Source organism: Chiloscyllium punctatum, chromosome 23, assembly GCF_047496795.1.
Source record: "Chiloscyllium punctatum isolate Juve2018m chromosome 23, sChiPun1.3, whole genome shotgun sequence".
NCBI classification, from domain to species: domain Eukaryota; kingdom Metazoa; phylum Chordata; class Chondrichthyes; order Orectolobiformes; family Hemiscylliidae; genus Chiloscyllium; species Chiloscyllium punctatum.
This window is the reverse complement of record NC_092761.1, coordinates 5,998,503-6,070,591: the sequence shown is the minus strand read 5'-3', so window position 1 is coordinate 6,070,591 and position 72,089 is coordinate 5,998,503. Positions and strand designations below refer to the sequence as shown.

General features: G+C 44.2%; 2 long non-coding RNA genes across 5 annotated transcripts in view; one reads left to right on the top strand and one right to left on the bottom strand.

Annotated features, from left to right (window-relative positions):
- Positions 1-43,454: 43,454 nt before the first annotated feature.
- LOC140493959 (uncharacterized) lies at positions 43,455-69,790 on the bottom strand. Of its 4 annotated transcripts, none has more exons than XR_011963800.1 (4): positions 69,698-69,790; positions 63,003-63,109; positions 57,377-57,502; positions 43,455-44,220 (listed from the first exon to the last, which is right to left on the bottom strand). It is a non-coding gene; the product is annotated as an uncharacterized lncRNA (long non-coding RNA). The 4 variants fall into 4 exon arrangements; XR_011963799.1 differs by lacking the exon at positions 69,698-69,790 and adding an exon at positions 64,151-64,197; XR_011963798.1 differs by lacking the exon at positions 69,698-69,790 and adding an exon at positions 63,272-63,379.
- Positions 69,791-71,383: 1,593 nt separating this feature from the next.
- LOC140494023 (uncharacterized) overlaps positions 71,384-72,089 on the top strand; it is a 16,777-nt gene continuing 16,071 nt past the window's right edge. Inside the window, exon 1 of the long non-coding RNA XR_011963835.1 lies at positions 71,384-71,746. This is a non-coding gene — a long non-coding RNA (uncharacterized lncRNA). The remainder of the gene's footprint in view (positions 71,747-72,089) is intronic.

The window sequence follows — 72,089 nt, the reverse complement described above, 5'->3', positions numbered from 1 at the left end:
TCTCCTCGTTAAAACACAGGCAGGTTTGGCAGATCCCTTTCCCCACATACACTCACTCTGTGGTTTCATAGCTCCCCGTCTCTGCAGCCTCTGCTCCATTTGTAGTTCATGTTGCAGACCCAGATTCTGTAACTACAGTCCCCATGCTCCATCCAGAGTTGGTTCACCAAATCCTCAGGTCTCCCTGAATGTCTGAGGCAGCTCACAGCACAACCTCCAGTAAACCATCTCCATCACCTCCACTAACCTTTCCATGACAGGAGGCAGTCAGATGCTCCTCAGCTCCTGTTCCTTGACAATAATACTCGAGGGGTTTCCTCATGGTATGGACTGCACAATCAACTTAGAGGGACAAACACAGGCCATCAGAGGTCAGGCACAGGCCAAGTTTCAAGGACATGTCTCAAAGCTGCTGGAACCCCCTTTCCAACTTGGAGCAACAGCCCGCCACATACCATTACATTGTTTCTGAGCTTCACAATGCCAGCACTCGATACACTCGGGAGTGAAAAAAACAACACCAGGGAAAGGTACAGAAAAACAAATAATTAATTAACTGATAACATGTTGTGAAAATATGGATACGGAGACAGGGGAGTGGGAGTAACTGGAGAAGTGAGACAATGGTGGGTCCAATCACAAGAATGAGAGCGTTCAATAAAATTATTGCCAGATCAGTTGAAATGGTTAGTTACGTCAAATTGTGAATCTGCCTCACAGTTCCATCCAAGACACCATAAACTGGGGCAAGGGACTAGCCAGAATGGGGAGCTATGCACACCATGCTCGTCGACTACTCTATAAACTGGACTACCTGGACATGGGGACCATTGCAAACCTTTGCCAGTATATTGCTACTATACTTGGACTACAGAAATATCTTGCACGGGAAGATGTGTAACCCATGCAGTAAGTGACTGTAAATAGACTCCCACAAATGTATGGCTCAGTATCTCCACTGCTGAAATATGAAATAAGGGAGTGTGTGTGTGTATGTGTGTGTCTGTGTGTGTTGGTGGCAGTAGATATGAAAATTATTATTTGAGAGAGAATAGACATAGAGGAAATCAGTTTAAATGTGAATACCTGACAGGGTTTTGTGTCATTAACCGAAGGAGACTGAGGACCGTGTCATAGACAGAGGTGAAGACGTGCTTGAGAATATTAAAGTAAAGGCATTGCCAGACCCAACAACAATATAAAGCAATCCGTACAGGAATGATGGGATTTTGGTTGCATTTAGATACAAGCCATGGAATACCGACTCAGATTTGGTTAAGCAACAGCAGATTATTGGCTTTATTAAGACTGTGTTTCATAGCTGAAGGTTCAAACAGCAGATGGGATGAACCAGTGAAGTATATTCTGCAGTTCTCAATAGTTAAAATTAGGAATGGTCAGGATATGGTGTCAGTAATCAGCTTGTGGCCAAAGGGATCACCGTAGTTGTGACTCGTCTTTTTCAGCCTCAGTTATTGGCCAGGGATGAGATGGAGTCAGTGGAAGGAAATGGAGTTTGCATCCAGAACAGAAGACAGTGACCTCCAAGCTTTCAATATTTAAATGGCAAGGCCAATGATGCAATGAATCCTAGTTCATACCAGAAAGTGCATAGGTCAACCAACAAGGCCCAGTACCAGAACTAAAGAAGGAGAGAAAGAATGCACAAGTTCACTGTTGTTTGATGTGGTTTGGAGCGTGAATACTTACAGAGTAAATGAAAAGAACATTAATACAGTCGCGCATGGTTAATGCAAATGATAAATCGACAGTGAAACTTACCAGGGACACCAACAATAGCCAGGATAGGATAATAAAAACATTGAATAATGTGAAGTACATATTTGATCCGGAATGATAACGGCCACCAAGAGTTTGTAGAAAACATCCAAACATAATAGGATAAACCCCTGTCCATTGTTGGAATTTTCCAATCTATTGTTCTCAGATTCTGATCCATTGTTGTAACATTCCAGTATAACATTCTCAGATTCTGATCCACTGTTGGAACTGTCCAGTCTAATGTTCTCAGTTTCTGATCTCTCCCTCTCTCTGGAGCAGCCGATCCCTGTTAGTGCTATCGGTGATGCTCCCGCCCATACTATGGGATAACATATTGAATCGAAACCCTTTTATCATTAAAAGATGGAAACTCTCCACTGGGATAATTAGAATCCATGGAGACTGACATTAGTCACAGTCACCAAACAAATAGGTTCAGTTAACCAGTTCCTTACATCATTTTACATAACACAATAAAAGGGAACATTTACTAGGTTTGGATGGAATGAATGAGAGTTGCTGAGGTATAGATCATAAATCTTTCAAATTTTTAAATCTGTCTTCCCTATATGAGGGAGTATTGTCAGAAAACTGCACTGTTGTATATGATTCACCCTGTTTATAAAAGGAGACAGGAATAAAATAACAGACTAGCTGCACAAAATGTTTGGTGGAGACGTTTCTAGATACCTTTGCGTAATGCTGCTCCAAGATTGAAATTCCCTGTTCTCAAGTCCTTTCTTAACCTTGTGACATCATTCAGAGCATTCAAACTGCTGCTCAGGAACAGGGAGAAACAGGAGGCAGTCACTCAACTGCTCGATTCTGGGATACAGGGAAATCTGGAGGCTAGTGAGGCCCAGATTTATGTTCCCCATAAACAGGAGGAGGTGACTCACTACCCACCAGTCTGGGACACTGGGAGAGAAGAGGAATTGAACTAAAAGAAACATCTGAATAAGTTGCATGAGCGAGTCATTCAATCCTGCTCCAACATTCTTCAAAACCATGGCTGATCTGATTGTAATTCCCTCATTACATTTTACAGAGATTCCCCTGTCTGCAGCCTCTGCTCTATTTGTTGGTCATGTTGCAGATCCAGATGCTGGAACTACAGTCACCATGTTTCATCCAGTTTTGGATCACCACAGCCTCTGGTCTTCCTGAATTTCCACAGCAGCTTAAAACACAGCCTCCAGGAAACCATCCCCAGCATTTCCACGAACGTACAAAAACTAGAGTTAAGTCAAATGTTAGTCAAAGGCAAATGAGAAGCCTAGTCTGAATCACTAACAGTTGTGAGGATTCCTCATGTTACTGAGCACATGAGCAGCAGAGAGTGATTAACACAGGCATTCAATGAATAGGAACAGAGCAAGTTACAAAGGTGTGCCTCGAAACTGTTAAAACCCCGTTATCCAACATGGAGCACAGGGCAGGACACTGGGAAGTCAAAGAAAACGCAAGCAATGCTTTTTTGAACACTTTCTAAGCTTCTTAGTGTTGGAAGCTGATGCTCTTGTGAGCAACATTCAAGGGCAGGAAAAGATATAGGACAGTTATTTACATTGAAACTGGACAATTAAAACTAGATGGTGGGGAAGCAGTTTCAACACCAACAAATGGGAGGGATTTGGGAAATAGACAGAGGGAGAGAGACTCTGAGTCAGTGTTATGGAAGGATGTGTTTGCAGGTTTCAGAATGCTGAAATGAAGACATTTCGATCATATCTAGCAACATAGGTTAGTATGTCCGGGAATGATGAATTAATACAATGTTGGTGCAAGGTCAGATAGAGTCAGAGTCTCGGAGATGTACAGCACAGAATAAGAAGCTTCAGTCTAACTCGCCCATGCTGATGGGATATCCCAAATTAAACTAATTGCATTTGGCCAATGTCGATGTAAGCCCTTCCTCTTAATGTACCCATCCCAATATCATTTAGACGTTATAATTGCAAAAGCCTCCACCACCTCCTCTGGCAGCTCATTCCACACATGCAACATCCTCTGTGGGAAAAAGTTGATCCTTAAGTCATTTTTAAATCTTTTCCCTCTCATCGGAAATCCATGGCCTCTAGTTTTGGGGAAAAAAGCCCTTGGCTATGCACACTATATATGCCCCTCACGCTACAAGAATAAAATAACCCAATCATCAAAGTTGGTGAGAACGCAATCTACTCGCACTCTCCCTATCGCTCCAATCCTGGCAAAATCCTTGTAAATCTTTACTGACTCCCTTCATGTTTCACAATATATTTCCAAAAGGAAGGAGACGAGAATTGAATGCAGTACACCAAAAATAGCCAAAGTAATGTGCTGTACAGCAGCAACATGACCACCCAATTCATATAGTCAAAGCACTGGCCAATAAAGGCAAGCATACCAAATGCCTTCTTCACTATACTACCCAACTGTGACTCTACTTTCAAGAAACTATGAACCTGCATTCCAAGGTCTCTTTGTTCAGCAACACTCCCCAGGATGCTAGCATGAAGTGTACATGCCCTGCCCTGATTTGCATTTCCAAACTGCAGCACCTCCCATTTATCTAGATTAAAAACCACCTGCCAATTGTCAGCCCATCTGCCCGTCTGATCAAGATTCCATTATAACTGAGGTAAACCTCCTTTGCTGTCCACTCCACCATCATTTTGGGTTCCATCTGTAAACGTAGCAACTATTGTTGCAATGATCACATCCGAATGATTTCTGTGAATAGTAAAAACCAGTGTAGCCAGCACCAACCGTTGCAGCACACCAATGGTCACAACCCTCCTTTTCGAAAAACAATCCTTCACCACCACCCTCTGTCTCCTGCCTTCGGGCTAATTCTGTATACATATGGCTAGTTCTCCCTGTATTCCATATGAACGAAACTTGTCAACCAATCTACCATGCAGGAAGTTGGAAACTGCCTTACTGAAGTCCATACCAACAATATACACATCTGCCTCAATGAATCCTCTTAGTCACTTCTTCAAATATACTCAGTTAATTTAGTGAGACACGACTTTCCATGCTTCGATCCATGTGGCCTATCACTTATCAGTCCTTGCTTTTCAAAATTCATGCAAACCTTGTGCCTCATAATCCTTATCAACAGCTTGCCCTCCACTGAAGTCTGGCTCACTAGATTTTCCTTACCATCCTTCTTAAGTGTTGTCAATAATCGCACCAAGTTCGCAAGCCTCCGATCTTCTGGTACCTCATCTGTGACAATTGACGATACAAATAACCTTCTACAGCCACTTATGTTCTCCAATAGTTTCTCTAATGCTTACCTTCCCCTGTTTGCATATGTTCCTCCCAATGCACTTTGCTTTAATGTTTTCTGATAACTTACTGTGTGTGCTGATTAAACCTCCTCCTGAATATCTGACTGTACCACATTCACTGATTCACTACTCTTTACATCTACAAGAGATATTTTCTAGAGAAAAATTGCAAATTATAACTTCCCTTTCATAAATGCAGAACAACTCTCTTGACATTTGCTATTACTTGTCCAATAAGTGTCCAATAAGATCTTCCTTACAATAGGTTGCAACAGATTACCTACTGTGCATGACAACCAACTGGCCTGTAGTCCTCTACTCTCCCACTTCTTCCCTTCGTAAATCATTAGAATGCATTTAGAACCTTCCGAAGTGAATACAGAGAAATACAGTGACCACTTTTGGAATCAACATGTGTATTGGTGTTTTCTCTGAAATTTCAGTTTGAATTATATCCGGTCTGTCAGACTGATCAATCCTCATCCCAGTTCTGTTTCCAAATACTACCTCATAACTGTATATGATGATTTTACTCTTTAGTTACAAAGGTCCCATGGCGACTTGGTATTTCTCGGAGATTTTCTGGATCTTCCTCTTTGAAGACAGACGCAATGTCACTGTTTTGTCTCCTTGTCATTTTTATGTTCTCTACAATAAATTCTCATATCCACACATTCGCTGTGCCACATTTGATCTTGGTTTCATTTTCCTTTCAAGGATGAACAGACGCTTTTCGCTAGTATTTACAAATAACAAAGAAAATCACAGCATAGGAACAGGCCCGTCAGACCGCTAAGACTGTCAATCTAGAGCCTCTATCTTTATCTGTTGCCTATTTTCTAAGGTTCTGTATCTCTCTGCTCCCTGCCCATTCACGTATTTGTCTTGATACGTATTAAATGACGCTTCGTTCCCGCCTCTACCACCTCCGCTGGCAACGCATCCCAGCACCAATAACCCTCTGTGCAAAGAACTTTTGCAGCATATCCCCAGTAACCTGTTCCCCTTTCATCGTGAATTCTTGACCCCTAGTAACTGACTCCCCCACTCTCGGAATAAGCTTCTTGCTATCCACCCTGTTTACATCTCTCATGATTTTGTAAGCCTCAATCAAGTCCTCGCTCAACCTCCGTCTTTCTAATGAAAATAATCCTAATCTATCAAATCTCTCTTTATAGATTGTTCTCTCCATCCTTGGTAACATTCTGGTGAAAATCCTCTTCCCTCTTTCCAAAGCATCCAGATCCTTTCAGTAATGTGGCAACCAGAACTGTCTGCAGTACTCTGAATGTGGCCGAACCAAAGTCCTATACAACTGTAATATGGGCTGCCTACTCTTGTACGCAATAGATTCCAACCGATTCCCTCCTGTGGGTGACGAGTTAACTGGTCTGTGGTTCTCCACTTCATAAATTGTTGGAATGCAGGAAGGAAAGTATGCTGTATGCCTTCTTGATCATTCTATCGACATGCCACTTTCAGCAAACAATGAACCTGAACACCCAGATCTCTCTGTATATCAATTTTCCTTAGGGCTTTTTCCAGTTACTGTATAATTCCCTCTCGAATTGGATCTTCCAAATTCCATCACCTCACATCTGTCCTTTCTCCACCCAACTCTCCAATCTATCTACATTCAGCTGTGTTCTCTGACAGTCCCCTCAACTTTTTGCTACTCTACCAATCTTTGTGTCATCTGCAAACTTGCTAATCAGACCACCTATACCTTCCTTCAGATCATGTAAGTACATCACAACAAACATTGGTCCCAGCACGGATCCCTGTGAAACACCACACAGAACAGTTGTCCATTTTGAGAAACTCCCTTCCATTACTACTCTCTGTCTTCTGTTGCCCAGCCAGTTCTCTAATCCACCTAGTTAGTACACCATGGAACCCTGCGACGTCGTTTTCTCCATCAGTCTATGTCATTAAACGCCTTACTGAAGTCCATGTATATGACATCTACAGCCCTTTCTCCACTATCAACTTGGTCATTCCTCAAAGAATTCTATGATGTTTGCTAAGATGTGACCTTCCATGCACAAATCATGGAAGGTCTTGTGTAGAGTCCGACGTGTTTTACCCTGAGTCATAACGGTTTTATTTCCAAAGCAGGAAATTATACTTCAGGGTCCTCCTCGTGTTTCTGACCACGCGATCAGCTGAGAGGGACAAACACAAGTGTTCAGTGGACAGGCACAGACCAAGTTTTAAAGGTATAAGTCAAAGATGCTGAAACTCCCTGTCCAACGTGGAGCATCACTTGGGGCACACCGGGAAGTGAACAACAACCCGAAACACAACCCCCTGTCCATGGAACACCACATGGGATGCACCAGCAACAGTCCAATACACACACCGCTGTCCAACATGGAGCACGACGTGGAACACACTGGGAAGTGAACAACTGCCCTGCACCCACAAACACACACCTCTTCATGAAGCACCTCAGGGGATACAATAAAATGCCACAATGATTGACTGCGTACAAATTGAATGTTGTTTTGAACAAAATAAAATCTATCCACAAATATAAATCTGCAAATGCAAATTAGCCTCCCAGATTGATAGGTCTGTCTGTGCGAGAGATGCGGAGTGTGTGTGTGTGTGTATGTGTGTGTGAGAGTGTGCACGTGCGAGAGTGTATGTTTAAGGATGAGAGTGAGAGCCTGTGCTCACATTAAGACACAGACAGATTTGGCAGATCCCTTTCCCCACACACACCCAGTCCGTGGATTCAGAGCGTCCACGCTCTGCAGCCTCTGCTCCATTTGTTGCTCATGTTACAGACACTGATGCTGTGACTGCAGTCCCCATTCTCCATCCAGAGTTGGGTCACCAAATCTTCTGGGCTCCCTGAATGGATGAGGTTGCTCACAGCACAACCTCCAGCAAACCATCCCCAGCCGCTCCACTCCACTAACTTTTCAATAACAGGGGACAATCAGACTTCACTCCACTAAAAGTGAGATATCTACTCCTTTATAATTATACTGCAGGGCCCTCCTCGTGTTTCTGACCAAGCGATCAGCTGTGAGGGACAAACACAGGTGTTCGGTGGATAGGCACAGACCAAGTTTAAAAGGCATGAGTCAAAGATGCTGAAACTCCCTGTCCAACATGGAGCACCACTTGGACATACCGGGAAGTGAATAACAACCCGAAACACAACCCCCTGTCCATGGACCAGCACATGGGATGCACCAGCAACAGTCCAATACACATACCGCTCTCCAACATGGAGGACGACGTGGGACACACCGGGAAGTGAACAACTGTCCTGCACAAACACACGCACACCTCTTCATGAAGCACCTCAAGGGGCACACCAAGAAGTGAACAACAGCCCATCACACACTCCCCTGTCCATGGAGTAACACATGGGACACAGCGGGAAGTGAACAATCGCCTGACACACACCATCACATTATTTCTGAACATGATAATTCCAGTATTTGATACACAACCAAAACCCAAGGCCAGAGATAGATAGAAATGGACAGAGATATTCACATTAAAGTTAGAAATGGGCAATTTATACAGAAACAGAGCATGTTGCTGAAATATGAGAAAAAAGAAACAAGGGAGTGGGTCTATCTGGAGCAGTGAGACCTTGGCGGCTCAAGTCACAAGAATGAGAACATTAAATAATGGCATTGCCAGATCAGCAGAAAAGATTTGTTCCACTAAATTCTGAATTTGCCTCACAGAACAAACGCAGAAACTTAGCAGAAACCCAGCATGGAGAGCAGCGCAGCTTATGCTAGTATATTGCTCAGTATTTAGGGCTATCTGCCCAGCATGGAGAGCTGTGAAGACTATCCCAGTGTTTTGCTCAGTTCACTGGACCATCTGGCCAGCATGGAGAGCTGTGCAGACTATCCCAGTGTATTACTCAGTAAACTGGACTCTCTGCCCAGCATGGGGATCTGAGCAGACTATCCCAGTGTTTTGCAATTACTGGGAATTGTTGTCATTTGTCTATTTCAGCTTCAGATATATGCCGGGGACGAGATGGAGTCAGAGGAAGGAAATGCAGTTTGTAACCGGAACAGAAGATAGTGACCTCAATGCTTTCAATATTTAGATAGCAAGTGCAGTGATACAAGGAATCATGGTTCACAGCTGTAACTGAGCAAGTCAACATAGCAACCCATGAGTAACACTGCCAGAAGCAAGGAGGGAGAGAGTGATTTAACAATTTAGTAGTGGTTTGTCAAGTGAATATCTGGATTCAGAGTCTTAGCAGAAACAATAACAGTGGCAAGGACGGTAGAATGAATGAAAGAACAGTATTACTGTCAAACATGATTTATATAATTATTGACTGAACAGTGAGACTTAACAGGTACGCTAACAAAAGCCAGGATTGGTTAATAAAAATATTGAATAATGTAAAGTGCTTATTTGATCCGCCACGATAATGACCTTCAATCATAATACGTAGAAAGAAACCAAACATCACTGTTTAAACTCCTGTCCGTTCTTATAACATTCCAGTCTAATGTTCTCAGATTCTGATTCATTGTTGCCGACTGATGTAACGGGTCCACAACGGATGCCATATACCTGCCCTGCCTTCATCCATGGAACATCTGGACTGTGTGGAGTTTGCACGTTCTCCCTGTGTCTGCGTGGGTTTCCTCCGGGTGCTCCGGTTTCCTCCCACACTCCAAAGATGTGCAGGCCAGGTGAATTGGCCATGCTAAATTGTCCATAGTGTTAGGTAAGGGGTAAAATGTAGATGTAGGGGTATGGGTGGGTTACGCTTCGGCGGGGCGGTGTGGACTTGTTGGGCCGAAGGGCCTGTTTCCACACTGTAAGTAATCTAATCTAAGTAATCTAAAAAAAGGATGCCTACACCAGACTCCTGGTCATTGACTACAGCTCTACCTTCAACATCATTATCCCCTCCAGGCTGATCTTAAAACTCCGTGACCTTGATCACGGCTCCACCCTCTGTAACAAGATCCCCGGTTTCTGACACACAGGTGACAATCTGTGAATCTAGGTATCTGCACATTCTCCACAATAAAACACAACACTGGAACTCCTGGAGTTCTCTACCCCCTATTGTACTCCCCGTGCACCCACAGCAGTGTCCTCAGCCCCCTACTGCACTCCATGTACACCCACGGCTGTGTGCTCAGCCCCCACTCTACTCCCTGCATACCACAGCTTTGCCTTCATCCCCAACTGTACGCCCTGTACACCCACATCTGTGCAGTCAGCTCCCTACTATACTCCTTGTACACCCACGGCTGTGCCCTCAATCCCCTACTGTACTCCCTGTACACCCACGTCTGTGTCGTCAGCCCCCTACTGTACTCCCTCTAATCCCACGGCTGTGCTCTCAGCCCTCTACTGTACTCCCTGTACACACATGGCTGTGTCCTCAGCCCACTACTGTACTCCCTGTACTCCCATGGCTACGTCCTCAGCCCCCAACTGTGTTCCCTGTATACCCACGGCTGTGCCCTCAGCCCCATACTGTACTCCCTGTAATCCCGTGGCTATGTCCTCAGCCTACTGTACTCCCTGTACTCCCATGGCTGCGTCCTCAGCCCCCAACTGTACTCCCTGTACATGCACGGCTGTGCCCTCAGCCCCGTACTGTAGTCCCTGTACACCCACGGCCGTGAGCTCAGCCCCCTACTGCACATCCTGTACACCCATGGCTGTGTCCCTCAGCCCTCATTCTACTCCCTGTATACCACAGCCTTGCCTTCAGCCTCAACTGTATGCCCTGTGCACCCATGTCTATGCACTCAGCCCGCTACTGTACACCTTGTACTCCCACAGCTGTGTCCTCAAATCCCTACTGTACTCCCTGTAATCCCATGGCTGTGACTTCAGCCCCCTACTGTACTTCCTGTACTCTCATGGCAGTGCCCTCAACCCCCTACTGTACTCCCTGTACACCCACGTCTGTGTCCTCAGCCCCCTATTGTACACCCTGTGCATCCATGGCTGTGTCTTCAGTCCCCTACTGCACTCCCTGTGCATCCACAGCTGTGCCCTCAACCCTCTACTGTACTCCGTATACACCCACGGCTGTGTCCTCAGACCCCTACTGTATTCCCCATACACCCATGGTTGTGTCCTCAGCCCCCTACTGTACTCCCTATACACCCACGGCTGTGTCCTCAGCCCCCTACGGTACTCCCTATACACCCACGGCTGTGTCCTCAGTCTCCTACTGTACTCCCTGTGCATCCACGGCTGTGCCCTCATCCCTCTACTGTACTCCCTATACACCCACGGCTGTGTCCTCAGACCCCTACGGTACTCCCTGTGCATCCACGGCTGTGCCCTCAGCCATCTACTGTACTCCCTGTACACCTACGGCTGTGCCTTCAGTCCCCTATGTACTCCCTGTACACCCACGGCTGTGCCCTCAGCTCCCAACTGTACTCCCTGTACACACACGGCTGTGTCCTCAGCCCCCTACTGTACTCCCTGTACACCCACCGCTGTGCCCTCAGCCGTCTACAGTACTCCCATGGCTGTGTCCTCAGCCTCATACTATACTCCCTGTACACTCATGGCTGCGTCCTAAGCCCCCAACTGTACTCCCTGTATTCCCACGGCTGTGAGCTCAGTCCCGCTACTGTACTCCCTGTGCCCACAGACCTCTACTGTACTCTCGGTACACCCATGGCTGTGCCCTCAGCCCCCTACTGTACTTCCTGTACACCCACGCCTGTGCCCTCAGCCCCCTACTGTACTCCCTGTACTCCCATGGCTGCATCCTCAGCCCCTAACTGTACTCCCTGTACACACACGGCTGTGGGCTCAGCCCCCTACTGTACTCCCTGTACACCCATGGCTGTGTCCTCAGCCCCTACTGTACTGCCTGTACTCCCACGGCTGTGCCCTCAGCCCCCTACTGTACTCCCTGTACACCCATGGCTGTGTCCTCATCCCCCTACTGTACTCCCTGTACACCCATGGCTGTGTCCTCATCCCCCTACTGTACTCCCTTTACACCCATGGCTGTGTCCTCAGCCCCCTACTGTACTCTCTATGCACCCATGGCTGTGTCCCTCAGCCCCCTACTGTACTTCCTGTAATCCCACGGCTGTGCCCTCAGCCCCCTACTGTACTCCCTGTACACATGCAGCTGTGTTGCCAAATTCTAAACAACGCCAGCTACAAGTTCGCCAATGACATCACCAAATCAAGAGGGATATCAAACAAAGATGCGTCAGAATACGGAAAGGAGATCGAGGACTTGGTGGCATGGTGTAATGATAATAACTCTCTCAAATTCGGCAATAGGAAGGAACTGATCATTGACTTCAGAAAGAATGGAGAGGAACACGCCATCATCTACAACAATGGTTGAGAAAGCGCAGAGCATCAGGTTCCTCGGAGTGATGATAACTGACAACCTACCCTGGATTTCTCACATAGGTGTGACAGTCAAGAAGGCTCAACAACGTCTCTCCTTCCTCACTTGGCTCAGGATGTTTAGCATGTACTACTTCTACAGATGCACTATTGTGAACGTACTGTCCGGGTGCGTAGTGGCCTGGTACTGCAACACTCTGCCCAGGACCATAGGAAACTACAGAAGATTGTGTTCACAGCCCAGACTATGACGGGCTCCAATCTCCCAACCATTGACTCTATTTACAAGGCTCGTTGCCATAGAAAGGCTGCTAACATCTATCCAAGATTACTGAGGAAAGGGAGAGAGGAAATAGCTGGGGCATTAACAGATATCTTTGTAGCATCCTTGAACACAACTGAGGTCCTGTAGCTTAAAAATGCTTTGCTGGAAAAGTGTAGCAGGTAAGGCAGCATCAAATGAGATGGAGAATCGATGTTTCGGACATAAGCCCTTCTTCAGGACTGGAAAGATTTTAATCCCCTTGTTTTAAAAGGGTGGCATGAATAATCCAGTTAATTATAGACCAGTGAGCTTGTCATCAGGGATAGGGAAGTTGCTAGAGAAGATACTGAGGAATAGGATTTATTCTCATTTGAATGAAAATGGTCTTATTAATGAGAGGCAATATGGTTAATGCTGGGAAGGTCATGTCTTACCAACTTAATCGAACTCTTTGAGGAAGTGACAAAGTTGATTGATGAGGGAGGGGCAGTAGATGTCATGGACATGGAATTCAGGAAGGCGTTTGATAAGTTTTCCCATGGTCGTGTTATGGAGAAAGTGAAGTCACATGGTGTCCAGGGTGTGCTGGCTACAAGGATAAAGAAGTGGCTGGGCAATAGGGGACAGAGCATAGAAGGGGAAGGGAGTTTCTGAAAATGGAGAACTGTGACCAGTGGTGCTCCATTTGAGCTGTTTCTGGAAAGATACAAGAATGGGCAGGAGCAAAGGGACACAGACCCTTAGAAAATAGGCGACGGAATTAGATAGAGGATCTGGATCAGCGCAGGCTTGGACCGCCGAATAGCCTTTTCCTGTACTCGAATTTTCTTAGATCTAACATTACCAAAGACCCATCACATGCCTGTGAAGATCTCCCACAACCTCTTCCATCAGGCGAAAAGGTATATAAGCTTGAAAACTCAGATCAGCAGGTTCAGTAACAACTTCTTCCCAGCTGTTATTAGACTGATTAATGGATTCTTTAATCTCAGATAATGCTGATCTTGTACATGTTGATCTCGCCTAGCGAACACCCTGTGCAGCGTAACCTGTATGCCTCCCAGACATGTTTTACAGCCATTGTTCTGTACATCATTGCTTACTATGATCTGTCTGGACATCTTGGTACAGGTCAAAATAAACCCTCACCTCCCTCTTCCCAGCTCCCACCAGTGTTCACTCCCAGATCTCTCTGGTCCTCACCCCCAGCACCTCCAATTCCCCACCCCCAGCTCCCTATGTGCTTTGTATCTCACTTCCCTGCTCCCTGCCCATGTGACTGCTTATTTCCTTGTTTTGTTTCCATTCTCTCTTTCACTGACTGTCCATCTATATCCCTCGCTGCGTTCTCTCTCTCTCTCTCCTTCCCTTTGTTTCTGCCTCTTTCTCCTTCGTTGTGACAGTGATGGCTTCTCTATTCGTTTGAAGCAGGTGATGGCTCATTGGTTCGGTGTTGGCGATACAATTAACTCAACTAGGATTTGGTATCGTGGATAGAATTTAAATTTATTGGTTAAATTTAAATTGTTGTCAAAACAGCAACCAGAATGTGGGTATCCATATAACAGCCAATTGTTACATCTAACTATTTTGGAACAGCCCGTCTCCCAGTGCTCTCGATACTGGCAACTCAAAGCATTATATTCGGGTGCATAATGGACTTACATGGTAACTACTCTGCCCAGGACCATACGAAACTACAGACGGTTGTGTGAACAGCCCAGACCATCACAGAAGATAGCCTTCCATCCATTTATACTTGTCATTGTCGCAGAAAGGCTGGCAACATCAAAGATCTATTCCAAAACAGTAATGATCTCCTACAACCTCTTACAACAGGGAGGAGACACAGAGGCTTGAAAACATGGACCAATATGCTCAGGAACACTTCCTTCCCTCCCAGTATTAGACTGACGAATTAACATCTCTAACTTTTCATATAATATTAATCTTGCTAAGATCGATCTTGCTTTGCCCACTTCCTGTGAAGCTGTAACCTTGTATGCCTCACTCTAAGTACCCTATGATCTCTGCTTTCTTATTTACTATCATCTGCCTGCACTCTTTGCAAAAGAACCTTTCCATTCTACATTTGATTAAATTAAATCAAATCAAATCAGATCAAACACGTGGACTGCAGTGGCTCACGGTCTTCTCAAGAGCAACTGGGAAAGTGGACTAATGCTGGCAGTCAGAGATACCCATATCCCATTAACGAATATAAGAAGATGACCACACTCAGGGAAGACAGGGGTGCCAAATCGCTTTAAACATGATCTTAGATTAATACAGGTTTCCCTCGCTCTCTGTAAGTAAAGTGTTCCTACGATATGGTGTAAAGAGCAGTAGCACTAATTTGTATGGGAAAAAATTTGCCTTTCTTCGTAAAAGTGAAAATCATCTTCGGATTTCTTTTGGTTAGCAAAACAAGGGTCTGATGGAGGTCATTCGGAAAGGGACGTGGCGAAAAGCGAACTTTTGAAAAGCGGGGGGTATACCTGCATTTACAAGGGTATGATATTCAGGAAGATGGGATAAGCGAGAAATAAATGAGGTGAATCTCACATTTTATTTCCAGCCCAGCTGATCATCATTCTCTTTGTTTGCTCTTTTTTCTTCTATATCTCTTTCTCTATTGATTCCTTCGCCCCTTCAAAGCAGACTTCCCTGTCAATGGTATCAATCACCTTCTTTTCCAGCTGCTTTCTGTTCAGGAAAGTTTCCCATCACTTTCTGTTCATTTCTTTGCATTTCTTTCTATAATTTTAGATTTTCAGTATCTTCCTTTATTTGGTTTCACCTTCATTTTTGTTATTTCGTGGGATGTTAGCATCTCTGCCAGGGCAGCATTTGGTGACCATCATAATTGCCCTGATTGTGAGGCCATTCCACAAGCCAATATAAAGTCAAGCACATTGTCACAGGGCCGAAGTCTCACTTAACCCACACCGGGTAATAACATTAGATTTTTTTATCGAAGGTGATCAGTAAAACAGGAAGGTTTTCAGACAAAGTGTTGGTTTTGTGGTTGTTTTCGTGAAAATCACTTTTATTCCAATTCTTATCATTTTGTATTGAAGTTCTGTCATCAGCTGTGGTCGGACGTGAAACAAATCACTTGAAACAATATCTTTCGTTTAATAGGCTTTGCTTCTGAAATGCATCCAGCGACATTCCTACATTCATACAATGTCCTAATCATGAAGTAATGTCCGAGACAAGAACAATTCTGTGACTGAAATATTTGTAATTGGAAAAGTGGTCAGCAGAGAGCTTGAAACATTAAGTCTGAATTTTACCAACGTGCAGCCAATGGTTTGTTCAGCAACAGCACTGACACAGAGATGAAGATGGGGGACATTAGGAGCTGGTAGTGGACAGGCTTGGTAACAGAGATAACACGATACATAAATCAGTTCAGTGCAAAAAGGGATCTCGAGGTTGTGCACAGTCTTGTTCGCAGATGTTTGTGAGGGAGTGGTCTGCAATTCATGGGTAATGAAAGGAGACTGCAATTGAACTGAAGACAATAGTTTCTCTCACTGACAAATACAGATAACAGAATTTGTGACGAGAATAGATGGGTGACTCTAGGCAGGGAGTGCAGGAATCCCCTGTGGCCATTCTTCTCGAAAACAAGTAGACCATTTCGGATTGTTGGGGGCGATGACCGCTCAGGGGAAAGTAGCAGTAGCCAGGTTGATGGTACTACCACTGGCTATGGGGCACAGTGGGAAAGGGTAAAGGTAAACAGGAGGTTCGAGATAGGAGGGTCGATTGTTAAAGAGGGACAGATCGGAGATTATGTGGCAACAAACGGGAATCCAGGATGGTGGGTTACCTCCCAGGTGCTAGGGTCCAGGATGTCTCCAAGTGGCTGCAGAACATTCTCAAGGGGGAGGTTGATCAGCCAGAAATCATTATGCACGTTGGCACAAATGATACCCGTAGAAATAGGGACGAGGCCCGGCAGCGTGATTGCAGAGCGCTACGAGAAACATTTTTTTAAAAACAACCTTGACAGTGGTAACCTCCTGACAGGGAGATTACCGTCTGAGACTTGCACTGAAGGGGGCACCAATATGTTGGCGGCCAGTTTTGCTGTTGTTACAAGGGAATGTTTAAAATAGATTGGCAGGAGGTGGTATGCTCAGGAGTAGGGAAGCAAGAGCGTGGCTGAAAGGAGATACAGTAATCCGAAATCAGTGAGATTAAACTGGAAAACGACAAAGAGAAAGTACAGCCTTTTGGATTAAATTGTATCTATTTCAATGCAAAAAGGCTCCAGGTAAGGCCAATGAACTCAGGGCATGGATAAATAGGTGGGACTGGTATATTATAGCTATTACACAAACATGGCTAAGTGATGGATAGGACTGCCAGCTTAATGTGCCAGGTTACATGTGCTTTAAACAAGACAGAGATGGTGGAAGGAGGGGAGGGGAGTTGCACTTCTGATTAAGGGGAGTACAACAGCAGTAATCAGAGATGAAATAACTGATGGATCACCGAGTGAGGCTTTGTGGGTGGAGGTAAGAAATAGGAAGGGGATAGTGACATCATTGGGGTTGTACTATCTGCCCCCAAATAGTCAACCGGAATGAGAGTAACAAATATGCAGGGAGAGAAGGGAGACCTGCAGGAGCAATAGGGTTATCCTAATTGGTGATTTCTTTTTCTAACATGGACTGGAACTGCCTGAGCGTTAAGGGATTTGATGAGATAAAATCTGTAAATGCGTCAGGAAAGTTTCCTCAAGCAGTATATAGTGTGTCCTACTCGGGAAGGGGCAAAATTCAAAATTTCCTTAGGAAATAGGGCAGGACAGGTGACTGAGTTAATAGTGGGGGAGCACTTTGGGACAATAACCACAGTTATATTAATCTTCAAAGAGTTATGGAGAGGGACAAAACCAGTCCACAGATTCAGGTACAAGCGGCTTGGATCAAGGGAACCCCTGGATGTATATAAGAGATACAGGAATCTATGAAAGAAGGATATCAGTCGGGTGAAAAGGGGGCAATAAGGAGGCTTGGCCGAGAAGATTAGGATGAATCCAAAAACGTACTTTAAATAAATTAAAAGAAAAAGCAATAGCTCCAGAGAAAATAAAACCCCTCAAAGATCAAAGTGGACAAGTCCGTGTGAAGCGATAAGAGATGGGTGAAGTCCTCAATGAATATTTCTACTCTACGGTTACCGTGGAGAAATGCATGAATACTGGGAACTTGAGGAAGTTAGCCGTGATATCTTAGGGACAATCAATATCAAAGTAGAGAAGATTTTGGACGCAATTTCTCTTTAATGCCCAATTCTTTGCAGCCCTCGACTCTCAGATGTGTCAAAATCCATTGACACCCACTCGCACCCCCCAAACATTTCAGTGATGTAGCCTCCCCTAACTGTCTGGTCCCAACCCTCACTATCCTCTGAGAGAAGGAAACGCTCCCCACACATATACCTTGGCCAATTGATATGAACAAAAGATATGAACACACCATCAGTGTGATTGGCCCTGATATCATGGCAGTAATTGACTGAGCAAGGTGTCAAGAAGACTGAACAAAATTGAACTTGATGGGAATCAGTTGTAAACGCCCCACTGGTTGGATCATTCAGAACACAATGGGGCTGGTGGACATCAATCCTCTCAGTCCCTGGATATCTCTGTGGACAATCGCAGGATAGCTTCTTCAGCACAAACATCGTCAGATGCTTGGTCAATGTCTTTCCCTCTGTCATACGATCAGAGGTGGGGATGTTCTGTGAAGATTATATAATATTCAGAACAATGAGTCACCTCCTAAGGTACTAAAGTATCAAATCTGGACAACATTCAAGCTTGTGCTGTTAATGTATAGGTAACATTAATCAAAAGTACTGCTGGGCACTAAACATCTCCACGGTTAAAAAGAAGGAACCCTTACTGCAACTCTAGCTGGTTTCACAGTAATATAAGAAAGCCATTCAGCCCTTCAAAACTATTGGATAAAAACATGTGGACCACATTTCCTCTCTCCTGCCTATTCCACAAGAAGACAATTAAAAAAATACAGCAGCTTTGAATCCAAAATAAACACGCAGGAGACTGGAAGAACAGAATAATCAAGGCAGCGTCAAGAAGTTGAGAAGTCAACGCCTAGGATATAACTCTTCATCAGGACTGGGGTTAGGAGTAAAGGGATCTATAGATAAAGGGGCGGGTGAAGGAGGAGGAGGCAGAGTGGCGAGATGGGCATAAGTGAACACAGATAAAGGGTATCAGCCGGTTGGTGATGGGGGGACTGAATCCAGTTGGTAGCTGGATCAAGTGTTGATCAGATGAAGGCAAGGAGGGGAAGGCCTGGGAAGGCGATCATAGGATTAGAAGGAAGGTTATTTCAAATTGGAGAATTCAATGTTGAGTCCCCGGGGTGTAGGTTGCACAAGTGACATATGAGGTCTTGTTCCTCCAGTTTTTGGTTTGGTTCGTTGTGGCAATGGAGGAGGCCAAGGATGGCCATGTCAGAAAGGGATTGGCGGGGGAGGGGGGTGGGAGAGAATTGAAATACGAAGTGATTGGGAGGTCAGGTCAGCCCTTAGAAGCCTGACTGCAACACTCTCAAATCATTCACTTCATTTACATTTGGTCTTCCTGATGCAGTGAGACCACATCGGGTGCACCAGATGTAGTAAACTAGGTTTGGATCCCACCACCTGGCACATCTCCCACAAGACTGTCCCCTTCGTTATCGTGCCACACTCCCCACCAATCTCCCCCATAACCCCCAGGTACCTTCTCCTGCAACCGCAAAAGATGCATCACCTGCTGGCACACCATCTCCTCCACCTCCTTATAGGGCTTCAATCAGTACTTGCTGGTTAGAAAGAGGTTCACCTGCCTCTCTTCCAACCGAGTTTACTGCATCAGATGCTCCCGATGTGGTCTTTTCTACATTGGGGAGACCGAACATAAACTAAGTGCACATTTCACCGAGCATCACAGCCGGGCCTGCAGGGGCCAACCTGACCTCCCAGTCACCGCCCGTTTGAATTCCCCTTCCCACTCCCTTTCCGACATAATCACCCCTGGCCTCCTCTGTTGCCTTGGTGAGGCAGACCGCAAATTGGAGGAACAACTGCTCATCTGCCTGGCAAGCCTACCACCTGGAAGATGTAACATTGAGTTCTCCAGTTTGAAGTAACCTTACTACCCATCTCCTTACTCCATTTTCTTCCCATACTCCTCCCTTCCATTCCATCTAACGACTCCGCCATCCAGCTCCCAACTGGATTCTTCCCTCCCATCGCCCAACCAGGTTGCATCCATCACCTGTGTCCACGTCGCCGTACCTCACCATCCCGCTGCTCTCCCGATCCCAACCACTCCCTTTCCTCTTCATCTGCAGCTCCCACTACCTCCCACTCCCAGTCCTGAAGAACTGTTTTACCTTAAATTTTTACTTTCATACCTCATGATGCTGCCTGGCTTGCTGTGTTCTTCCCTCCCCCTGTTTGTCTCCTATAATTTAGGAAGATAGAGTCGAGTCAGCACAACATGCTGGTAGGCAGGAACCATGGGTTAAAACAAGGTAAAAACATTGACTGCATGTGAGAGACAAAGCTCACACACTTCAATAATTTCAGTCCGAGACAAGATCTGAATCAATAGTGTCATTTATTTTACACTTGCAAGTGGGTGTGATGTCCAGTGTCTAAAAAGGCAGAGGACATACACACCAGGTTCAATTCATACACAATATTTATATGATTTAATGTCCATTGTTTTACACTGACCCCTCCCCTGCTTACATCATCCACTTCCCTAAGACCGGCCCCCATTACCCCTGTTTGCCTCTTGCCTTATCCGGCCTTGTCTGTGATAAAATGCTTATTTCTGGTCTCACAAGGCTGTTTGACCTTACCCTGCTATAGGTCATTGTTAGGCATATCCTTTCTTCATCATTATCTACCCCCTTCATCTGTGTCTTTCCCGAGGCTGTTCTGATCCCTATGACCCTTTTAATTGGGGTTTGTTCCTGTGTTTTCGTAAAAGTGGGAAGCAGATGTTTATACCTACTGTTTGTACAGGCGTATCTAGCTGAACTTCATCCTCTCACAACATCTTATCTATTTGCCCACCGTGCCTACTATTGTTCATTGGCACATTTCATTCTGACATACAATTTTAGCTAATACAAAAACAATTCTACATTTCCTCTACATCGTTTCCATTCTTGTTGACTCAGCTCTTGCTAAAACAATTACCCACTGGTGTGAGTTCACCTCCTTTGTAAAATGGAATTGCAGAAGTAACACTAATCCACCTAGATCCCACAATTCCCCCTCTTTCTTTTAGTTACCATTTGTTATCTTCTGCAAATATTTTATTTTTAAGCCATCGCTCCCGAAATCCGCAAGCATCATTCTGGATATTTCATCCATCTTGGTCTCACTCATCTCCTTATTATTTAGTCGATAAAGTCCTTCAGCCTGATTCCCTTTTAGGGGCATCTGTTTCATTAAGGCTGTTTCAATCAACCTTTGGGTGAGTCCTCGTATACAGGGTATGATACAGCAGCCAATGGCTACTAATACCCCGACTACTACTATCAGGGAAGTAAGGATAGAAACCACCACCCCCTTCCATTTCCCAAACCATGATTCCAGCCATCCTGTGAGAGATGTATCTACTCCTGAATTCTCAGCCAGTTCCTCTGCTAAGGTAGTCAATCCCCTTAAGGCCCGAGTAATTGAACCAGCAGGCGCAGTGTTATTAGGAATAAAGGTACAACAGCTTCCTCCTAACATCACACACACACCCCCTTTTTCTGCTAAAATCATATCAAGGGCTATTCTATTTTCTCATGCCATCCTACTTGTCGCATCAAGCTGTTCTGATATTCCTTTAATCGCATCTCTTGTATAATTTAAAAATCGCTGTTGATTATAGAAAATGTAATTTATCCAATCTACATTTTTATTAATTGTTACCCACCAAAAGAGAGCTGACTCAAAGCCTGCTGCAATCTGGTGACGAGCCTTAAATTCATATGATACTCCCCTAGGGACTCCTACCGAATCAAGATAAATCCTGTCATCGAAAGAAGTGTCTAACAGTAATCTCTTACCCCTTCCCTTTTTCCCTCCTTTGTTTTCCTTCTCAAATGCCAGGGTAAATGGAATTGCCAATTGTACAATTGCACATATCCCTCTCCAATCCGGAGGTAGGGTGGGTCTCAATATTTTGCCTCCACAGTCCCACCACAGATCCGCTCGGGGAAACTTTAATGCTGAGTAGTTCCCTCCCTTCTCCGTTTCGGTGACATTCTTAATCTCTGTACATAGTTTCAGCTCCCGCAAATCTTTCGACTGACTTGTACCTCGTCTACGCACACACGATGTGTGATTTCCAACTGCGGCAGAAAACAGGGGGGGACCTTCTACATCTTTCTTCTCCAAGGGAGGGAACATCTGAGATAGGGAGGTACAATTCCTATCATTCCATGCAGTCTCATCCTGGTACAGGGCTATCATACATTTCATGCCCTTCCTGTCTCCCTTCCACCCGAGCGGAAAGGGAACCACCTGGGCCACTGGCCGACCGGAGGCACAGGCATAGCAATTGCTTTTGTTCAGACTTTTGACAGTATACTTTACCCATTCAACCCAGGCATTTGCATCCCGTACCCAGTTTCTATTTCAATGGTCTGTTTCAAGTCCTTTACCTCTATAAATTTTACTACTTTAGGATCATCGGGAGGGGTGAAAGATTGTATCTTATGACCCAGTAGTTCTACCCGTTTTCCTTGTCCTACACTAATTCGGAAACAACAGCCCAAGAAATCCTTCCCATTTGCTTTCATTTCTATCCCAAACATTTCATTTCATTGTATCTCATAGGTGCCCCCCCCCCCCACCACCACCAGGATTGTTTCGTGCCATGTGGTTTTCCTTATCGTTAGGTATATTGGGTTACACTTTTTATCAGGGCTATCACGAGCTAGTCATACTGTGTACTGTGTACTGTGACGAGACCATTATACTAAATACAATCCCCAAGGCCATCCCCATAGGACTTAAGATGTATCTCAGAGCTGCGGTACTGTCTCTGATTATCTACATCCCCACAATTTACTAAGCTGTATACATCAGCGTCTATTACTTGTGGGTTATCAGACTTAGGGACCGTTAATAATACATATGAAAATGATATTTGATGAAATGCCAATACTAAGAGAGCTAGCATCATAACTCTAAGCATTCCCAGTATTCTAAACATCATGCTGAAGCATAAAAAGACTTAGTATACAATCTTACAGAAATAATCCCGCGCTCGCGTCGCCACTGTATGATTAGTTACTCAAAGTCTCTTTAGTCTGAGTTTCAGCGGATCTTGCGTTGATTCGGCTGTCCAGACTTCTTTCTCCACGGGAGGGTCCACTGGCCCTTTGATCCGAGTGTCGTGAGTCCAGCCTTTCTCCGCTGTCCTTATCGCTGTTTCAGTAGTCAAAAGAGCCTGGTACGGCCCTTCCCAGTCCGGCTGTAATTTAGTCTCTGTCCATGATTTTACTAAGATTCAATCTCCCGGCCGGTTGGAATGAACGGTGAATTCAAGGGGTGGAGTCTGTGCCAATAAACCCTGTTTCCTTAGGAAAGACAAAGAGGAGGACAAACCCAGTATATACTTCTTTAAAAACAAATCTTTAGTTTCGGGAATTGGCAATTCTCCATTCGTTCCCAAGTAAGGTAATCCAAATAAGATTTCATAGGGGGATAGTCCCAAATCTTTCCTTGGGGCTGTTCGTACTCGCAAGAGAGCTATAGGTAAACATTTGGTCCAAGGGAATCTAGTTTCTATTATCAATTTAGAGAGCTGTCGTTTGAGTGTTTGGTTCATTCTCTCAACCTTTCCTGATGATGGCGGGTGCCACGGAGTATGGAACTCCCAGGAAATTCCCAACCCTTTCATTACCCCCGTAACACTTTAGAAGTAAAGTGAGTTCGTTGATCGGAATCAATATGGTTCACGAGCCCATATCGGGGAATTATGTGCTCCAATATTGTTTTAGACACTCCACTCGCAGTGGCGGTATCTAGGGGGTATGCCTCAACCCAACCAGATAAATGATCTACTATGACCAGCATATATTTTAGTCTGCCTACCCTGGGGAGTTCAGTATAATCTACTTGCATACTCTGGAAAGGTCTCAATCCTGGGTCTCTTCCTCCCGGGGTCTGTTTTCTCAAGACTTTCTTATTTACCTTTCTGCATATGACACATCCCTCACATATTTGTTTAGCAATTGTATATATTCCTTTACATCCATATTCCCTATGAACCAAATCACACATTGCTTGTACTCCCCAATGGCTGCCTTGGTGTCGGACAGCCATAATGTCTCGCATCATCATTTTGTTCAACATTTCCCTTCCATCAGGTAACCTCCAATGCCCGTCTGCTGTTTTTACAGCCCCTAAATCTCTCAATTCTTTTTCTCCGCTTTCAGTAAATATAGGAGCTTCCCGAGGACCTGGGACAGTAGGTATTAGGGAATGAATCACTACTTCTTGTGGGTTCAGGGCTGCTTCCTTAGCCACCTCATCGGCTAATCTATTTCCCCTAACCTCTGGTTCATTTCCTTTCTGATGACCATTTACATGCACTACTGCTATTTCTTGGGGAAGTAATAGGGACTCCAAGACTCGTTTAATCAATTCTTCATGTACTAATTCCTTCCCCCACCTCTGGGTTAATACTCCCACAACCGCTCCCTTATCTACGGTAGCAAAGAGATGGAAAGGTTTATCTAGGGAAGGTAGGGCTAGCACAGGGGCATGGATCAGATCTCTTTTGCCTCATCATCCCAACTTAGACATTTTGGTTCCCCCTCTAATAGTTTGAGATATAATTTCTTAGTCTTCAGTGCATAGGAATCAATCCACAATCTGCAATAACCCGTGAGACCCAAACATTTGTGTAACTCCCGTTTACTGCTGGGCAGCGGCATTCCCACTATTCCCTCTATCCGTTCCGGGCTTATCTTTCGCTTTCCCTCACTAACTAAATGTCCCAATATTTCACTTCTTGCTCCACATATTGTGGTTTGTTTTTAGATACTTGCAGTCCCTGCTGACCCAGGAAATTCAATAATTTGTTAGTGGCTTCTACTACTCTTTCTCTTCTTTTTCCTGTTACTAAGAGGTCGTCTACATACTGCAACAGGGTAGTCCCCTTGGGGCTGCTAACTTTCTCCAATATTTGTTCTAACATCTGCCCAAATAAATCCGGGGATCCCATAAACCCCTGGGGAAGCACAGTACACCGGTATTGCTGTTGCTGTCCTGTCTTAGGGTCTTCCCACTCAAAGGCAAACAAATTCCTACCATCCTCTGCCAAGGGACAAGCCCAAAAGGCATCCTTTAAATCTATCACACTAAACCATTTGTGGTCATGAGGGATCTTACTTAATAAGGTATAGGGGTTTGGCACCCTGGGTGCCTGATCTGTACTATTCGATTTAATGTTCTCAAATCCTGCACCAATCGATAAGTTCCATCGGATTTCCGCACTGGTAGTATTGGGGTATTATAAGGAGACATACATGGATCCAATAGTCCATCTCTAATCAATCCTTCAATTACTGGCTGCAGTCCTCGTTTACCTTCGATGGAAATGGGATATTGTCACTCACAGACAATATCCCCTTTCCTTATTAAATTTATTTCAAGGGGGGGGGGATCTGTAGTTTTCCACAATTCCCTTCCCTAGCCCATACAATAGGGTCTATCTCTCTCTCCACATCCTCTGCCAACATTGCCTTTTGTACAACTAATTCTTTTTCCTGAATTCCAATCCCCAGTCCTAAGAGGATAATTAAATCTCTCCCTAATAAGTTACTTCCTATATCAGGGATACACAGCAGTTCCCCTGTGACCCTATCCTTCAGACCTTCTATCATCATAGGTTCAAATACTGGAACAGTAAATCCTTCCCCTTTTTACCCCCGAAACAGTAATTGACCGTGTTGACATTCCTACTTTCTTTGGTTTAAAATTCAGCGATGACCGTGCTGCCCCCGTATCTACTAGGAAGACTACCTCTTCCCCACAGGGTCCCACCTTCAGGTTTATCAAGGGTTTCTGGTGGGTCCCCGGGGGCAGGAACCCCTGACACCCCTATACTTCATCAAAATTCATAAGCGGAATTGCCCTCTCTTCCCTTTGTACATCAGGACACTCCCGCTTAAAATGCCCTATCTTTCCGCAATAATAGCATCCTGCCTGTTGAGTCTTCCAGCTCTGCCCCTGTCGCTCGAACCCTCTATCAAATACTCCCCCTTGTCCTCTCCCTCTCTCTCTCCCTTTCCCCCTTCCTCTCTGTCCTAAATGCTGCCACCCACCGCTCCAGTTGCTCAATATTGGTTCCACTCTTTTCTTTAACTACCTCATCAACCGCAGCTACCATCATTTTCACCTTCTGTTTTTGTCTCTCATCCTCTCTCTTTACAAACACTTTCTGTGCCTCTCTTAACAATTCATCTAATGGCTTTTCACTCCACCCTTCTATTTGCTGTATCTTTCTCTGTATGTCTGGCCATTCCTTTGTCACAAAAATGTACTTTCAAAAGACCCTGTGCCACTGGGTTCTCAGGGTTCATTCCAGAATATTTCCACATTGAGTCTCTTAATCTCTGCAAAAAATGCTGAAGGAGTCTAATCTTTCTCCTGTCTAACTTCAAAGACTTTAGTCAAATTCTGTGACTTCGGAACTGCCTCTCTTATTCCTTTTACAATCAGGTCTTTCAATTCCCTCATTTCTTCTCTATGCTCCGGATTTTGATTTTCCCACTGGGGGTCTCTGAGGGGAAACTTCACCTCTCCCTGTCCAGCATCCCCATCTCCAATCGGATGTTCCCTGTCCCATATTTTAATGGCTGCTCCCCATATAAGTCCCCTTTCTTCCCCAGTAAATAGTATATTCAAAATAGACATTAACTCAGCCCAGGTATACAGACTGGGCCCCAAAAATTGATCAGTTTGTTCAGACAACCCTACCAGATCCTCAACCAGGACCTTCATTTCTTTTTTTTTAAATGTCCTGACCTCCCCACTGCTGAGGGGGGCACTTACAAACCCAATCTTTGTCCCCTATTGGTACCTCCCGAAGGGGATAATTCATTACGTTCTTCCCCTTTTTCTTTTTTTTTTAAAGAAATATTGCAATATTTCTAGCTCCCCATAACTTCAAACACCAATTCATCAATTCATGCTTGACTAACTTTAAAGCCTGTTCCAAACTTGTAAATATATTTATATATTTACGTTCATTTATTCAGTATTTAATATTTAAAATGTAAAATGCATACAGTTCTCAATTTTGAAATCCACTGTAATCACCCAGTTTTAGTCCCTTAATTTAAATCCAAAATTAGTTTTCTTAAGTAGTCCTGACCAATCATTGCTCAATTACAATACTATAGGTCTTGAAATAATCAGAGCTGCCTTAAAATTATTTGTCTATTCAAGTTTAAAGAAAAAAACTTCTAATACATGAACAATGGCCGAATCCAAGGTCACAGATATTAACCATAGGATCTTGTTTTGACTACAATCTAATGTTGAACTGAAACTTCAACTGTCCTCCATAAATCGCTTTCATGTAAAGATAGAAGAGATTAGTTAGAAACTGATAGTAAGGCAGTCATGACCTGTAAGAAGAACAGGAGTTATCATTCTTTTTTTCATAATCTCTGTAGAATCCTTAACCTTAAAAGAAATCATGTTAAGTTTCCATAATAAGAATCAGATTCAAAACAGTCCCGGAACTCAAGCTCCAGGGAATAAAACGCAAACATTCAATCACCAACAAACAAATGTGCATTCAAACCAAATCACAAAGGGTTAAACTTTCTACCAGCTGTCCAGCTCTCTTCATTCTCTGTCTCTCTCTCTCTCTCTCTCTCTCTCTCTCTCTCACTCATTGACAAATAAATTCAGATATTTACAAACCCAGTCTTTGTCCGACCTGAATTTTGGCCAAAAGAGGCGGGACGAAGAATGGATTCCTTAGTCCATATGAAGCAACAATATTTAATCATCTTTTTCCCCTGTACAAGTATTATTTTGCCAATTCCACAACATCCTCCCCAAAGAACTTTCTGGAGGTGTGTTGTAAGGGACCCCGCCTCCAATTTCATTGCTTTTTCCTTCTTTTGTTTTCCCGGAGGCTTTTTCCTTACCCACGGCACAACCCATATTGAGTTCCTTCGTTAGTCCCTTATTAACTACTAAAACTCAATCCCGGCCACCAAGGCAATACTTAAAAGTCAGGTTTCTTACCTTGGTCTGTGCACAGAGTTGCCTGGCCCCTTTGTGCCGTATTGTCTATCGAGCTCCTATCACTGTCTGATTCAGATGTCTCTCTTGTGGGATTCGTACCAGTCGCCCAAGGGAGCAGACCAAACCAGGACACGAGACCACTCCTCAATGGGGAACGGGACGCGTCTTCCCAGTGTCCAAGGCCAGCCACTCCCCCCGGTGATGGAAGAAAATCCCAGACGAGCCCCCAATTGTGAGAAACAAAGCCCACTCACTTCAATAATTTCAGTCCGAGACAAGATCTGAATCAGTAGTGCCATTTATTTTACACTTGCAAGTGGGTGTGATGTCACTTTCTCAAGGCAAGGGACATACACATACTAAATTCAATTCATACATAACATTTATATGATTTGATGTCTATTGTTTTACACTGCTCCCTCCCCTGCTTACATCGTCCACTTCCCTAAGACCGGCCCCCATTACCCCTGTTTACCTCTTGCCTTATCCGGCCTTGTCTGTGATAAAATGCTTATTTCTGGTCTCACAAGGCTGTTTGACCTTATCCTGCTATAGGTCATTGTTAGGCATATTCTTTCTTCATCATTATCTACCCCCTTCATCTGTGCCTTTCCTGAGGCCGTTCTGATCCCTATGACCCTTTTAATTGGGGTTTGTTCCTGTGTTTTTCTAAAAGTGGGAAGCACATGTTTATACCTACTGTTTGTACAGGCGTATCTAGCTTAACTTCATCCCCTCACAACATCTTATCTACTTGCCCATAATGTCTACCTTCTGACATACAGTTTTAGCTAATACAAAAACAATTATATATTTCCTCCACATTGTTTCCATTCTTGTTGACTCATTCTTGTTTTCCTTTGTAAAATGGAATTGCAGAAGTAACACTAATCCACCTATATCCCACACTGACAAACTCTGCAGGAAGGCCTGATAACTTGCTAAATATGCTGTCAAACGAAGATTGCATAAGCAACATGAGTCATTGAGCAAAACGTGCAATTGACTTCTGAGCTGTTGCTGACACCAAAGCAACTGCGTCTTTCGGGAGCAGAAAGAACCCCACTGATAGATGACAATTCAAATGCATTTAGCATAAGGTTCGTAGCAGTTAATCAGCAGCTCATAACCCTGACTCCAAAGGTCTGCGAGTATCCAGAAGAACAGTGAGCGATCGTTGAAGGTACGTTTCTCCAGACGAAATTTGTCAACGTGACAAGCTGCAGCTGAGCTGGTGGCGTTGCGATTGAAATTGCATGCGTCCGGACATTGTGCTTAATTTTAGATATCAGAGCAAATGGTCACACTCGAGTATGCGCGTTCGGAAAATTCAATGCTTTTTTTTGTTGAAAAGCTTTGCAACGAAAGGAAACACTTCAGACTGTCGTGCGATCGATGAGAAGCAGAAAATGCACAGCCGCCTTTGCTTTCATCGCACCAGCTGCGCTCATCAGTTAGCTCAGCTCTAACCAGCGTACAAATGCTGCATATGGTCGGTCTGGGGGTTGAACCCACAATCTTGGCGTTAATCGCACCACTCTCTAACCAGCTGAGCTAACCGACCAATGTATGCAACCTGTCGAAAGTAAATGCGTCTATTGCCGGTGTTCACAATCACGGAATCAGGGTTTCCTGCCCCGGGGAGTCACCAGGAACTCTTGATAAACTTGAAGGTGGGACCCTGTGGGGAAGAGGTAGGCTTCCTAGTAGATACCAGGGCAGCATGGTCGTCGCTGAATTTTAAACCAAAGAAAGTAGGAATGTCAACACGGTCAATTACTGTTTCCAGGGGTTCAAGGGGAAGAATTTACTGTTCCAGTATTTGAACCTATGATGATAGAAGGTCCGAAGGATACAGTTACAGGGGAACAGTTGTATATCCCTGATATCGGAAGTAACTTAGTAGGGAGAGATTTAATTACCCTCTTAGGACTGGAGGTTTGAATTCAGGAAAAAAAGAAGTAGTTGTACAAATGGCAATGTTGACAGAAGATGTGGAGAGAGAGGTAGACCCTATTATATGGGCTAGAGAATGCAATCGTGGAAAAATACAGATCCGTCCCTTAGAAATAAGTTTAAAAAGGAAAGGGGATGTTGTTTATGAGCGACAATATCCCATTTCCATTGAAGGTAAACGAGGACTGCAGCCAGTAATTGAGGGGCTAGAGATGGACTGTTGGAGCTAAGTATGTCTCCTTATAATATCCTAATTCCACCAGTGCGTAAATCCAATCGAAGTTATCGATTGATGCAGGAGTTGAGAATATTGAATTGTACGTTATTAAGTACGATCCCTCATGACCACAAATGGTTTAGTGTGATAGATTTAAAGGATGCCTTTTGGGAGGAAAGTAGGAATTTTTTGCCTTTGAATGGAAAGATCCCAAAAAAAGGACGGAAACACCAATACCAGTGGACCGTGCTCCCCTAGGGGTTTATGCAATCCCCAAATTTATTTGGACAGATGCTAGAACAAATATTGGAGAAATTTAGCAGCCCCAAGGGAACTACCCTGTTGCAGTATGTAGACGACCTCTTAGTAATAGGAAAGAGAAGAGAAAGAGTAGTAGAAGCCACGAAAAAATATTGAATTTCCTGGGTCAGCAGGGACCGTGGGTATCTAAAAATAAATTACAATATGTGGAGTGAGAAGTGAAATACTTGGGACATTTAGTTCGTGAGGGAAGCGAAAGGGAAGCCTGGAAGGGTTAAAGGGAATAGTGGGGAAACTTCTGCCAGGAATAAATGGGAATATCATAATTTGGGGGGTTTAACGGGATATTGCAGATTGTGGATTGATTCTTATGCTCAAAAGATGAATAAATTATATCTCAAACTATTAGAGGAGGAACCAAAGTGTCTGAGTTGGGAAGAAGAGGAAAAAGAACTATTTAAGAATTCAAAAGAGATCTGATCCATGCCCCCGTGTCAGCCTTACCTTCTCTAGATAAACCTTTCCATCTCTTTGCTACCATATATTAAGAGTGCGGCTTTGGGAGTATTAACTCAGAGGTGGGGAGGGATGAAACAGCCAGTAGCATATATTTCAAAGCTATTGGATCCAGTATCCCGGGGGTGGCCTGAGTGTGTGCAGGCCGTGGCTGCCACTGCACTGTTGGTGGAGGAAAGCAGAAAGCTTACATTTGGGGGAGCCCTAATAGTAAGCACCCCACACCAAGTGAGAACGATCCTAAACCAAAAAGCTGGGTGATGGTTGACAGACTCGCGAGTTCTGAAATATGAGGCAATATGAGTAGAAAAGGATGATCTAGTGTTGGTCACGGACAATTGTTTAAATCCAGCTACCTTTCTTTGGAAAGGGGAAGGAGAATCTCCTTAGAATCCAGACATAATGCCTTGACATTATAGAATACCAAACTAAGGTCTGCATGGACCTGAGAGATGTTCCGCTTCATGCAGGAGCCTGACTGTTTATAGACAGATCATCCCGGGTGACTGAAGAGAAAAGACATAATGGGTATGCAGTTGTAGACGGGATGGAAGGTAGTGAGGTAGAGGCAGGAAGGTTGCCAAATGGGTGGTCAGCTCAGACCTGCGAACTCTATGCATTGGAAAGTGTCCTTAGGGCGTTAGAAAATAAAGAGCGAGCAGCATACAGTGACTCTAAATATGTATTTGGTGTTGGCACTTTCGGAAAGATATGGCAGGAAAGAGGACTGATCAATAGCCGGGGGAAGGAATTTGCATACGAGGAGTTGATTAAACGGGTCTTGGAATCCCTATTACTCCCCCGAGAAATAGCGGTAGTGCATGTAAATGGTCATCAGAAAGGAAATGAACCAGAAGTTAGGGGGAATAGATTAGGCGATAAAGTGGCTAAGGAAGCAGGCCTGGACACACAAGGAGTGCTAATTCACTCCCTAATATCTCCTGTTCCTGATCCCCAGAAGCTCTTATATTTACTGAAAGAATTGAAAAAGAATTGACAAATTTTGGGGCTGAAAAAAAACAGCAGATGGGCATTGGATGTTAGCTGATGGAAGGGAAATGTTAAACAAAATGATGATGCGAGACATTATGGCTGTCCTACATCAAGTCAGCCATTGGGCCGTACAAGCAACGTATCCTTTAGTTCTTAGGGAATATGGATGTAAAGGAATATATACAATTGCTAAACACATATGTGAGGGATGTATCATATGCAGAAAGGTAAATAATAAAGTCTTGAGAAAACAGACCCCGGGAGGAAGAGACCTGGGATTGAGACTCTTCCAGAGTATACAAGAAGTATATACTGAACTACCCAGAGTAGGTAGACTAAAATATATACTGGTCATAGTAGATCATCTATCTGGTTGGGTTGAGGCATACCCCCGAGCTACTGCCACTGCGAGTGTGGTGTGTAAAACAATATTGGAGCACATAATTCCCTGATATGGGCTAGTGGACCATATGGATTTCGACCAAGGAACTCATTTTACCTCTAAAGTGTTACAGGAGATAATGAAAGAGTTGGGAATTTCCTGGGAGTTCCATACTCCAGGGCACACACCATCATCAGGAAGGGTTGAGAGAATGAACCAAATACTCAAACGACAGCTCTCTAAATTGATAATAGAAACCAGACTCCCTTAGACCAAATGTTTACCTATAGCTCTCTTGCGAGTCCAAACAGCCCCAAGGAAAAATTTGGGACTATCCCCTATGAAATCATATTTGGATTACCTTATCTGGGAACGAACGGAGAATTGACAATTCCCGAAACTAAAGACTTGTTCTAACGAAATATACACTGGGCTTGTCCGCCTCTTTGTCTCTCCTCAGGAAACAGAGTTTATTGGCACAGACTCCACCCCTTGAATTCACCGTTCATCCCATCCGGCCGGGAGATTGGGCCTCAGTAAAATCATGGACAGAGACTAAATTGCAGCCGAACTGGGAAGGGCCATATCAGGCTCTTTTGACGACCGAAACGGCAATAAGGATGGTGGAGAAAGGCTGGACTCACTACACTCGGATCAAAGGGCCAGTAGAATCTCCAGTTGAGGAAGAAGTTTGGACAGCCGAATCAACGGAAGACCCGCTGAAACTCAGGCTGAAGAGACTTAGAGTAACTGATTATACATTGGTGACACGAGTGAGGGATTATTTCTGTAGGATTGTGTATTAAGTTTTATTGTACTTCAGCAGAATTTTTAGAATGCTGGGGATCTTAGAGTTATGATGCTAGCTCTCTTCGTACTGGGATTTTGTCAAATATAATTTCATATGTATTATTAGGGGTCCCTGCATCTGATAATCCACAAGAAATAGACGCTGATGCATGCAGTTTAGTAAATTGTGGGATGTAGATAATCAGAGACAGGACCGCAGCTCAGAGATACATCTTAAGTCCTTTGGGGATGGTACTTGGTATAATGGTCTTGTAACAATACACAGGGCCACCTTCTGGTTTTCTCCCACAATCCAAAGATATGCAGGTTAGGTAAATTGGCCATGCTGAGCTGCGTGTTCTGTTCAGGGATGTGTAGGTTATATGCATTAGTCAGGGGTAAATGTCCAGTAATGTGAGAGCAGAATGGTGCTGAGTGGATTATTCTTTGGAACGTCAGTGTCGACTTGTTGGGCCAACTGGCCTGTTTCCACACAGTAGGGATTGTATAAACTTAGAATTGCGTTTTGCGAAACAAAACTGACAATTTTTTTAACTGTTGCATTTAAAACTTACCATTAACTGTCAATTGTCAATATGTAAAATATCTCAATGTTACTGAAATCAATGTTTAAACAAAACACTGCACATAAAGCTGCACAAAGATCCTCATGACCATCTAATTACTGTTCAGAGAATAATCACAGTAAAATTTTATTGTTTCTGAGATCAATCGCACTATCACGGAAAGGAACTGGTTATCATTCCCTTCAATAAATGCAATAGTTGTCCTCTGGTATTTCAGTTCAGTCGTTATACACCATACTGGTTGTTCAAAGCATGGTTATTATTTATTATGAAGGGCCAAGTGTTCTAATGGCAAGGGATGTTGTTCGATCTGATTTGATGCATGTTCTCAAACAAGTTTTCACTATAAATATTGCAAACAAAAATGTGTTTATTTGGTATTGTTCAGCTGTTGATGCTAACATTTTCAGTTCATGTTGATTAAGCATATTTGGAGAAAGTGAGGAAAGCTGTGGTGTTGCAAAAGTGCAGGCACATTCAAAGAGCAGGAGTATCGAAAAGATTCCTGATGAAGGGCTTATGCCCAAAACATCGATTCTGCTTCTCCTTGAATGCTGCCTGACCTGCTGTGCTTTACCGGCACAACGCTCTTGCCATTAGAAATATTTGACTAAATATTCAGAGACAAGACTAAAATTTACCTCTGTCAATTTAATTTACTGTGCTTTCTATTCACTGAACGTTTGATGTTAATTGCTCCTCTTTTTCTTCTTAAATCTGATACAAATTTCAAAATACAGAACACATTAAAATTCACATGAATTATAAATTTACATTCTCGACAAGAAAACCAATGGAAGTCGATATAGAATTCTTGAACAGCCTACACATTTGAATGAAAAAGCAATTCCTTCTAAAAAATGTTTCCACGTCTGTATCGTTTTCTCAATTCAATAATCCTGCAAGTTTATAATTGTCAGTTGATCTCTCTGAATGAGTACCTAATCAATGTCAATGTAACAGCTGAAACATTAACAACAGATTGATAACTGGGTGTTAAAGACCTTATTTGAAGCCAACAAATGTTTGATATTTCCTAGAATTCCACCAGAAAACATACTTGAATCATAATACAAGAAAAGAGATGTGCACACCTTATTTTTAAATGAACAAACTCAAATATTTCCAAAGCATTTCAATCTTACGGTCAAAATGAACAGGTGAATGGAAAAATAAAAACAAATTTCTGACAATTCATAAACTGAACAACAATTACAAATTCACTTTGATCAAAGGACAGAGTAATATATAGATGAATCACAACATTTAGTATCAAAGTAGGTAATCAGCTGACTGACAAGTAATACGTGGTAGCATTTGTTAGTTTACTGAAGAAGATATCAGCTTTATTTTCAATTTATACAACGACAGAATAATGTTTAATGTGTTTCAATTTTTTTGGACTTGCCCCTTTGCAGCAATAAAAGATCAATCTCATTACTTAGACATGGTAATCTTTAATTCTGCAACATTTTCAAATATTCTCCAGGAATTTATAAGCGACAGAATTAGATACAGGTCTCCCCACTGTCCAAAAGTAAAGCGTTATTATGAAACCTTACATAAACTGAAAAGGCGTTCGTCGAAGAAGCATTAATTTATATGGGAAACACCTCCCCTTTTCTTCGTAAAAGTGGAAATCCTCTTCAGATTTCTTCCAGTCAGAGAAAACAGGGACAGATGTAAGTCTTTTGTAAAAGCAAAGTGGCTAAAGCGAATTTTCCAACACATATTTCTTGGTAACCTGACACAAATAAGTATCAGATTTTGTGATTATTGATATAATAGATAAAAGCAGATCTGATGTTGGATTGAAAAGCAGTTCAATCTGTGCTTAGGTACTCTCTCATCAACATTCAGATAGATCTTGGTATATTTGTGGTGAAGGTTTGATTTGAAACCTTCCCTCGGGTCTAGTAATAGAGACACTGCCACAGCTCCACAGGCTCCTTTCGTAATGTTCCCACTCAGGACGGCAGGACTACAATATTATGTTTAATATGGTTACTCAAAATGAAAACTAATCAGCTGTTTATTGTAGTAATTTGAATGGGAATTAATTAGGTAGTTTCTGTGTGCAATGGACTAGAAATTAAACAATATTTTACACGAACAATAGAATAAATGAATGATAGTCTTAAATAAAGAGAATCTCGTGACAATTCTTTGAAAGACAAATTGACAAAACTGCATGATCATTGTACTTTAATTTTAAAAATGCATCAGTCATTCAAAATGAAAATTCAGCCGAAGACAAGTTCCCTTCCTGTCAACAACGTACAACTTCCACAATTTCAAAATGAACAGTCATTGATAAAGGAAGGAACAAACAGATGCTAATTCTATTTTCTTCACATAAACGTGCGATGAATTTTAAGTAAGTTTCATATATGTAAAAAGGAAACTCTTATTGTGGTTCTAAATACAATAAATGTTAGCATGAAGTGAAACATAATCAAATCAATTTAACTGTGTTTTCTCAGTTAAAATACCGTCCAATATTCAAAGTAGTCGAGTGATTGTACACTGCAATATCTTTACATTAATTCAGTGCTGAGACATAATTCCACATTTATACCCCTTATAGTGAAGCACACTTGTGCCAGGAGTCTGAGCAGGTAGGGGAGGTCTTTACTGCGTACTTTGCTTCAGTATTCACAAGTGAGTGGGACCTTGTTCCTTGTTAGGACAACGTGAAACAGGTTGATATGGTGGAACAGGTCGATGTTCAGACAGAGAATGTGCTGAAAATATTTAAAAACCATGGGGATAGATAAGTGCCCTGGGCCAGAAAGGATATAACCTATGTTGTTATGGGAAGGGAGGCAATTGATTACTGTGTTTTGGCAATGATCTTTGCATCCTCACTGTCCACTCGAGCCATACCAGATGATTGAAGGTTGGCAAAAGTTATTCCCTTATTGAAGAAAGGCAATTGAGATGATCCTGGGAATCATCGATGAGTCAGTCTTACATCAGTTGTGGGCAAATTCTTGGAGAGAATTCTGAGAGACAGGATTTATGATTATTTGGAAAAGCATAGATTAATTAGAGATGGTCAACATGGCTTTGTGAGCGGCAGGTTATGCCTCACAAGCCTCATTGAATTATTTGAGGTTGTGGCAAACACATTGGTGAGGACAGAGCAGTGGATGTGGTGTATATGGATTTTAGCAAGATGTTTGATCAGGTTCTCCATTGTAGGCTCATTCAGAAAGTAATGAGACATGGGATATAGGGAAACCTGCCTGGTTAGATAATAAATTGGTTCACCCATAGAGGACAGGGTGAGATTAAATGGATAGTTTTCAGCTTGGAGCACGGTGACCAATGGTGTTCTGAAGGGATCAGTTGTGGGACCTCTGCTCTTTGTGATATTTACAAATGACTTGGATGAGGAAGTGGAAGGGTGGGTTAGGAAGTTTGCCAATGACACGAGGGTTGGTGGAGTTGTGGATAGTGTGGAGGGCTTTTGTAGGTTGCTCGAGGACATTGACAGGATGCAGAGGTGGGCTGAGAAGTGGCAGGTGGAGTTCAACCTCGGAAAATGTGAAATTATTCATTTTGGAATTTCAAATTTGAATGCACATTTTTCAGATTAAATACAGGATTCTTGACAATGTGAAGAAACAGAGGGATCGTGGGGTGCATGTCCATACATCCCTCATAGCTGACATCTAAGGTGATAGGGCTATTAAGACAGTGCATAGCGTGTTGGCTTTCATTAATGGGGAAGTTGAGTTTAAGAGCCACGAGGTTATGCTGCAGCTCTATGGATCCCTGATGAGACTATACTTGGAATATTGTGTTCTGTTCTGATCACCTCATAAGACATAGGATGTGGAAGCTTTAGAAAAAGTGCAGATGAGATTTATCAAAATGTTGTCTGGACTGGAAGGCATGTCTTATGAATAAAGGTTGACAGAGCTGGGGCTTTGGTCATTGCAATGAATGAGGATGATAGTTTACTTGATAGCTTTGGGTAAGTTGATGAGAGGCATAGATAGAGTGGATAATGAAAGACTTTTCCCTACAAAGTGGCATAATTTTAAGATGAATGGGGGAAGTTGCGGGGAGATGTCAGAGATAGTTTCTTTATAGATAGTGGTGAGTGTGTGGAATGCACTGCCAGTGGTGGGAGAAGATTCAGTTCCATCAGGGACATCTACGCGACTCTTGGATAGGCACATGGATGATAGTAAATGAAGGGCATGTTGGTTAGTTTGATCTTGGAGTTGGATAAAATGTCGGAACAACATCGTGGCCAAAGGGCCTGTACTGTGCTGTACTGTTCTATATTCTATGGATTGAAATTAACAACTATTTTATATTAACAACACATAGATTTTCAAAATTCTATTACCATACTTAAGAATAATGATAAATTTCATCTTGTTATTTGACTGTGCTATCTGCAGAAATGAACAGAATTATTGCAGGGAAAAGTAATTAGGATTTTCTAAATTTATAAAGCTGGAATTACACAGATCATTCAAATGAGCAAAAGTCATATTTTTGACAGTGCGCATTGCATCAGAAATAATGGATTCTTTTGTAGGTGTGTTGATTGGAAATAAAATGGATTTTTATATTACTGTATAGGTACTAGGGAAGATTGGATTAAATTCAAATATAAACTTCAATGTAGTTGTTAGCAAGACTAAACTAAAGCATACTATAATTATTGTCATTCAAATGCATTAACAGTTACTGTTAGAATCCTGAAAAAAGGATATAATGCACCATTTTTCAAAAAGTCAATAAATTAAGTCGTGAACCTCCGTACACTTGTTACCCAGGCCAATTATTATGCAATTATTGTAATGGTAATGACTTGATAACTAATGCTAAAACCTAAACAGATAAATTGGTTCAATACTTTATCAGCATGTTCCTCTGAAATTGATTGGATATTTATGAAGATCGGTAAACTGAGGGACAAAATATTGATTGATTAAATTGAAGGAAAAAAATGAGACAGTGTCTATTGAGCAGGATTGTTTTTGTTTAAAAATGCAGTTGATGCAAGAATAGTATATTTTCCTCCATTGGTTTTCTTGTAGATACATTTTTTAAAAAATTGTCATGATTCAAGGTTGAGACACTGGTGTCAGAGTCTGCAAAGGGGAGAGTGAGAGAGTAAGAAATTCTGAAAAAGCAGAAAGGAAAGGAACTGGCGAGCAGAGGAGCTCCAACTGTAGTGTCTCACCCTGCTAACATCTTATTGGGTGATTTGGAATGCAGTCTAGTCAAGTAACAAGCTGACACAGTCATACGCACAGATTCATAGCTTACAATGCCCTAGACACCATCATCACCATCCCTGTGTGTCCTGTCCCACCGGCAGGACATGGATGTAACTGAAATGCTGGAACATGCAGGGTAATGGACTAAGATCTGCAGAATATGATCAATGTGATTTATTTGACATTTCTCCAGAATATTAAACTCCAGTACAAATTGAAAAGTTACTAGCGCCATCAGACTTGAACTACAAATGTCAGAAAAAAGAAATATCAGATATTTACAGCACACTTGGCCAATCCTGGGTATGTGTTGGCTGTAATAGAACTCCCCACGCTTTACAGCTTTTTGTACTCACCATTGAGAGCAACGATTTCAGACTGAACTGTGCCCTCTATGCTTTTATAATCTGTTTTTAACATGTTACTCTGGCAGCTGGACACCTTGTTTCCTTGTTTCTTTCCCAGCTCGAACTCCATTCCCCGTGGCCTTGAGGGACGACCATTTCTGCCATTTAATCTCTCCTGCCTTCCCCCATGTGACAGACTGTCTTTATATCCTTGTCTCACCCCCACCTTGCTCACAACCTGTTACATTTCTGATGGTTCCCAGACCTCTGTAACTTTCATTGCACCCCTTGGGTGAATGGCGTGAGTTTTGAATTCTCTTCCTCCTGAGATAATCAGAATTTTTTCCGGTTGCAGTGTCCCCCAGATTTTATTTTGAAAAACAGAGCATTTGTGTCAGAGTCAAGTATTTGTGGGCCTTCATCCACAATTCCTAGCATTTGGATGTAATTTGTGACCCTCCCACAGATGTGTAACGTTACTGGATTGGGCATGCTAACATGGTCGCAGTGTGCAATTTAGGTGGGTTGGGCTAGCCATGGTTAATGTGTGGTTATTGTGGTAGCGTGGGTAAGCAGGTCATTGCAGACTCGATGGGACGAATAGAGTCTTTCTGCACCCGCGGGATTCTGTGATTCTAACTCGTTGTGATTGTTGTCATGTTTTCCTCATGCCAGGTTCATTCAACTCAGATACATATGCTTCCTTTATGATTCTGTAGGTGCTCACTCACTCATTTCCTTCAGTTTTACATCAATTTCACACTGTGTGAGAGGGTGAGAATGGATTTGTAAATATAAATACTCCAACCAAAACCCCTCACAGGTCAGGAACTGTTTCTGCTACTTTCATCACTCACAAGGAAGAGGAAAATAAAGGTTCTGTCACGGATCTTACAGGACCATAGCGGTTATACTCACCAGGAAAGGCTGACCAGCTCAAAGCGCTTTTCTCAAGGAAAGAGGAGGCTCAGAGACAAGCTGTTACAAGTAGAAAGCTTTGTGTCTGTGTTTTCAGAGATTTGTGGTTGAAATCATTGGTTTGGAAGCGTGTCTCATTTCCCCAGATCATCAAAGGTGCTGTCTAAATGTGCATATTTCTTTCTATCTGTCTGAGTTAACAATCAGATGGACAGGTCAATGTCTGAGTGTCTTACCAAATCCCTGATTGAATCTGTCTCCGCTCACAAACTCAGGTGCCTCATCACTCACTGGGTCATGGAGAACCTCTGCCGTTACAATGAGAACTGTCTTTGCTGTCACCGCTCCTCGTACTTCCGCCTAATCCCCACTTCCCTTCATTATATCCCAGCTGCCTCTCATCCACCCACATGGACACGTTGAAGAGCATGACAGGAGATTGGATTGAAACCGAGAGTTCAATAACCCGAATGAAATAGGAAGAAGGAAATAAACGGTGATTGTGGATCCCAGGGGATACAGACTTCAGGATTAGTCCTTGTGGGCATTCCTGCAGTAATACGAGACAGCATTCCATGATGAGAGTTAAACCCGGGTGGCAGGAGAGGGAGTCACTGAACATTAGCAAGTTAATTTCAAACACAGGAGGTTTGTTCAGTCAGTAACAATGTGTTCGACATGGAGGTGAAGTGAGCAGTGAGGGGAAATGTTACCACAAGCTGACAATAAAACTTTCATTGGAACAGGAGGAGGCCATTCAGCCCCTTGACTTTGCTCTGCCATTCATGATGATCATAGCTGATGTGTGACCTAACGGACAATTTTCAAAACCCTCTAATTTCATCAATAAACTCCTCTGTAACAGACAAGATGAGTATTGGAAAACTAAACATCTGCAAATGCTGGGAAATCAGAAAAAAAAAACACAGAAATCGCTGGAAAAATTCAGCAGATCTGGCAGCATCTGTGGAGAGTGAACCTTTCAGGACCAGTGACCGGTCAGGTGACCAGCTGCAGCTGACCATTCTGCATCTTCTGGAACACACTCTGGAACAGGTTCTGGTGTGAGATTGTCAATAATAACTGAGAGAAACAGGAGGACGGGCTCAATCAGAATAAGGAATTCACGAAACCCTTCCAGTGGAACACTCACCAACACAGTCACACTGCGGAGGCCGTTCACCTGCTCCACGTATGGGAAGGGATTTACTCGATCTTACAATCTGCTGAGGCACCAGAGATGGCACAGTTGGTTTAGATCCTTCACCTGCTCCATCTGTGATAAAGATTAGATTAGATTAGATTAGATTAGATTAGATTACTTACAGTGTGGAAACAGGCCCTTCGGCCCAACAAGTCCACACCGCCCCGCCGAAGCGTAACCCACCCATACCCCTACATCTACATCTACCCCTTACCTAACACCAAGGGCAATTTAGCATGGCCAATTCACCTGGCCTGCACATCTTTGGAGTGTGGGAGGAAACCGGAGCACCCGGAGGAAACCCACGCAGACACGGGGAGAACGTGCAAACTCCACACAGTCAGTCGCCTGAGGCGGGAATTGAACCCGGGTTTCTGGCGCTGTGAGGCAGCAGTGCTAACAATTAAAACCTCTCACCTGAGGAGACATTGGTGCATTCCCACCGGGGAGAGGCCATTCACCTGCTCAGTGTGTGGGAAAGCATTCACTCAGTCCTCTGATCTGCTTAAACACCAGCGAGCTCACTCTGGGGAAAGGTCATTCACTTGTTCCCAATGTGGGGGGAGATACACTCAAATGCAGCACCTGTGGAGTCCCCAGTGAGCCCACACAGGGGGAGAGGCCATTCCGATGGTCAGTGTGGGAGAAGGGATTCAGTGATTCATCCCATCCCCCGAGACCCCAGTGGGTTCACTCTGGGTAGGAGCTGTTCACCCCTCTGTGTGACAAGGGATTTGCTGCGTCTTCAACACTATTGAGAGCCCACAGGGAAGTGGTCATCCCCCTGCTCCATGTGGACTGCAGGACTCTGATTCTGATGTTACTGTCCATCAGAGTCAGGAGTGGACCTTGTACTTGATGACACTGCTGGAGTATTGATGTTGTTGTTAACCACATTAACTGGGCTGGACGTGACTGAACTTACGTTGCCACTTTCTAAACCTCAGGATGTCTCTCTGGGCAGTAAGTCTCCACAAACAGCACTGTGACAATGAGCAGGGATCATCAGTTTTGATATAAATTGTGACTGTAGCACGGCTGATTCACAGCATCAGGTACAAGGTTGGAGTCCAGCCTTGTCCAACGGCCTGTGTGGAGTTCCCACATTCTCTCCATGATAGTGTGAGTCTCCTCCAGGTGCTCTGGTTTCCTCCCATAGTCCAAAGATGTGCAGGTCAGGTGGATCAGTCATGCTAAAATGTCCACAGGATCCAGGATTGTGCAGACTAGGTGGATCAGCCATTGGAAATGCAGTGTTACAGTGATAGAGTGCTCTGGGCGTGATGTTCTTCGGATGGTTGGTGGGGTTTGATGGGCCAATGCTCTCCTCCCACACTGTAGGGATTTTATTCACTGACTGAGGATAAATGCAACAGAGCAGAGTGCCTGAGAGAAGGAGCATGTGGTGTGCATCAATGCTGTCTATGCCTTTAGATAGAGGTGGGCACCGCAGGCGATATAGTGCTTTATCTCCACCGCTGCCCTCTCCGCACAACTCTACTTAGATTTGGTCCCTTCTCACTCTGTCACTTGTAATGGTTTGCTTGGCCCGTAACGGGCTTTGTTTGGAAATATTCTATTAGTCACACGAATGGTTTACTGCTGGTGATGATATGAGTAGATTAGAGTGGTGCTGGAAAAGCACAGCAGGTTAAGCAGGATCCGAAGAGCTGGAAAATGAATGTTTTGGCAAAAGCCCTTTTCCAGCACCCCTCTAATCTAGGCTCTGGTTTCCAGCATCTGCAGTCCTCACTTTTGCACTGCTGGAGATTATATGGTAACCAAAAGCAAAATGGCATAATGATGATTCTGATGGTGGGAAGTTTGCTGTAATAATATTTCTGGGTCGGAGAAAAGGGGAAAAAGAACACTTCACAGCTCACAGAACGAAAACTGAAAAGCAGTTAAATCAAACCAACGGTTCAGACAAGGAGGGAATATTTCCCTGGAGTTTGAGTAGCTTGAAAGTGATGGTGTCTGGGACAGGAATTTGCTTTACAGAGGTTGAAAGCTTTAAAACTGTTATATTCAAACAGTTCAATTTATTTTCTTTAATTTTACTTGCGGTGCAAAAAGCTCTTACAACATTTTAAAACCAACATTTACAAACCTTGTGTTAAAGATAAATGTTAAATAAAATCCATCAAACCATCGCTCACTGAAAACTGTTGTGGAAGTGCAATCTCCTGGAGAATCCCTGCCCCCTTCTTCCTACCCGGGCTCCATGACTATATACATACCTGGGAGATAGCAGCAGGAGGCCATTCAGCGTTTCAATCCTGCTCCACCATTCAATGGGAAACAGCTGATCATCCAGCTCAGTCTCCTGTTCCTGCTCTGTTCCAATCCCTTTTCATGACTTTACCTTGAAGAACTAGTCTAAGTCCTCATTTGGCTTCACTTCCTTTTGTTCCAGTGGCGTTGCTGTGTGGATGTAGGCAGGGGTAATGTGATGGTGCTGCCTCCTGGAGGATACACTCAGCATCCCTCATCATCCTGCAGTAACATCAACTGGGTTTCAGGAACTAGTGATAGAAACGGTTTCCAGGATATGGGCATCACTGGCTCAGCCAGCATTTATTCCCCATCTCTAGTTACCCTTCAGAAGATGGTAGTGAGCTGCTGTCTTGTACCATTCACAGTCCATTTGGCGCAGAGAGACCGACAACGCTGGGAGAGAGAGTGTTGCAGGATTTTGGCCCAGTGATTCTCCATCTTTGGTTCATCAAATGTTGTGTAACTTAATCACGATCTGCACGTGATTTTGAGATTTCAGTCTGCAAATCTTCACCATCTAGCACCCTGGATAAAAGGAATATGTACAGATTAGAAATTCAGAAAAGACAATTCTAGTTTCTCTGGAATATCTTTCTCCCCTTTCTTCTCCCAAAGCTGTAACCCTCCAGCCCTCTTACTCTCTCCCATCATTCTGACTCTGCTACCCCCTAATGTACACCCTCTACATTCTCATGGTGTTACTGATAAACAGATCCATGCCACCACTTTTCGTCCCTGGTTAGACTCTGCACCCTTTCTGGGTTCACTTCTTTTCCCTTCAGTTGCTGCAAGTCAATATTGAAACAGCAGACTGAAACAAAAGGAAACAGAAAGGGAGGTGGCAGATCCTGGACAGAAGAGGAACCTTCAGACTGGGAGAATGGGTCAGATTCTTCCTTGTTTCCCATTGGTCAATTCCCAGTGTTATGACAAGTTGCGAATGGAACTTGGTCCCATCTAGGCGTAGTGACACTTTGATCCCCCCAAAACTGATCAATACTATAGGTAGATGCATCCCTTCTCCTGCCAATGACAGTGTGAAATGCTTCCGCGAGTTACCCAAAAGAACTTGCTCCAAAACCCGCCCACATTCTGTACATGTACAGTGGTGGGTTTCCTCACACACGTGTGGTCCCTGCCTCAGGGCTTGTGGGATTTGTAGTCCCCATGAAGCCTCTGGAGACCTGTCCCTGGAAAGTGAGAGAAAGTGTGGGCTGGAGGGTGTTGTCTATAGGATATCCATTCAGACACACAGGACATGTGGGCTGCCACTGGGATTTACCGAGACATCCGCTTAGACACCCGGACTTCTGACGTAAGGAATATACATTCAGCCAATTGCGGGGTGGGGAGGTTAATAATGGGCAGCAGATTTTAAGCAGAGGTGGCTCAGTGGCTAACACTGCTGCCTCATAGCGTCAGCGACCCGGGTTTGATTCCAGCGTTAGGCAACTGTGTGGAGTTTACACATTCTCCCCACGTCTGTATGGTTTTGTTCGGTGCTCCAGTTTCCTCCCACAGTCCAAAGACGTGCAGGTTAGGTGGATTGGTCATGCCAAACTGCTCACAGGGTCCATGCATGTACTGGTTAGGCAATTAGCCACGGGAAATGCAGGATTACAGGGAATGGGTGGGTCTGAGTGGGATGCTCATCATAGGGTTGGTGTGGAATCGATGGATGAATACCCTGTTTCTGCACTATAGGGATTCTATTCTATTCTCCTGAAGAAGAATGTACCTATCTCAATGTGTTGTGAATCTGTGGAATTCCCTATTCAAAATGCGGTGGATGCCAAGACAATGAGCCAATTTAATGAAGAGATACAGATGTTGAATTTGCAATGAGTTGAAGCGTGAGAGAGAGCAGGCAGGAAAATTCAGCTGTGACCGAGGTGAGCTCAATCATCACCGTATTAAATGGTAGAGATGATTCAAAGGGCTTCATTGCCTTCCCTGTGCCCAGTGCTTATCTTCTTACAGTAATAACTGGAAAGGTGAATCCAAAACTCACCACCTTCACCAAAGGAGATTTTCAGAAACAGCAGGATAGTCAGGTGGGTTAGCGCTCCAAACTTAGGTAGTGAGGAAGTGTGTAGGAGATAATGATTTTGCAATTTTAAATTGAGGGGAGACAGTGATTTATGGTTTTAGACTGTGTAGTACATTCACACCGTCCAGAGTACTCTGTGTGAATATCTATCCTGTACTTTATTACAAAGCCAAGGTCACTGACAATGAAACCAAAACACCCAGGAAACATCGCCTCCCCTCGTAATCTGATAAAAGACTTGTGATAAGACTGGTTGAATTTAGAACACAGATGGAAAGCGGGAAGATTAAATCCAATCCCAAGATCCTGTGCTTAAACAAAAGAGACTACAATAGGAGGAGGTAGGAGTTGGCGAATGTAGAATGGAAACAAAGACTTTACTGTGGGACAGTTCTCAGACAGTGGAGGAATATCAAAGTAATTTTTCAAATTTCTCAGCAAAAGTATATATCAGTGAAAAGGAAGGACTGTTGGAAAAGGAGTAATCTGCCATGTCTAAGGCAATAATGGAGTCTATGAAATTGAAGTAGAAGGCATACAAATTGGCAAAGACCAAGGATAAATTCGGAGATTGGAAAAACTTCAAAGATCAACAGAAAGCATGATGGAATTGGGGATAAAAAAAGTGATGAGTAGCTCTCCCCAGGGACAGAATAGCAGTTTACCCTGCTCGAGGGGAACCTATTGTGTGGGGAACATATGGCCTCTATAATTGTTGAAGCACGTAACTGTTACCAGAGAGATAATCCTGATCAAGTTAAAAATCACAGCACACCCCAAAAGCTTGTACTTCCAAATAAACCTGTCGGACTATAACCTGGTGATGTATGGTTTTTAACTCTGTCCACCCCCAGCTCCTCCACATCAGAATCCTGATAGAGACCCCACTGAAACTGAAGCGCCTGTCAGATACTTGAGGGAGCCACGGGGGTTTGCGGGGGAGGGGGGGGGGAAGAAAGGGGGTGTGTGTGGTTTAACCACAAAGTGATGAACTGAACTAGACTTTTGAACTGCCGTTGCCATGGAGATAATATTGAGAGACAGTCTGTATTCAAAGTCACAAACCACAAAAGGTATAAGAAGGGGAGCCATACATCGGACAGGCGGGGAGTTACCTGATGCTGCCTGAAGGCATTTTGTATGTACACTATCCAGAGAGCTGCCGTGTCTCATCAATAAAGACTCAAAGAAGATCTCTCAGAGTTCTGTGCCCAGTTATTCCTATCCAGCAGGGTTCAGGAATATGAGCACACAGCAGTCAGACTTCACAGTGGAGGATACGAAGAACATGCCAGTAATTGATAAGGAGACTGAGGAAGGTGAGGACCAAGAAACAACCATTATCACGAAAGAGTTAGAGCTGGGCAAGCTAATGGAGCTAAAGGTAGACAAGTCTCATTGCCCTGATGGAATACATCCCAGGATACCAACAGAGTTAGGGGGAGAAAGAGCAAATGCACTTAGAGTCATAGAATCCTACAGCAGAGACAGGCCCTTTGGCCCAAACTGGCCCATACCAATCAGAATGTCCATCCACACTAACCCCATTTCCCTGCACTTAGCCCATCTGCTTCTGAAACTTGGTAAAAACAATGATTGCAGATGCTGGAAAGCAAATACTGGATTAGTGGTCCTGGAAGAGCACAGCAGTTCAGGCAGCATTCAACGAGCAGCAAAATCGACGTTTCGGGCAAAAGCATTCTGAAACTTTCCTATCCATGTATTTGTCCAAATGTCTTTTACACGTTGTTAATATACCCACCTCAACCACTTCCACTGGCAGCTCATTCCATATACATACCACCTTTGTGTAGAACACTTGCCCCTCAGTTTCCCATGTATCCTTTCCCCTCTAACTTTAACCTGATGCCCTCCAATCCTCGAGACCCTGCGAAAAAGACCGAGTGCATTCACCTTACCCACGCCTCTCATGGTCTTAGACACTTCTATAAAATATTCCCCCGCAGTTTCCTCTGCTCTAAATAAAAAAGTCCTCACTTGTCCAACCTCTCCCTGTAACTCAGACCCCTGAGACCTGGCATCATCCTTGCAAATATCTTCTTCATCTTTCCAGTTGAATAACTGAAACCTACACTGCACTCATCACATTTCCTGTGTTTCCCTACGGCACTGGAACCGATGTGACAACGCCAATGGATTACAATCAATGATTGATAATTCACTCCATTACAACAATCCCATTTTCATAGCTTTTTCCATGATGCAGGAATCCTTTTGTCTTTCTGGTTTCATGGTTAATTGTCCTCATACAAAACCAATCTGTGGCTTACCTGTTCCAGGGAAATGTGCCATGATTGTTTAGACTTTCAAAAACCAATGAAATCTCTCTTCACAGTCCCCACACGAACATGGACTTCGCTGTCTCAGTACTTTTTCCAGTCACACTGACATTTGAAATATTCACCCACGGGCAGAATACACACCTTTCCATCCAGATGAAAAGGTCAATGATATTCAGATCGGCACGGATCAAGTAACTATCAAAACTGAACATGAAGTTCAATTTGAATTTCTCAACTGCAAATCCCCCCTTTCAATACTCTATAACAGAGAAAACAGAAAGTGCTGGAGATCCTCAGCAGGTCTGGCAGCATCTGAAATGGTGAGAGATGCAGGAAACATTGCAGCCTTGAAGAAGTGTTGAGATGATCACACCAGGCATGTGTGCTTGATGACCATTATGGATAAGATGGGGGCAGGGATCCCTTTCTGGAAGGGCCTTGGTGAGACCACACCTGGAGTACTGTGTATACCTTTGTTCCCCTTTTCCAAGGACGGCTCTCCTGGTTATTGAGAGAGTGTAAAGGAGGATCACCAGATGAGTCCTGGGATGGGAAGATAGTTAAGGACTGCAGATGCTGGAAGTCAGAGTCTGTACAATGTGGACCTGGGGAGGTGCAGCAGGTCAGGCAGCATCAGAGGAGCAGGAAGGTTGATGTTTTGGGTCGGGACCCTTTGTCAGTCTCGATAAATAGCCCTAACCCGAAACGTCAACTTTCCAGCCCCATCGTATTCATGCTGGTCATCAAGCACCTATTTATTCTAGTCCAACGTTCTGGCACTCAGCGTGTAATCGATATTGTAGTGCTTGGTGTGATCATCTAAACACTTCTTCAAGGCTGCAATGTTTCCTGCATCTGTCACCATTTCAGATGCGGACAGACTTGCTGAGGATCTCCAGCACTGTTTTTTTTTGCCGATTTCCACCATTTTGCTGAAGCACAGAGTCATAGACATGTACACAGCTCCAGATTTTGTTGACTCACCTTCCTGGGATGTCAGGACTGATTGCTGAACAGGGACTCAATCTTCGTTTAATCCTCCTTTCCTTTGGCTTTCTGAGCCGCTAACTACATCACTAATGTTCTACCTCCCATTCCCTGTCCTGAATCTGACCCATATAAGCCTACACTTTAGTTCCCATCCCCCTGCCAGACGAGTTACAAACTCACCAATAGAACTGGCAAAAGCCCCCACCAGATTTGTCTCATCTCTGCCCAGGGGTAACCGGTCAGGCTGGTACAGGTCCCACCCAGAAACAGTCCCAGTGCCTGAAGAATCAAAACCCTTCTGTGGTACACCATTTCCCCAGCCACACATCCAGCTGATCTACCTTCTCATTCCTGCTCTCATTAGCGCATGGCACTGGGAGTAAGTCTGACATTATTACATTTCAGGAGCTACATTTTAATGTATCTCTGCTCTCCTATGTCGAGCTTTCAGGCCCTCATCCCTCTGTTTAGCGATGTCGTTGGTATCTGTGTATTGCACGACCATGGCCTGTTTACCATCCAGCTCCAGAATGTCCTGCAGCCACTCCATGATATCATGGATCTTGGCACCAGGGAGATTACATCCCATCCTGGATTCATGTCTGGGGGCACAGAAGTGCCTGGCTGTACCCCTGATTATTGAATCCCCTGTCACTATAGCCCTGCCACTCTCAGGCCTCTTGTTCTGATCAGCAGAGCTCTCTGTGGTGTCATTAACCTGGCTGATGCTGATTTCCCGAGAAGCCACCCCACCCATTCCTGCCCTGACAGAATCCCAAGTGATATACAGTATCTGTATGAGAAGGGGATAACAACAGGGGACTCCTCCATCCCTTCCTGAGCCTTTTACTAGATCTGATGTTCACCCATTCCCTTTCTGCCTGTGTAACCCTCACCTGCAGGGTGACTAACTCACTAAATGTGCTGTCCATAACATTCTCAGTATTGCAGATGCTCCACAGTGAGTCCACTCTCAGCTCCAGCTCTGAAAGGCAGTTTCCCAGTAGCTGCAAATGGGAACCCTTCCTGCACAAATAGCCGTCAGGGACACTGGAAGTGGCCCTTATTTCCCACATTGTGCAAGAGGAGCACACCACGGGTCTGAGGGCTCCTGTCACAACGTCTCTCTACATTCATCTAGTTACTCCCATTAAGAGAATTTAAATAAGTGAGTAACCTTCCTTCACTTCATACATGTCCATTATAATAACAAAAAAAATCTTTACTTAAGCTGATATGTCATACTTTAAAAACTTAAATACTCCACAGGTATCACTGACAAACTGGCTGTTCCGATTGGGACTGTGAATTTCTGAAAGGCCTGAAGTAAAACGGAGTTTCAGCTTCACCTTCTCCCTGTCTCACCTCACTATTTACACCCAACTCCAAAACACTCTCATTGAGCCAAGCAGCTCTCACAGTGCAGCCCTGTCATTTTCATTGTCTGCTCATACCTACTCTGCCCCACCCTCCTGTACTGTTCCAATGCATCTCAATGGGAGGTCAGACCAGCACTGCATCTTTCAATTCAGCGTCAAAATGGACTTTAGCAGTTTCTGAATGAACAGACAGTTGTCAGAATCTGGAACGTTCCACCTGAAATGGTGCTGGAATTTGACTCCACAAGAAATTTGCGGAGAATTGGAATTAGGGAGTTTACAGATTAACATTTTAAAGTGTATGATTGAGACTAAATCTGACAGTTCCTGCAAAAAGGCGAGGTGGAATTTGGATAAATCTGTGCTCTCTCTCAGGCCAATACCTCCTTCCACAGCTGCAGGGCCAAGAATTGAACACATACCCAAAGGGTGATCCAACCATGAACTTGAACATCTTTCTGCTTTTGGCTTGACAAAAATATTGAAGATATTTTCCCACAGACAGAACAGACAAACCTTTCTCATTCCACAGTTAAATACCAATGATATTCAGATCCTGAGGACTCCGCTAACTGTAGAAACATGTTTATTGAGATCCCTGTCTCAATTATTCTCAATTAATATTCTATAAAATGACTTCACAAAACAAAGCTCACAGTCAGTGCAAGATGAATAGTGAAGACAAACACTTCTCTTGGTATGTGTTTGATGTGTAAATGCTCCTCTTCAAATCACCCCCCCCCCCCACCCAGGAAGAGGACACGTGCATGTTCCTTGCTGTACCTTGGACCAAGATAAAGAGGACGACCATAACCCAGGACCTCTCACTGCCTGAGGCCCAAGCCATCTTCCCCTTTGCTCCAAACATGGGACCAAGAGTTTCTAATTCAGACTAACGACCTGCACAGAGTGTACCTAAACCCTCCCAGTCTACACTGATACATTCCATCCGGTTTCTGCTGCCACTCTCCCCTTTCCCCTTTCCGCCTCCTACACACACCATGGGTTACCGCGGGTCCAGTGACCCTTCCTCAGAACAGATGACAGCTGGGAAAATTAGAATCCCTTCAGGAAACAGGCCCTTTGGCCCAACAATTCCACACCCACCCTCCGAAGTTTATCCCACCCAGACCCATTCTCCTATTCTATTACTCTCCATTTCCCCCGAACTAATGCACATCCCTGAACACTACGGGAACCTTAGCTGGGCCAATTCACCGAACCTACAGATCTTTGGACTACAGGAGATAGGGATTAAAGAGTAACTAATAGGTGGGGACAGAGCCCAAAGAGACACAGGAACATTTGGAAAGATAAAGGAGTGGGAAGTTGGAAAGCTGTTAATGGAGGAGACAGGAACCTTCTAGCATCTCAGTGGCGGTGGTGGAAATGGTGGCTGATTATCTACATTGTGCCTGCAAAAAAGACCCTGAGCTTCCAGTTGCCTGCTGTTTAACACACAAGACTGTTCCCTGTCCAACATCTCTGTCTCATGCTTACTGCAGTGCTCCAGTGAAGCTTGATGCAAGCTGGAAGAACACTTCAGAACATACCAAATGACTTCCTATTTCAAGGACTGCAATTTCCCCTCCCATGTGGTCAACAATGCCCTCCAGTGTATCTCCTCCACTTCCCACACCACTGCCCTTGAACCCCACCCCGTCAAATGCAACAAAGATGGAATCCCCCCATCCTCACCTTCCACCCATATACAACCCATCATCCTCTGCTCTTTCCACCATCAGATCCAACCCCCTGAGATATATTTCCCTCCCCACCCCTTTCAGCATTCCACAGAGACCATACCTTCTGTGACTTCCACTTTAGATCCACACTCTCCACCAACCCACCCTCCACCTCTAAGCACCTTCACTTGCCACTGCAAGAGGTGGAAAATCTTTGCCCAAACCTTCCCTTTAACTCCACCACTGGATCCTCCCACATCCAGCAGAGATCTCCCTGCCCACCCAAACACCTCACCTAGTGTGTCCCTTGCTCTCGGGATGCCAAATTGTGGAATATTTCATGGAACATTTCTGGGACACATCCACCAACCAACCCCACCGCCCTGTGGCCGACCACTTCGGCTACCCCCCAGCCCCTCCGCCACCACGCTGACAAGGACATGCAAGCCCTCCATCCCAAATCCGAGCCACCTGACACCTGGAGGAAGAACACCTCATCTTCCACACGGCATCAAGGTTTCCTCATCTCCCACTCCCCAACTTATCTCAGATTCAACCCTCCAATTCGGCATTGGCCTCTTGAACATTCCCACCTGTCCATCTTCCTTCCCAATTGTCCATTCCACCCTCTCACCACGACCCTCCATCTACATCCACCTATAGCCTCCCTAGCTCCCTTCCCCCCAACCCCAAACACCCCTCCCTATTTATCTCTCAGCCATATTCCAGCACCCACATTTCTGATGAAGTGCTGACATTCCCAATACGTCAATTCTCCTGCTCCTTGGATGCTGCCTGACCTGCTGTGCTTTTCCAGCATCACACTTTAACACAAGCTGGAAGAACAACACCTCATCTTCCACTCGGGGACTCTGCAACCCTCTGGCTTCAACATCAAATTCAATAATTTTAGGTCCTGAACCCTCCCACGTCCTAGTGTCTTTGTCCCCTACCCCACATACCAGGCCTTGTTGTTACATAGCCTGCCATTACACACTACCTATGGTTAGCCACTAACAGTCCCCATTAACAGCTATTCACCCTCCCCCCATCCGATCGTTATTCACTCCTTTGTCCAACTGCTCTTATCTCTCTCTTTGGACTCTATCCCCACCTATCATTTACTCCTCAACCCCTGCCTTCTGCATAAAAACAGACTTTTTTTTCTCAGTAACATCAGTTCCTGAGGAAGCGTCACTGGATCGAAAATGCGAACTGATTTCTTTTCACAGATGCTGCCAGATCTGCTGAGCTTTTCCAGTACCTTCTGGTTGTTGTGTGTGATTTACAGCATCCGCAGTTCTTTTGGTTCTCATTTACCCGGAGTATCTAGTTCAGGTCCAGCAGACTGAAACAGTGTTTATCAACCTTCCCAGTCCACACTAACTCCATCTCTCTCCCAGTATCTGCTGTCTCTCCCACTCCTTCACATTCAGTCCCCCCTCACAGTGACACTGCGCCTGCAAAGCTGATGGTCATGTGTTGGCCAGCTGGACCCACCCCTCATTCACTCCCATTGGCTGGAGGATCACGCCAACTCTCCTATTGGTCGGAAGCTGTGTCAATCAGCCAGGCCCCATTGTGACCTGAGTGGTGGGATCCTCCCAGGTGTATCAGAGGCTGAGGGGTGACCTCATAGAGGTTTATAAAACCATGAGGGGCCTGGGTAGGATAAATAGACAAGGTCATTTCCCTGGGGTCGGGGAGTCCAGAATGAGAGGGCATAGGTTTAAGGTGAGAGGGGAAGAATTTAAAATGGATTGGAGGGGCAATTTTTTTTTCCAAACTGAGGTTGGTGTGTGTATGGAATCTTCTGTCAGGAAGTTGGTACAATTATACCATTTGGCATCTGGATGGGTATATGAATATGAAGGGTGCAGAGTGATATGTGCCAAGTGTTGGCAAATGGGTTTATTTTCATGCTGTACATCTCTACGGCTCTGCCCTGTGATGAGCTTCATCATTCACAGTGAATTGGTCAGTATCACAAAGCACAGGGGCTGGGGGCTATTCAGCCCATTGGGGCTGTACACTCTCCCTCTGGAGATGGTGCCAGTCAGTCCCAACTCACCTCTCATTTGGACATAGTCCTCCAAATCCTTCCTTAAAAATGTTAAATTTCACATTTGTTTTGACAATAACTACTGAATCTGCATCCAGCTGTCGGTCAAACTGTTCCAGATGCTCAGAACTTAGTGAGTAAAGTAATCTTCACATTTTTCTTTGCATTAATTTGCCAGTTACCTGAAAATAGTTACTAAAAATTGTGACGTTAAAGATTTCTCACTCTGTCTCTCTGTAAATGAAATACCCTGGAAACAAATCAACTCCTGCTCGAAATCACTGCTTAACCTTCTCAGCTCCAAGGAGAATTGTCAGACCTTCTGCTAACTCTCCATAAAAGAGAAACCTATCTTAATTTTAATTTATTAGTGCCATAGAGATGTACAGCACAGAAACAGACCCTTCAGTCCAACTTGTCCATGCTGACCAGATATCCTAAATTAATCTCGGCCCATATGCCCACAGTTGGCCCATATCCTTCGAAACCTTTCCCAATCACATATCCAATGAGATGCCTTTTAAATATTGTAACTGTACCAGCATCCACACTTTCTCTGGCAGCTCATTCCATACACGTACCATGTTCAGCTTGAAACTTTGCCCCTAATATCCCTTTTCAATCTTTTCCCTCATGCCTGTGCTTTCTAGTTTTGGACTCACCTAAACAGGAATAAGACCCTGGCTGTTTACCCTATCCATGTCCCTCACGATTTTATCAAACTCTACGGTCACCTCTCAGCATCCGATTCTCCAGTGAAAACAGCCTCAGTCTATTCAGCCTCTCCCTATAGCTCAATCCCTCAACCCTGGCAATATCTTTGCATTATTTCTGAATCCTTTCAAGTTTAACAATATCATTTCGATAGCAGGGAGAGAAGGACTGAAAGCAGAATTCCAGAAGTGGCTGAATGAATGTCCTGTACAGCCGCAAAATGACGTCACAACTCCTGTACTCAATGCACTGACCAATAAAGGCAAGTACACCAAACACTTTCTTCACTACCCTGCCTATCTATGATTCCACTTTCAAGGAACTATGAACCTGCACTCCAAGATCTCTTTGTTCAGCAACAATCACCAGGACCTTCCCATTAAGTGTAGAAATCCTGCCCTGATTTGCTTTTCCAAAATGCAGAACCTCATATTTATCTGAATTAAACTTCATTTGCCACTCCTCAGCACATTTGATTGGAGTCTCATTGTACTCTCGGGTAACTTTGCTGTCCACTGCACCTCCAATTTTGGTGTCTATTGTAAATCTACTAACCATAGCTCCTATATTCACATAGAAATCATTTATATAAATGGCAAAAAGCAGTGGACCCAGTACAGAGCCTGACAGCATATTGGTCATCACAGGCTTCCAGTCCAAAAAGTACCCTCCACTCTGACACTGACTTCTCAGCAAGGTTAGTGCTCATGGCATACAGGGAGAACTAGCCATTTGGATACAGAACTAGCTCTTCAGACTGGAGGCCTGTGACTAGTGGACTGTTACAAGGATCACTCCTGGATCCACTACCTTTCATCATTTATATCAATGACTTGGATGTGAACATCGGAGGTATAGTTAGTGAGATGACACCAAATCTGGAGGTGTAGTGGACAGTGATAAACAGTACCTCAGAGTACAATGGGATCTTGATCAGATGGGTGAATGGGCTGAGGATTGGCATTTTGGAAACTCAAATCTTAGCAGGTCTTATACACTTAATGGTAAGGTCCTGGTGAGTGTTACTGAACAAAGAGTCCTTGGAGTGCAGGTAGATAGGATAGTGAAGGCGGCATTTGGTATGCTTTCCTTTATCGGACAAAGTATTGAGTACAGGAGTTGTGAGGTCATGTTGTGGCTGTACAGGACATTGGTTAGGCCACTTTTGGAACGTTGTGTACAAATCTGGTCTCCCTCCTATTGGAAGGATGTTGTGAAACTTGAAAGGGTTCAGAAAAGATTTACAAGACCTTTGCCAGGGTTGGAGGATTTGAGTTAGGCTGGGGGGTTGAATAGAGGTTGAATAGATTGGGGCTGTTTTCCCTGCAGCGTCGGAGGCTGAGAGGTGATCTTATCAATGTATATAAAAACCTGAGATGGATTGATATGATAAATAGACAAAGTCTTTTCCCTGGTGTGGTTGTTCCCAGCACAAGAGGGCATAGGTTTATGGTATGAGGGGAAAGACTTTAAAGAGACTTGAGAGACAACGTTTTCACCGAGGGTGGGACGTGTATGGAATGAGCTGTCAGAGGAAGTGGTGGAGGCCATTACGATTGCAACATTTAAAAGGCATCTTCATGTGTATATGAATAGGAAGGATATGGGCCGGGTGCTGACAGGTAGGACTAGATTACATTGGGATATCTGATCAGCATGTACTGGTTGGACCGACGGGTCTCTGTTTCTGTGCTGTCCATCTATGACTGTTTGACCTTCCAGCCAATTCCGTATCCAAACAGCTAGTTCTGACAGAATTCTATGGTATTGAACCTGCTAACCAGTGTGTTATGTGAAACCTTGTGTCTTTCTCAAGTCCAAGTTACTGATTTCAATGCACAAAGCTATGCTGACTCTCCCTAATATTTTCTTGCTTTTCCAATGACATGTAAATCCTGTCCCTAAGAATCCCTTCCAACAACTTCTTTGCCACTGACTTCAGGCTCACCGGTCTATAGTTCCCTGGCTTTTCCTTACCACCTTTCTCAAATAATGGGACAAATCTTCCAGCACCTCACATGTGGCGATCAATGATACAAATATCACAGTGAGGGGCCCAGTAAAAGCTTCTCTAATTACCTACAAAGTTCTGGGATATACCTGATTAAATTCCAGGGATTTATCCACTTTTATGCATTTTAAGACATCCAGTACCTCCTCCTTTTTAATATGTACACTCGCCAAGTTATCAATATTTATTTCTCCAACTTCTCAAACTTCCACATCCCCTTTCAGTAAAAACTGACATGAAATACTTACAGAATCTCTCCCACCTACTGCTGTTCCATAGACAGTCTTGTTGATCATTGAGGGTCACTATTCTCTGCCTAGTTATTCTTTTGTCTTTAGTGTATTTGTAGAATCTCTTTGTATTCTCCTTAAACCTTTTTCCCAAAGCGATCTCATGTCCCCTTTTTCGCCTCCTGGTTTCCCGCGAGTATACTCCTACTGCCCTTACAGTCCTCTCGGGATTCACACAAACACAGTGCGGTCTGTACCTGACATATCCTTCCTTCATTTTCTTGACCAGAGCCTCAATTTCTCAGGTCATGCAGCATTCTCGATGCCTCCCAGCCTTGGCCTTAACAGGAACATACTGTCTGTGTACTCTCATTGTCGTAGGCCTATGGAGGATGTGGCAGATGAGGACAGAGAAACAATCATTATCAGTAAAGAGGTAGTGTTGGGAAAGCTAACAATTCATTCTTATTTCTATAATTCCTCTCTAGCCTCAGAACTATCACTATCTTTGCATCAAAGACATCTCAATCTCTGCAACATCCTCCAATCTCTAATCTCCTCCAGTCTCAACACACTTTCTATCTTTAATCTTGTCCACCCTCTCAAATCTCAGTGATGTGCCTTTCTTTAATTCCAGCCTTCAAGATAACCCATTTTTATTTCAGATTCATGCACCCAGAGATCCACAATGTCCCGCTTAACCTCTGTCACATTTTCCTCCAAAAAACATTATTTAATCACGTATCATCTATTCTAATATCACCTTCTCTGACCTGGTTTCTATTGTGGCTTGTCATATTCCTATATTACGCGTTTGTGGTCTACATGACAGAAAACGGTTTTGTGGTCCATTGGATTTATGCTGTAAAGAAATCTCCCAGCTAACGATTTTAATCCCATTTTCAAGCACAGAGCCCATAGACCTGTCAGCCTTGGCCTTGCAAGTGTGTTCCTAAATAGATTTTAAATGCCTTCAGGATTTCTGTCTCTCACTCTCTTCCAGACAGTGAGGTTAAATGCAACTGTTGCTCGATGCTATCACCCACAGGGTTCAGAGCAGCACGGTTAGTGCGAACCAGAGATCGCCCATTGGGAAGGATGGCAGGGTCCCTGACAGGGGGCACTGGAGATTTACCAGGATGGTTCAAGGAATGGGGGATTTTAGTTGCAGAATTTGTGGGCCTTTTTTAACATTAATTGTTCACGTGACATGTGTGTTGCTAATACACATCAAGAATAACCATCCGCAATTAATGGACTCTCCTTTTCAACCTCTCCCCTTGCCTGCGCTGTGGTAATATTCAGGTTAACCACTACCAGACATCTCTCTCTAATGAGAGAGCAGTCCTGTGGTCGGGTAGGACAATGCTGACTTGATCTTTTACACAGTGATGCCACTGTGCCTCTAGGGTGGGGAGAGGGAATGCTGAAGGTGGTGGATGGGAAATCACTCGGGTACAGTACATTATCCTGGAGGATGTTCACTTTCTTTATTATTGTTGGGGGGGGGGGGTGCACTGATGCAGGCAAGTGGAGAATGTTCCAACACAATCCTGATGTGTACCTTATAGAGAGCAAACAGACATTGGGGAATCAGGAGTTTGGGGAAACTGAGGTGTTCTCCTTGTAGCAAAAGAAATTTGGGGAGCTGTGACAAAGTGGTTTACAAAAGTTACGCATTATTATAATAAACCTTAGACCCTTCAGCTCATTATACAAGGATTCCAGGACACATGTTGAAGATTTGGGAAGATCTATTGAAAGGATGGTTTGATTCAAAGGAGAACTTTTATTCAGCAAATGGTATTGATCTGGAACACAATACTCTCACACAATACGAATATCCAGGTCCTGATGTATTGAGTAATTCTGTCAGAGTTTGGCGTTACAGTGACTGAGATTACCATCTGAATGTCTGCCTGTAATACAAGTTTATAAAATCCGTCACTGTCAGTTCAAGTTTGAAACTCATACAATCCCTTCCTCCTGGCCCAGGATGACTGTACACATTACCCCTGGTGGAGGTCAGCAGGCTCTTCAAGGGCAAATCTATGTGGGTTTCTATGAATTTCCACCTTGGAACTTCATGTGACTGAACATGAGACAGAATGTCCCAAGATTCAGTGAGATATGGAGAGCAGGATTTGCTTCCTTTTCTTTCCTTCCATTCTGCCGCTGAGCCTCCTCAATAAGACATGGGGTGTGAAAGGCTCATGCACATTGATGGGCAAGTTGTCTCCATTCTGACCAATGGGCAGCAAGATCCTCCCAGTCATGAAACAGATTATCCCTGAAAGATAGCAACTGCGCATGCTTCCCACTGCCCAGTGCTCACAGTCCATGTTTCGAATAATGAGGGGGGGAATCTCCTAGAAAAGGCGTAACAGGAAAGTTCCAAAAGGATTATAAACAGTTTACAGAGAGATCTTCACAGGAAACTTGGGCAACAAGTTGGCAAATAGAGTATAACTTGGGATAAACTGTAGAAAGCTGCATCACAAAGGGACTGGGGGAAAATGAGCAGGAAACAGAAAGCGAGCACACAGTTACAACAGGGAATCAGGAAAGGGAATGGAATACTGTCCCTTATTTCAAAGAGTTTGTAATATAAGAGTTTGGAGTATATACCTTAGGGCAACTAAACAAATGGCGAGCGAGACCACATCTGGAGTAACGTGAACAGATTTGGTCACTTTAGTTCATGAAATAGAGCAGTTTATTGGAGGCATTTCAGAGAAGATCCATTGGGATGATCCCTGTTTTGAAGGGATTATCCTGTAAGCAAAGGGTGAATAAGTTGGGAATCTACTCACTGGACTTTGGAAGAATGAGAGGTGATCTCTTTGAAACATACAGGATTCTGTCAAGGTTTGACAGGATAAATATGGAGAGGATGTGTCCCATTACGGTGAGTCTTGAACCAGATTCTGGATCAGTCGCGGAATCAAGGGCTCTGTTTCAGATTTCTCAAGTTAAAGGCAACACCGACACAGGTTAGGGTTTCAGTAGCAATGGAGCTGGAGTGAGAAGGAGATAAGCAACGTTTTAGAGATTGGAATTCCTGGTGTTTGTGATTGTGTAGATGTCTGATCAGAAGATCACCTTGGGGTCAGATATGAGAGCAATATTGTGAAGAATGTAGTTCTGCCTCAGACACTTCCCAGTGAGAGGGAGGGACACAGCAGTAAGGGAAATGAATTTGGAATAGCAACTGAAGGCAATGGGTTTAACAATGACAGTGTGTCATTGGAGTGAATTGCAGCTAATCGAAGCGTGGTAAGCAGTTTGATAACTGAGTAATAGTGGAGTAATGGAGAGGGATGATGGGGAGGGAGAGCTGGGCATCGTCAGTGTACATGTGAAACCTAACACGGTGCTTTTGGGCGATGTTATCTCCGGGCAGTATGTAGGTGAGAAACAGGACAAACCAAGGATAGACCCTGGAGGGACACCAAATACAAGGAATTCAGAAAGGAAACGGAGAGTGGAGACGGAGCAGGATTTTCCAACGATGGTGAGGTCAAATATTAGGTTTTAGCAGAATGGGAGAGAAGGACATAACCAGAAAAAAACAGACAGACAGATCATGGAACAATATCTGTGAATTGCAAGTTGGGGGGGGGGGGGGTGACCGTGGTGGAGGGAGGGAGGGCGGTGACAAGCAGGAGGATGAGACAGATTTGGAATGTCCATGATTTAGCTACACTAGGGTAAATGGTCAAGAGGACCTCTAATAAGGCTTGACAAGGGACTCGAGGAAATGCAAGTTTAGGACTAAAATGAGGAGCACTCTTGTGAGGCAGTTTGGCTCGGTGGGCTAGTGGAGAGGGAGGAAAGAAGCAGAGGCAGCTGATCGGATTGTCTCAATGTTATTGACAGAGAAACTCCATGTGCTCCTCACTCTTGTTGTTGGAGGGGAGGATGGAGGAGACAGGATAATGGACAGTGTTTTTATGTCCAAAACAATAAACAAAACCTGTGATAGTGATTATGAAAATAAGTGAACAAACCTGTCGTATTTATCATTTATCAAGAATATTAAAATATGCAACTGAAGTTCAGGTTTGAATCCCAAATCGGTAGAGGGTAGCTCTGAATTCAAGAAAAAAATAACTGGAATGAAGAATCTACTGTTTGCCATGGAACCATTGGGGATGTTTTTCTGCTATCGACAATGTCCTTGAGGGAAAGAAACCCGACAGTGGCCCATCAAGTCACTCATTGTATTAATCACTGCACAGTCTCAACAAAGGAATGAAACTGGATGGACCACATTACATCTACCAATGCACTGGAAAATACAACCACACAATCAGCCCTCTTGACCCTGCAACCTCCGCCTCACTGTGGGCCAACAACAGCAGCAGAACTGTACTCCAGCCCAATCTGAAATCTCATGGCCTGATATCCCCCACTTAACCATTTACATCAAGCCAGGGGAATCAACCCTCGTTCAATGGTGAATGCAGGAGGGCATGTCAGGAACAGTACAAGGCATACCTAAAAATTAGGTGCCAACCTGGTGCAGCTACCAAACCTGCAAGCCAAACAGCACAAGCAACACCAAATAGAACTAAGTGATCCCATAACCAACAGATTAGATTGGAGTTCTGCAGTTTTGCCACACCAAGTCAAGAATAGTGATGGACAATTAAACAACTCACTGGAGGAACCATCACAGATATATCCACCCTTACTGATGGAGGGGTCTCACACATTCATGCAACAGATAAGAGGACAGCATTAGCAGCGATTTTCAGCCAGCAGTGCCAAGTGGATGAGCCTTCTCCATTGGTCCCTGCCATCACAGATATGAATCGACTTGGTTGAAAACTCATTTCCAATCAGATCAAGAAATGGATAAGCAGTGTAAAGGTATGGGCCCTGCCAATATTCTGGCAATAATACTGTTGGCTGTGCTCCAGAACCTGCTGCCCACCAAGGCAAGTACTGTTCCAGTACTGGCACCTACCGACTTTGTGGAACATTGCTCTGGGATGTTCCAACACAAAAACACAGGGCAGATCCAACTCAGCCAATTGCCCTCCATCAGTCCACACTCGCTCAGCAGTGAAATGATGGAAGGTGTCATCAACAGTGCTGTCACGCAGCTGCTCAGCAATAACCTGCTCAGCGATGCCCAGTTTGGGTTCTTCCAGGGCCACTCAGTTCCTGAGCTTGTTACAGACTTGATTCACAAACTGACAAACAGCTGAATGAGGTGAGGATGACAGGTCAGCCCCCCTCCAAGACCACTATTTCGACTTCAGTCATATCACCTGACCTCAAAACAGTCTCAGTTCATTTGCTGAAACTCTCATTCATTCCTTTTGTTGACTCTAGATTTCATTATCTAAACCCACTCCTGGCCAGCATCACATTCACCCTCCCGATAATCTCAAGAATATTGAAAACTCTACTGCCGAAGTGCTCACTTGTACCAAAACTTGCTGATCAATCAAAAGACTCCCATTTATAAGCAACAACAAGTTATTTTCGCTCCTTTGAATTAATTCCTGGCTGTAATCATTCCTATCTCCCTGCACCACACACCTTTTCATATCTCAATAACTCATTTTAGTCCAGACTCTCAATGATGTGTTTATTTTTGAGTTCTCCTGTGTGAATATTTCTATAGACTCCAAGGGAACATGGTCTGGAATCCCCACTCTAACTCTCTAAGATCTACTTTCTTACTTCAAGGCATTCTTGAAGAACTGCTTATTTGGCAATGGTTTTGGTCACTGGACACAATATTCTCCATCTGTAACCTTATGTCAAAACTTCTCAATAATATTTTTGTGAAATTAAAACCATGATGATTTGTACAGATATCTTCTACTCTTCAATATCGCTGAGTGAATAATCTGTAACGTCTCTTACCCAACCACGTTGTGGGAGCACCTTCACCATACAAACTGCAGCAGTACAAGGAAGTCAAACATCACCCTCTCCACAGGCAACAAGGCTTTGGCATTGATCGCTGGTTTCTGTGGAAGGAGAAATACACAGTTGATGTTTCAGGGAGTGCAATATGAATCACAGGGAATGAAAATGGTGCAGAATTTGACTGTCAGAAATTGAAGGAAAATGCACTCGCTTATTGGAAAAAAGAATTCTTGACTGTCAAAGATATTGTGGAAAAAAGTAACCTGATAATGGAACATCATACGGTCAGGAGCCGGGCAGCAGTGGACAATTCATTTACATTCCTGAAGAAGGGCTTATGCCCGAAACATTGATACTCCTGCTCCTCGGATGCTGCCTGGCCTGCTGTGTTTTTCCAACTCTACATTTTTCAATTCATTTTCAAAACAGCTGTGAAAGTAATTGTAAAATACTATACAGAGCAAAAATATACCCATGAGAGATTGAGGAAGCTAGATAATGAACAAGTGGACATCAGAGAACCCAGAGATGAACCAGGGCAGAGTTCACTTTTATGATTCCACAGTCAAAGATGTCTAGCACAGAAACAGACTTCTTCGGTCCAACCTATGCCAACCAGATATCCTAATCTAATCTACCTTCATTAAATCCTTTTTGCCACTCCTCATCTGATCAATAACCCACTGTACTCTGAGATAACCTTCTTCATTGTCCACAATACCTCCAATTTTGGTGTCACCTGCAAACTTACTAACTAAACGGCCTCTATTCATATCCAAATCATTTAAATGAATTACGAAACAAATCCAGAAAAAAGTCCATTTCTCTGGGTTTGAATGTGCTGTGTGTAAATCCTGCCCTATGACTCTTTTTACCAGGGAAGGCTGTACATACATCCCTCTGATCTTTGCCCCCAACAAAGCTGGCGGCCGCGCACGTGTCCAGTGAATCATTGCCCCGAATAAAGATGGCGGCGCTCACTCGGGCCGATTACTCAACGAGGCATTTTCCCGTTTACTTCAAACATGAGACTGAAAGTTTCAAATTTGTATTTTCCGATGTGTACCAAATGATTGTAAAACCTCTCAGACCATACCAACACCATTTTCCTCCCACTAACGGCTGTTTATTTCTTTCCTTACCGACAGCTCTCCGCACATCCATCCCCAACATCCGCGCCGACCGCGAGGATGATCACGTGGTATAGTCAAGTCCCGCCCCTCATTCACTGATTGACCTGAGGACCATCTGCCCCACCAGGTCCTCCAGCTCTACCCCTGCCTTTCCATTGGTCCACCACTGACATCATTAACCCGGGGTATAAACGATGACTGCAGATGCTGGAAATCAGATTCTGGATTCGTGGTGCTGGAAGAGCACAGCAGTTCAGGCAGCAAGCAAAGTGCTTCAAAATCGACGTTTCGGGCAAAAGCCCGAATAAAGGCAGTGAGCCTGAAGCGTGGACAGATAAGCTAGAGGAGGGTGGGGAGAAAGTAGCATAGAGCACAATGGGTGAGTAGAGGAGGGGATGAAGGTGATCGGTCAGGGAGGAGAGGGTGGAGTGGATAGGTGGAACAGGATATAGGCAGGTAGGACAAGTCATGGGGACACTGCTGAGCTGGAAGTTTGGAACGAGGGTGAGGTGGGGGAAGGGGAAATGAGGAAACTGTTGAAGTCCACATTGATGCCCTGGGGTTGAAGCGTTCCGAGGCGGAAGATGAGGCGTTCTTCCTCCAGGCGTCTGATGGTGAGGGAGCGGGGTTGAAGGAGGCCCAGGACCTCCATGTCCTCAGCAGAGTGGTAGGGGGAGTTGAAAAGTTGGGCCACGGCGCGGTGTGGTTGATTGGTGCGGGTGTCTCGGAGATATTCCCTGAAGTGCTCTGCTAGGAGGTGCCCAGTCTCTCCAATGTAGATGAGACCACATCGGGAGCAACGGATAAAATAAATGATATTGGTGGATGTGCAAGTAAAACTTTGGATGTGGAAGGCTCCTTTAGGGCCTTGGATAGAGTAGGGGAGGTGGTGTGGGTGCAGGTTTTACAGTTCCTGCGGTGGCAGGGGTAAGTGTCAGGATGGGAGGGTGGGTTGTAGGGGGGGCATGGACCTGACCAGGTAGTCACGGAGGGAACGGTCTTTGCAGAAGGCCCAAAGAGGTGGGGAGGGAAATATATCCCTGGTGGTGGGGTGTGTTTGGAGGTGGCGGAAATGTCGGTGGATGATTTGGTTTATGCAAAGGTTGGTAGGATGGAAGGTGAGCACCAGGGGCATTCTGTCATTGTTATGGTTGGAGGGCTGGGGTCTGAGGGCGGAGGTGCGGGATGTGGATGAGATGCATTGGAGGGCATCTTTAATCACGTGGGAAGGGAAATTACGGTCTCTAAAGAGGAGGCCATCTGGTGTGTTCTGTGGTGGAACCGGTCCTCCTGGGATCAGATATGGTGGAGGCGGAGGAATTAGGAATATGGGATGGCATTTTTGCAAGAGGTAGGGTGGGAAGAAGTATAATCCAGGTAGCTGTGGGAGTTGGTGGGTCTGTAAAAAATGTCAGTGTCAAGTCGGTAGTCATTAATGGAGATGGAGAGGTCCAGGAAGGGGAGGGAGGTGTCAGAGGTGGTCCAGGTAAATTTAAGGTCAGGGTGAAATGTGTTGGTGAAGTTGATGAATTGCTCAACCCGGGCCCGATTGTTGGCTAGAGCATGCGCACTGCTTCATGACTTTTGTTGCTGTTTATCAGTTACAAGAGTGAGGGACAAAGTTAAAAATCACACAACCACCTGATGAAGAAGCAGCAAAGCTCGTACTTTCAAATGAACCCATTAGACTATAACATGGTGTTCTGTGAATTTGAATTTTGTCCATCCTAATCCAACACCAGCACCTCTAAGGTAAAAACAATGACTGCAGATGCTGGAAACTAGATTCTGGATTAGTGGTGATGTAAGAGCACTGCAGTTCAGGCAGCATCCGAGGAGCAGTAAAATCGACGTTTCAGGCAAAAGCCCTTCATTAGGAATAAAGGCAGAGAACCTGAAGCGTGGAGAGATAAGCTCGAGGAGGGTGGGGGTGGGGAGAAAGTAGCATAGAGTACAATAGTTGAGTGGGGCAGGGGATGAAGGTGATGGGTCGGGGGGAGGGTGGAGTGGATAGGTGGAAAAGAAGATAGGCAAGTAGTACAAGTCAAGGGGACACTGCTGAGCTGGAAGTTTGTAAATAGGGTGAGGTGTGGGAAGGGGAAATGAGGAAACTGTTGAAGTCCACATTTCAACCCCAGGGCAACAATGTGGACTTCAACAGTTTCCTCATTTCCCCTTCCCACACCTCACCCTAGTTCCAAAATTCCGGCTCAGCACTGTCCCCTTGACTTGTCCTACCTGCCTATCTTCTTTTCCTCCTATCCACTCCACCCTCCTCCCTGAGCTATCACCTTCATACCCTTCCCCACTCACCTATTGTACTCTATGCTACTTGCTCCCCACCCTCTTCTCGCTCATCTCTCCACACTTCAGGCTCTCTGCCTTTATTCCTGATGGAGGGCTTTTGCCCGAAACGTCGATTTTACTGCTCCTCAGATGCTGCCTGAAATACTGTGCTCTTCCAGCACCACTAATCCAGAACCAGCACTTCCAAGTCGAGTGAGGGAGGAATGCATAACGTAACATAAAAACTAGGAACAGGAGAAGGCCGTCCTGCCCTTTGAGCCTGCTCTGCCATTCAATGTGGCCATGGCTGATCATTTCGTGGATGCAGAACCATTTACTCACATTCTCACCGTATCCCTTAATTAATTATTTCTTTTTTAAAAAACCTACCTTAGCTTTATAAATGTTTACTGAACTAGCATCAACTACTTCCCTGGGCAATGAATTCTGTAGAGGTCAAGAAGTTCCTTCTCAATTCAGTCTTAAATTTGCTGCCTCTAATCTTGAGATGATCCCTCTTGTGCCAGCTTCACCTGCCAGTGGCAACATCCTCTCTACTTCTATTTTATCCATTCCATTCATTATTTTATATTTTTCCATTCTTCTGAATTCCAATGAATATATTACCAATCTACTGTTAAGCCAAACCCCTCAACTCCGGAAACAATCTAATTAACCTCCTCCTTATCGATGGGACGGGGCAAATATAATGCGATTCAGCAAGAATTAGGATGCATAGAATGGGTTCGCAAAATGCAGGGGATGCAGACTATTGAAATCTGGAGCTGGTTTAATGAACAGATATTACATGTCCTTGACAGGTATGTCCCTGTCAGGCAGGAATGAAGTGATAAGGTAAGGGAACTATGGTTTACTGTGGAAATTGCATCTCTTGTTCAGAAGAAGAAGGAGGCTTATGTGATGATGAGGCAAGATGGAACAGATGAGGCAATGGAGAGTTACATATCAGATAGGAAGGATTTAAAGAGAGAGTTAAGAGCAAAGAGAGGACACAAGCAGTCTTTAGTGAATAGAATAAAGGAGAACCCTAAAGCTTTCTATAGGTATGTGAGAAACAAAAGCGTAGGGTAGGAATATGGCCAGTCAAAGACAGAAGTGGGAAGTTCAGTGTGGACCCTGTGGAGACCGGTGAGGTGCTAAATGAACATTTCTCATCAGTTTTCACTCAGGAAAAGGAGAATATTGTAAAGGAGAAGAGGTACAACATATTAGACTAGAAAGGATCGAGGTTAGTTACGATCAGGTGTTATCAATTCCAGAAAGTAGACAAGTCCCCTGGGCTGGATGGGATTTATCTGAGGATTCTCTGGGAAGCGAGGGAGGAGATAACAGAGACTTTGGCTTTGATATTTGAGTCGTCTTTCTCTACAGGTTTGGTACTAGAGGACTGAAGGATTGCAAATGTTGTTCCCTTGATTCCAAGGGCAATGGAGATGATCCAGGTAATTATAGACCAGTGAGCCTTACTTCTGTTGTAGGAAAGGTTTTGGAAAGGATTATAAGAGAAAAGATTTATAATCAACGAGCAAACAACAATTTGATTTCAGATAGTCAACATGGTTTCGTCAAGGGCAGGTCATGTCTCACAAACCTCTGAGTTTTTTGAGAAGGTGACCAAGCATGTAGATGAGGGTAGGGCAGTTGACATGATATACATGGTCTTCAGTAAAGCCTTTGATAGGGTTCCACATGGTAGGCTGTTGGAGAAAATGCAGAGACATGAAATGGAGAGTAATTTAGCAGTTTGGATTCGAAACTGGCTTTCTGAAAGAAGGCAGCGAGTGGTGGCTGATGGAAAATATTCAGCCTGGACTCAGGTTAGTAGTGGTGTGTCACAAGGATCTGTTTTGGCACCACTGCTGTTTGTTATTTTTATAAATGACGTAGATGCAGGCATGGGTGGCTGGATCAGTAAGCTTGCAAACGACACTAAATTCCGTGGAGTGGACAGTATGGAAGAATGTTACAGATTGCAGGGGTACTTGGATAAACTGCAGAATTATGCTGAGAGGTGACAAATGGAGTTAAATGCAGCTAAATGTGAGGTGATACCGTTGAGAAGAATAACAGGAAGGCAGAGTACTGGGTTAATGGAAAGATTCTTGGTAGGGTGGATATGCAGAGGGATGGTGGAGTCCATGAACATAGATGCCTGAAAGTTGCCACCCAGGTGGATAGTACTGTTAAGGCAGTATACGGTGTGTTAGGTTTCATTCATAGAGGGATTGAGTTCCGGAGCTGCAATATCATGCTGCAACTAAACAAAATGCTGGTGCGGCCATACTTGGAATATTGTGTGCAGTTCTAGTGCCCATAATACGAGAAGGATGTGAAAGCATTTGAAAAAGTGCAGAGGAGATTTACCAGGATGTTGCCTGGTCTGGATGGAAGGTCTTATGAGGAAAGGTTGAGCGACTTGAACCTGTTCTCATTGGCAAGAAGTGACTAAGAGGGGATTTGAAAGAGACATACAAGATGATCAGAGGATTAGATAGGGTATACAGTGAAAGTCTTTTTCCTAGGATGATGACGCTAGCATGTATGTACAACTACAAATTGAGGGGTGATAGATTTAAACACGTCAGAGGCAGGGTCTTTACTCAGAGAGTGGTTAGGGTATGGAATGCACTACCTGCTAATGTGGCTAACTCAGCCACATGAGGGAAATTTAAACAATCCTTTACTTAAGCACATGGGTGATTTTGGGATAGTGTAGGGGGACGAGCTGAGAATGATTCATAGGTCGGCGCAACATCAAGGACCGAAGGGCCTGTTCTGCCCTGTATTGTTCTATGACTATCGTGCTACAAGAGATTTCTGCTGTCTTAAACAGAGTGATGGATCTTGTACTGTGGCCTTACAAAATGTCAGCGATCTCTGCCAACAATGTACGAGGTATAGTCAGTTCAATAATATGATGCTGCAACAGGAGCGGAATAGGTAACTCCATACAAAACCCTACACCTTCTCACCTATTTTCACCTCCAAAACTGAGGAAATTCTACAAAAGCACCTCCATATCCCACCACAACACTTTGCCCCACAATCGTGGTATCTGACTGTGCACAAGGAGGAGTGCAACAGTATGTATTGGGACCCAATGGGGCCCTGAAACACTTGGTAAAGACTGAAATCTTCTGAGCATTGAGAGCCCCACCACATTGTATTTATTTTCTATATTTTTTTCCTCTGTTCCTGACTTCCCTTGTTTTTCCTAATGAACCTGTTCAAAGTAGTTATTAAACACACCTGCACTAGCTGTGAATTGAACTCAAGCCTCTCGATCCAAGATTCGGGATATTTTCACTGCATCACAAGACATCGACTCTAACTTCCCTTGTCCCTTATTGTTTCTTGTGCTGAGCCTGCTGAGTCACGCCTGAATCAAGTCTGCAATTGGGAGGAAGGGGCGGAACTGATGACCGAGCAGCGGCCGGTCCTCCAACCAAAAGTGAGTGAGGATCGGGGCCAAAGCATTCTCGCAGAGTAAACGCTTGAAAATTGGTCAGAAAGCAAACTGTTTTGCAGGATTGATAATTCTCATTAACATAGTGGAGCATTAAACCTCTCTCAAAAATCTATGTGAAATTTTAACAAATAGTGCTACATATTTGCACATTTCGAGTAAGAAACCTCTTTTCAAATCCCAGAACAATTGTTAATTTACATACCTGGCCGGTATGGTTAAATTGAGGCGACCAGTCTATTTACATGCTAGATAGCGCCATGACTATAACTCGACAGAGCAATTATTAATGACTAGTATTTCCCCCATGATTCTGTGCAGGTATGAATATTCTCTGTAAACTCATTGATAACTTCAGACGCACGCGTCGTTTGCTTTCTATGTGGAGCATGCGCAGTGTCACATTGACCAGGACAGAGAAACATGGAGCTGCTTTCTCCGGCAGCGGCTGCGATCGGCTTCAAAGAGCGGCGCTCAGAGCCGGTGTGTGGGAGCCTCGCTGGGAGAAAGGAGTGGAGAAAATTCACAAGTCCCAAGTAAAGGTTAAAAACCCCGAAAAAGACCCTTCAGGTCCGGGTCAGGAGGTGGCGGTCTCTGATCAGGGAAGAGGCCCATGATCACGGCCGCCATTTGTTTGAGGGAGGAGGGAGCACGGGCCTGAGGGCCGCCATCTTAAGAAGGTCAAGGTGCAGGAGGGCGGGGCTCCTGGGGTCTGTAGAACAATCAGAGGAAAGAGAAGACCCATTGTTATTGATTAATTCCACGAAGAGAATGTAAGGACTGCAGATGCTGGAGAACAGAGCTGCAAATTTGTTGCTGGAAAAGTGCAGCAGGTCAGGCAGCATCCAAGGTTCAGGATTCCTGAAGAAGGGCTTATGCCCGAAACGTCGATTCTCCTGTTCCTTGGATGCTGCCTGACCTGCTGCGCTTTTCCAGCAATTAATTCCACGAACACAGCTTCACTGGGCGATCCTGCAGGAATATCCTCTCTCAGTCCTGCTGTGATGTTTCACCCAATCAGAACCAGCAGCTCTCCTCCTTTCTCAGCTCCCCTTCTGTCCTTCCTGCAGCATCTGTCCCCTGGAACATTGAGCTGCCTGTCCTGTCCCTCCCTCAGCTGTTGTTCTGTAATATCTGTGATATCCCAGTCCCATCTTAGATTATTTCACTAAAGACAGGAATGCACTCGATGGATATTTCTTAACATCAGCAATTATTTAATACTCACTTATGGGTTTTAAATCTAATCTTTTTTGAAACATTTCATTCACATCCCAACATTTGCAATGGTGGGATTTAAACCTGTGTCCAGAGAACATTTGCTGAGTTTCTGGATTAATTGTCTCACAATAATGCCATTAGGCCGTCATTCCGCCTGCTCACAGGTTGCGCATTCCACTGCAATATGAATCAAAACCCTTTATTCCTGCACAATTGTTTGATCCTGCACTCTGGCGATATGACTCAGTATCTCTCCATGTGGTATCCCTCACTGTGTGGGTCTAATTGCTGCTTCTGTCAGCGCCTCTCACTTTTGCAGCTACTCCAGATCCTGAGCCAACAGAATTCTCCACTCCAGAGAGATGAGGCAGTACAGGCCAGGATTGGAGACTGGGATTTTCCAGATCTCTGTGGGGCTCAATGCCATTCTACATGTGTAACCCTCACAGCATCAGTCTAATTTCCTATTCTGCCTATTTCTCTGTCTTCTACAGGTACTCAGGGAGTTCATGACTCAATAGACTTGCCAACTGCTGGTTGGGAAGATGGTTGGTTTGCCAGAGAGATAAAGGTCAGGGAGGTTGGTACCCTTCAATAAATCCTGCCGCCAGGTAAGATCTTTCCAGGGCACAGAGCAGAGAGCAAGGAGAGGGCTCCAAACATCAGCTAATAAGACATGACATAAATATAGTACTGGAGGGTGAGTACAGTCCAGACCCACACCAGGCTCAGTCACCACCTTTACTTTAAGTTTGGTTTTGTACTGAGACAGCATCAAGAGTTCCTAATTTTCAATCCAGGCATGTGCTGTCTTGGTGAGCATCAGGACAACAGAGGGGAAAGCAGGCCTCCCACGAGATGGTGTTAATGCTTCTTGGGATCTTCCTGTTCCTTATTCCCTCTCCAACACTGTTCCTATGGATTGCCTTGTGGACCAGTGTCTTCAATCATTCT